At 49.3% G+C, this 64,821-nt stretch overlaps 3 protein-coding genes and 1 long non-coding RNA gene across 4 annotated transcripts; 1 reads left to right on the top strand and 3 right to left on the bottom strand.

Annotated features, from left to right (window-relative positions):
- Positions 1 to 8,041: 8,041 nt before the first annotated feature.
- LOC116034887 lies at positions 8,042 to 8,764 on the bottom strand. The gene is made up of 2 exons (XR_004101234.2): positions 8,588 to 8,764; positions 8,042 to 8,408 (listed from the first exon to the last, which is right to left on the bottom strand). It is a non-coding gene; the product is annotated as an uncharacterized LOC116034887 (long non-coding RNA).
- A 24,836-nt stretch (positions 8,765 to 33,600) lies between these two features.
- LOC118494537 (induced myeloid leukemia cell differentiation protein Mcl-1 homolog) lies at positions 33,601 to 34,111 on the top strand. The gene is made up of 2 exons (XM_035998841.1): positions 33,601 to 33,862; positions 33,953 to 34,111. Exons 1-2 carry the CDS (start codon positions 33,653 to 33,655, stop codon positions 34,067 to 34,069), a joined length of 327 nt encoding a protein of 108 aa, XP_035854734.1. The 5' UTR covers positions 33,601 to 33,652; the 3' UTR covers positions 34,070 to 34,111.
- A 17,892-nt stretch (positions 34,112 to 52,003) lies between these two features.
- On the bottom strand, positions 52,004 to 57,170 carry LOC118494538. The gene is made up of 2 exons (XM_035998842.1): positions 53,635 to 57,170; positions 52,004 to 53,595 (listed from the first exon to the last, which is right to left on the bottom strand). Exons 1-2 carry the CDS (start codon positions 55,693 to 55,695, stop codon positions 52,177 to 52,179), a joined length of 3,480 nt encoding a protein of 1,159 aa, XP_035854735.1. The 5' UTR covers positions 55,696 to 57,170; the 3' UTR covers positions 52,004 to 52,176.
- Positions 57,171 to 58,616: 1,446 nt separating this feature from the next.
- On the bottom strand, positions 58,617 to 61,735 carry LOC116041201 (the record flags this gene model as incomplete). Its single annotated transcript, XM_031287080.2, has 4 exons — positions 58,617 to 59,588; positions 59,682 to 60,685; positions 60,764 to 61,075; positions 61,676 to 61,735. Coding segments are annotated over 4 exons (2,098 nt in total), but the record flags the coding sequence as incomplete, so codon positions are not given.
- Between the last annotated feature and the right edge of the window lie 3,086 nt (positions 61,736 to 64,821).

The following is a 64,821-nucleotide window of genomic DNA, read 5'->3' as shown; positions in this document are numbered from 1 at the left end:
TCCAAGACCTGTCTGGACCCCCAGTACAACATAGGTGTGGGTTTCACGATTGTGTGTCCCGGGCTCATGGCCGCTCACGGGGCCCTTGGGGTATTCAAGGAGCCCCATGTCGAGATGTACAGCACCAGCTACGATAAAATATACATAGTCAATTTGCACACGCTCGAGTCGTGCACCCCCGGAGAACCTAGCAAGAGGGCTGAATCATCCACGCGGCCACCTCAGACCGCAGTCAACGTCAACACCTTGAGCCCCACCACGGACCGCAACCACTACATGGTAGGCATCCTCGATTCCACAATGCCAGTGGAGTACGCGCCTCCCATCAACAAAGTGTGTTCCGCACACAACACTGGGGAGACCTCACTCCGCATGAACGTGGTCCAGGTGGACAACAGTTATGCGGTTGACAAACCTGTGGTCGAGGCCGAGCACGGGGTGATAGTGAAGCCGGTCGAAGCGCTGTATTTCGTGTCCAACTTCACCCCGGGCATAGACTACATCAACCTGAATGTGAGCTGCATCAATTACGACGTGAGCGCTCTACGTCCCTGTCTGATCGCAATATGCGGCGGTGACAGCAGTTGCAGGAAGGACTACGGCAGGCTCTGCAATTCCGCGCACGAGATCATCAACGACGCTCGCAGGGCCGGAGAGATGATGAGGGAAGGTCTCGAGGACCTGGCTGTGCAGGAGACTAAGGCCAAGATGTACGAGCTGCCCGACGACGCGCCCTTCCCCTGGCTCGACAGACCCCAACGTGGCAACGGCAGACGCAAGCGGTTTCTCGGCGTGTTGACAGGCGCGGCAGCCTTGGGGCTGGCGTGGCGCGTTTCGAGTAGGGTGGACAAGTTGCAGGAACAAACGGACTTGCTTAAGAATACGCTCGTTGATGTGTCGAGCCGACTGGTCGAAGTGAGCGGCAAACTCAACGAGAACATAGCCCTGGTCAGTGGCAGGATCGACGAGCAGGAGCAGAAGATTCAGAAGAATAACGAGATCGTCAACAGCAACTTTGCCATGATGAGGGACGCCATGATGAGGAACACCGAGGCCGCGTTGCGCGACACCAACGTCAAGTTCTCGGTCATGGCAAGCTATCAAATGTGGTACGCTCAGATGCAGAGCGTCACCCATCAGATGACGCAGGCCGCAATGTACACCAAGTTCATGGCCAGAGGAGTGGAAAACTGTCTGAGGCAGATCGCGTCAAAGCGTTCGGGGAGCTGCCCCAGTGGCATGACTGTCATGCGGGATCACCCCGGGCTGTCGGATTTCCCGACCGTGGGCACGGCCCTGTACAAAGACAGAAAGCTTTTCATAGTACACTCTATGCCCGGGACCGTTGAGCAGAAAGTAGTCAGAGGGATCATACCCATGCCCAGGATGAGCACGGACGGAGTCGCGTGCTGGCCCGACTACAGGGTGTGGCTGATCGACGGCGAGTATTACGAACCGTCTGAATGTCACGGCAAGTATTGTCATAAGCCTGAGCGTCACCAAAGGTACCAGAGATGCCTGAAGAACCCCAGTGAGTGCAAGACAGTGTGTGCACCTTGTCACCGTGGTATTTGCTACCAGGACAGGAAAGTCACTTGGATGGAGGGTTCTGCCGCGGTGGAGATCGCGTCTCCTCCGCTCAAACCGCTCTCGAGACCACACATTTCGGACGGACCCGTGTCCTTCTCAGATCTACTGAAAAACAGCATCCCGGGAATGCCCGAAATGGAGTTGCTCCAGGCCATAAACACCAGCGTAAAGCTCATCAACGTGCAAGGAGACCTGGACAACGTTACAAGGACCATACAGGAGTTTGACAAGCGGTACGATGAGATCACGGCGAGCAGAGTCACTTTCGGCGGATGGCTTTCGGGACTCGCCAGCGACATGGCCCTCTGGACCTCTGTGACTATACTCGTTGCTTGGTGCACCGCACTCTCCGCTGGGATCGGCTACATGTATTTCTGTGGAGGTGGTGGTGGTGGTGGAGTGGGAGGAGGGGGGGTTGTGTTCTCCAACTATAGGAAGCGGCCTAAGATGTTATAGACACTCCTGAAACGTGCACACTGTTATAGTCCCGGGTCTTTGGATGCTTGGAGTTGTGTGCTTTCCGTACGTGTGTTGTGTTTGTGGTGATGTGGAATCGTGGGAGCCTGATGGGACTCTGATGAAAAAAAGAAAAGAAAAGATTGCTGTGGCTGTTGTGCAGTTCGTTGTGTGCCTTTCAAGTAGCTTGTAAAAATAAATCCATGCAAGAAAGTCTGTATTTGTCACTGTTTATTTCATTGTAACACACAGATACACACATAAACATACGGACATGTCTCTCAGTAGAGGAAACATTACTATGCAAACACAAGCACATCTTCCGTAGACATGTCAAGAATGCCGAACACATGCATGTTACACGATGCCGCTACCAGCGACATGAACCTCCGATTGCCTGCGGGGATGCTAGTGTCCTTGCACAGGTATTCCAGGTGCTTAATCATGACAATGCGATCATCGCGGTTAATCATAAACTCCTCGTGTTCTTCGGGAAGCAGTTGTCCATGCGCCATGAGTGTATCTAGTAAGGGCCAGATGTTGGTGATGTTCTTGGTGTAACGAGGTAGCGTCATCATGTTCCATAGATCCTCGACCTTTTCACCCAGTGCGGCATGGGCCTTGTGGGTGATTTCCACTGCCGGAGGCGCTGCCCTGACTGTAACAAACACACAAAGGGAAACAGAGATCACGGTTCGTCCCGGGTTCCAAGTCAAGCGTGCATTGCATTTGTGTTTGTTTCCTTTTACTCACCGTACTTGCCCTGCGGTCCACACGTTGTCAGGTCGGCATACAAAATGGGATTTGTCTCTCGCAAAACCTTGAGGAACCTCTCTGCTCGCTTCTCGCTCTGGAGGCAGTGGCTGATGACCGTGTGAATCACCTTGATAGGATTGGCCTTAATGTGACAGGACATGCATAGCTTCTGACCATCACACAGGACTTCATTTACTAGACGCCTGAAATCGGCATGTCTCTCGGCGATGTCGTGCTTGTAATTATCCAGCTGCTGAACGTACATCTTCGAAACAGACGTGGTGAGCTAGTGAAACCCGGCTGCTGTGAATGGATATCGCCAAGTGGACAGGTGACGCATGTGGATGGATATAAATAGCCTTTGTATCTTTGGGTATGTATCCAGTCAAGTTCTTGTCAATCACACGGAGCCTCTGCACACCAGAGAATCAACATGCAAGATGGAATTGACGTTCAAGTTCAGATTGGCCAACTTCTTGATGAAAAACTACCAGGTCTTTGACACTGTGGTCGCGGATATGCGAGTCAACGAGACTCCGCCACTGGCCAAAGACAAGATCACCAGTGTGCTTAAGAAGTACGGTCCGGACAACCTGCTGAAACACCCTGAGACCCTGGTCGATGGGATGTATCGCCACCTGGGTGACGATGTCACATGGAACATTCTGGCTGGCATCCTCCATAGGCACTGGATTGATTTCAGTGTTACCAATCTCCATGCGCACGGCTTGCAAAAGTTTGAGAAGTATGACCGGTGTAGCAACAGCAAGATAAAGAAGGTCATGATGGATACACTGTCGGACCTAAGGGAAATGGAAGCCGAACTGGAACGGGTGAAACTGTTGCTCTCGTGGGAGATGGTCTAGACGTACGGTCACATTCCCTTCAGACGTATCAAGGATTCGAGCACGTGCCGCCTAACCGAGCAGATAATCTCCGAGCACTCTGACCATGCACCGTACATAATGATTCTGATATTCACTCAAATCAGGCGTCTGGATCTGGTGGATAGACTGACTGCCGTGGCCTACACAGAACGTCTGCAGACCGGAGAACATACATACAAGATGGAACTGACGCGGAAGTTCAAATTGGCCAACTATCTGATGAAAAACGGCAAGGTCTTTGCGACTGTGGCCGCGGATATACGAGCCGGCACGACTCCGCCACTGGCTCAAGACGATGTCGCCAGTGTGCTTAGGAAGTACGGTGCGGACAGCCTGCTGAAACACCCCGAGACTCTGGTCGATGGCATGAGTCGGTATCTGGGTGACGATGTCGCGTGGAAAATTTTGCTCGAGACACTCCAAATGCACATGCCTTATTTCAAAAGTGTCGACCTCCGTGCGCACGATCTGGAAAAGCTTGACCGGTATGACCGGTGTATCAACAGCAAGATAAAAAATGTCATCACGGTGTTACTTTTGGGCCTGAGTGAAGCCGAACAGGAACGTGTGAAACTGTTGCTCTCGTGGGAGATCGTCACGGATTACGGTCACATTCCCTTCGAACGTGTCGCAAACTCGAGCCCCTGCCGCCTAACCGAGCAGATATTCTTATATATAAGAATATAAGATATACTTGGTATCTGCGTGACCACGTCGCATGGACTATTCTGGTTGGCATACTCCAAAAGCACTGGATCTATTTCAGCGTTGCCGATCTCCAACGCACACGGTCTGGAAAAGCTCGACAAGTATGACCGGTGTAACAACAGTGAGATAGAAAAGGTCATCCTGCATGCAATTTCGAGCATGGGGGACTCGGAACTGGAACGGGTGAAACTGCTGCTCTCGTGGGATATCGTCAAGGATTACGCTCACATTCCCCTGGGATGTCTCGAGGATTCGAACCGTCGCCGCCTAACCGAGCAGATATTCTCCCAGTACTCTGACCACGCAGCGTATGTAATGAGCTTGATATTCACTCAAATCAGGCGTTTGGATCTGGTAGATAGACTAACCGCCGCCGCCGCCCAAGTACAATGTGATACCAAAGCAATGTCAGATCAGGCGCAGAGGGGAAACGCTTCACAGTAGACCGGGGATGTGCTGTGAGTGCCGAGCTGTAATCTTTTTTTTTTTTTTTGGGGGGGGGGGTCCGCTGCTATTCTGTTTTAAACTTTTGTCAACAACAAACTCTCGCACAGCACAGCTCGGACAACAGCCGTGGACCGACACAGCTGTGGAGCGATAGACAGCCTTGTGTTTCGTTGGGTATATATTCAATGGAATTCTTGTCAACCACACATAGCCTCTGCACACCAGAGAACAAACCCACAAGATGGAACTCACGTTGAAGTTCAAATTGGCCAACTACCTGATGAGGAAAGTGGACGCCTTTGCCACTGTGCTCGCTGCTATACGACACGCCAAGACTGTGCCAGTGGTCGAAGACAAGATCGCAGGTATGCTTAGGAAGTACGGTCCGGACAAGCTGCTGAAACACCCTGAGACTCTGGTTGATGGGATGTATTGCTATCTGGGTACCGATGTCACATGGAAAATTCTGCGTGGTGTATTCCAAATGTGCAAGCCTAATTACCCTCTTATGGCCAGTATCGATCTCTATGCACACGATCTGAAAAAGTTTGAGAAGTACGACCGGTGTAACAACGGCAAGATAAAACAGGTCATCCGGGATGCACTACTGGACATAAGGGACGCCGAACTGGAACGGGTGAAACTGTTGCTCTCGTGGGAGATTTTCAAGGATTACGATTGCATTCACTTTGGAAGTATCGAAGGATCGAGCCCTGGTCGCCTAACCGACCAGATATACACCAAGTACTATGTCCACACAGCGTATGTAATGGCTCTGATATTCACTCAACTCCAGCGTCAGGATCTGGTAGAGGAACTGACCGCTGCTGCCCGAGTACAGTGTGACACAGAAGCGATCCCAGATGATGCACAGCGAGGAAACGCTCCATGTTAGACATTAGGGATGTTCTGTCTGTGGCCGATCCGCTACTCCGTTCGCATGGCAGGACTGTGGAACCCTAATTGTAAAAATACTACCCTATGTGTCTACTGTCATTGGTTTATTTTGCATTGCTGTACCTATGAATGAATAGTTGAGTATGTACACAAGGGAATACTTGACAACCACGCAGACCCTCTGCAGACCAGAGAATAAACATACAAGATGGGACTGACGCTGATGTTCAAATTGGCCAACTACTTAATGAGAAAAGAGGACGCCTTTGTCACTGTGGTCGCGCATATACGAGACAACAAGACATCGCTGCCACCGAGCGAGACAGAGCGGATCGCCTTCATGCTTGCGGAGTACGACACGGACACCCTGCTGAAACACCCCGAGACTCTGGTCATCGGGATGAATTGCTATCTGGGTGCCAATGTCACATGGAAAGTTCTGGCTGGCATACTCCACACACACACGCCCGATTTCGACATCACCAATCTCCATGCGTACGGTCTGCCAAAGCTTGGAAAGTATGACCGGTGTAACAACAGAAAGATGAAAAGGGTCATCCTGGATGCACTCACAGGCCTGAGGGAAGCCGATCTGGAACGAGTGAAACTGTTGCTCTTGTGGGGGATCGTAACGGATTACGGTCACATTCCCCTCGGCCGTGTCGAGAATTCGAACCCCCGCCGCCTAACCGAGCAGATATTCTCCAAGTACTCTGACCACGTGGCGTGTGTAGTAATGAGTCTGATATTCACTCAAGTCCAGCGTCTGGATCTGGTAGAGGAACTGGCCGTCGCTGCGTACACAGACCCTCTGCAGACCAGAGAACAAACACACGCGTCGGGACTGTCGCGGATGTTCAAAATGGTCAACTACCTAATGAGAAAAAAGGCAGCTTTTGCCACCGTGGTCGCAAATATACAGGCCCACAAGACTCTGCCACCGGACCACATAGATCGGATCGCCCTCATGTTTGAGGAGTGTGGCACAAACACCCTGCTGAAACACCCCGAGACTCTGGTCAGTGTGACGAATTGCTATCTGGGTCACAATGTCACATGGAACATTCTGCTTGGCATACTCCAAATGCACATGTCTGACTTCAGCATCACCGATCTCTATGCGCACAGTCTGGACGAGTTCGAGAAGTATGACCGGTGTAACAACGGCAAGATGAAAGGGGTCATCCTGGATGCACTTTCGAGCCTAAGGGAAGGCGATCTGGAACGGGTGAAACTGTTGCTCTCGTGGGAGATCGTAAAGAATTACGGTCACATCACCCTCAGAAGTATCGAGAACTCAAATCCCCGGCGCCTAACCGACCAAATAGTCTCCCGGTACTCTGACCACACGACATATGTGATGACTCTGATATTCACTCAAATCCAGCGTCAGGATCTGGTGGAGGAACTGACCGCCTCGGCCCGAGTACGGTGCAACCGAAGCGATCCCAGATGAGCCGCGGCGAGGAAACACTCCACCTTAGGTCGAGGATATTCTGTCTGTGGTTGAGCCATGAAAAAAAAATGTAATTGTGTCCCCATGTGTCTACTGTTATTTGTTTGTAAACTTTTGTATAATAAACACCCATCCCTGTGAATGAATATTGTTGCCGAGTGTTCACTGTATGTGTGATATACCTGAGAACAACCATATGTCTTGATGTGTGATTGAACTGTTAAATGTTAACTGAGATATGATCAAATACAAGGGGAACATATTAGTCTAACACTTTAGTGTTGCAAGTCTTCATCATGTCAGGTCACAAAGAAGACACTTACTACCATAGTAATTACTGGTGGATTAATGCAAGGGACAATTGGCTCGAGATCACCTTGATAGTGACTCTGTTGATAATCGTGTTCGCTTTGGTGCTGATTACCCACAGGATCTGTGGCAAACGGTCGTCCCATATTTACAAACCATGTTCGGGGCCACATTCATCCTTGTACACCCGTGTGTACCGTCCCACAACTTGCGCTTTGGAAGAAACGAGGTGTGATGTGAACAACCAGGGTACCAAACATGTCATCATGGCGACAGACGCTTCAGTGATCAGAGATGCAAAAAGGGGTAACTGTAACTTACACAGATTCCCACATTCTACTAAGATGCCATACTGTGGTTTTATTTGTCTAACTTCAGATATATGTTTCAACAGAACGTGAAGTGAAAGTTCGGCACAGTCCGTAGCCTGAGAGAGAGAGAAGTCTGACTTTCACTACAACAATGTGTGTTTGGGCAATACATAGACTCATTTGTAACTCGATGTATCAGAGACGCAATAAAGAAAGATGTCTGCCAGTTGAAGTCTTTGGATGTTTATTTGCAAAGAAACACATTTGCATGTATTGTACATTCATACAGTGATCTCAGGCAAACTCACGTATCTTCTCTTTCTTGTACATAGCACATTGATGCAATACAAGCCATACATAAACAAGATCACAGTCAACAACACGAGCACAGCCATGCTCCAGGAGCACAAGTCTCCGTTAGCTATAACTGAATGGTTAGAAGTGGTGTTAGTGTCTCTCGTGTCTATGATTGCAGACATAGTCCTCTTCAATCCACAGACTCTAGGTCTGCGAGCCGTGCAATTGACAGCGTGAGTTGTAGAATTTGTTCAGCCGCTGCACTTCGCGCAGCCTTCTTCGAGGTCCCGTAACCTGAAAGTGTAGGGTAGATGTAACGTTTGTTATCTCAAAATGGGTACATATTCCCAGTCTATAAGATATATACTGTATATATATATATATACATATATATATATATATATATATATATATATATATATATATATATATATATATGTATATATATATGTATATATAGGCCAAACACCCACCTGTCAGACGTATGTGAATTTCACCATCGTGTCTCAACACGGTCACATTGCCACAGCAGACGTGGTTAGGCTGTGCGTCCAGATAGGTGTACCATGGTAGAGGCCACTTCTTCGTCTGACACAATTCCTAGGATGCAAAACATGCAGTGTGTCAAGTGTACCCATTGAGTTTGTATAAATAAAGCGTATGTACAAGATAACCACTTACCTGTAACTTGGCAAAGAACTTCTCTGGCCTTGGCTTGGCTCCACTCGGTGTCTGAGAATCACTTGTTTGTATATCACGTTTACGGGCTTCTGCAACCTGGTTGTCCATATAGGTGGACCACGGCAGAGCAAAATTTGTTCTGCGCAGTCTCTGAGAGTCACGTGTGGGCATATCATGGTTAAGGGTTTCAACCTGGGGTTCCAGATCGGTGGGGACACCATGGGGCGGAGAATAACTTGTGGGCATATCACTGCTTTCATGTGCACGGATATGCTGTACCATGTCACGTTGACGCTGGACACCAGGACCCGTCGGCCTCACTAGAGGAAAGTGCGCCAGCTGAAATGGGATACAAAGCATGCAGCGTGTCAAGTGTACCCATTGGGTTTATATAAGATAAACGGTATGAACCAGAAAACCACTTACCTGCAATGTGCCAAAGCGTGCCATCCATGCTTGTGCAGCCTGAGCTTTTGCTTCTTTCTTCGTCTTGCCAGTGCCCGTAGCTTCGGCCTGCTCTTCAGGGCGATCGTTACAGAGGAGCTTAACTTTGAAGTTGAATGTGGGATCATGCCCCATCATCCCCATTGGACTCAGGTCGTGGTATTCCTGAGTATACACTTCTGAGAATCAGCATACGCCTTCAACACGCTGCACCAGTTCACAGCCATGACTATGTGCGGGAGCCCCAGCTGTAGTCAGTCGTTCTCGAGACACTCTGACTACAGATGAACAGAATGCACCAGATACAAGGTCCAGAGAAACAAGACAAGTGTTGACACGTTGCTGATCAGAGTGAGGCTTCCAGCTTCTTTTAACTCCACTTTGACAGCTGCACATATGCTCGGATGAATGAATCCTGAGTAGGAGCCGGAATGTACGGATGGCCAGTCGTGGTCGGACGATCAGCGCCACTCGGAGCGTGAGCACTACGCGGACAACGAGCCGTACTCTGACAATGCGCACTAGTCGTATATGGAGCCTTAGTCTAACTTGGAGCCTTAGTTGGACATGGAGCCTTAGAGAAACTACGCAGACGTGGTTCGAGGGACTGTCATGTTTGCAGACAAACGTGCAACTACGCGCGTCTCGACGTACAGTAAACTTGTTGATTTCACATGACACCTATGTTTCAAGCGTCGGATAACAGAATGTAACCATTTGATATGCACGTGTAACGAAACATGTCCTGTGTGTAATAAGGTATTCACAAAGCTTCAGAGAGTGTACCCTTGAGGTGCACCATGTGCACTGCGTGCTGTGTGTAAGATCGCCAGGATTGGCAGAGTAACTTCTGACTTAATGCTCCCATAACCATTCGCTGTAAGGAGTATGTGTGCACAAATGCCAGAATAACTGTTATGTCACTGTTGTGTATCTCAATAAATGGAAACCGTTGTGTACCTCAAGAGTATTTTATTCACATATCATCCCGCAACACAAGATCATTCGTTGTAATGGTTACCACATTATGCGTTGAACCCGGGCCTTGACATGTACCATCAGCTATATGAACAAACGTATTGCTCGGTGCATTATATTGTCCTTTGAATGGCACCTTTCCAAAGTTGTACATGTAGGACTCCTCTCCTTGTGGCTTGACTACTACCAAATAATATCTTCTCACATCTTTTTGTCTGTGTACTATGATAGTATAGACTGTCCCTTTCCAGTCATCATCGCCGTATACCTCATGATCCCCACTCGGTGTCCAACATATGAACAAGGTGCATTTTAGTCTGTTCGAGAACTGTTTCATTTCTTGGCAATGGCATTTGTTTTGTGTGATTTCAGAGCAAGCATTGATCTCATGCTCTGCAGCTTGTAACACCTTCAATAGAGTGACAAGAGGGTCCAGATGTCCTAACATGAGTATCTTGAGGTCCCCGTGTGCCCTGAGTGACTCTGCGATATAATTGGGAATGGGCGTCCTGACATGTGTGACATTATCACGAAGTTCAATGTCAAAGCTGTCCACATTATTGTGGTCCGTGTGACGTTCAATGGCAAGGGACCACATGTCCTGTTCACACTTTCCCTCTATCTTCGGTAGCTTAGTTATGCCAGGTCCAACGTCCTCTGGAGTCACATAGTCTCTCTTTACTAGCAATCCCGGGGACCCAGCACTCCCCAGGGCGTCCGCTGACATTCTTCGTTTGGGTGCTATTCTCCTTGGCCTAGGCTCCACAATGTCAAGAGATTGTATTATGCCGGTTACCCCAACCTCATAGGTTTTAAACATATCACCTGTGTGTGTCACAACGTCCATCCTATCATTATCATCGAAATCGTGGGTGTCATCGACATTGCACTTAACACATGTTCGTTTAAGCACTTCGCAGATCCTGTCAAGCGATGCATCCCTCTGAGCCGTGATTGCAAATTGTAAGAATTCCCAACTGTCAACCATTTGGACACCCAAGAAGCCACACAGGGAAGACAGTACACACTTATACTTGCCCAATTTCTGTATCTCATTGGTAAGCTTGTCAGTTTCTTCTTTATAGAATGTCAACTCCACATGGCCAGCTTCTGCGTTTTCCTCGCCTTTGGTTATTCTGCACCGAAGTTCGTTGATGATACCACGAAACTCAGATAGCTTCAACTCTTGTTCATCCTGTTGCCGCTGAGCATCTGCGAGTTCTTCGGTGTACCTATGCACCGCCTCGTGCCTAGCACGCTCTAGCGCTCCCATATCCATTGCCAGTTTCCCATTACGCTCTGCAAGATCAGTGATCTGTTGTTTGAGACCTTCTTGCTCCTTCACGCGATCCTCTTTTACACGATACAATGTTATCTCTCTTTCCTCAAGCTGACCGCGTACTTCGTCGAGCGCCTGCTTCAATTGTTCTTTCTCGTGATTGTGAGCTGCTACAATCTCGGCAATGTGAAGTTCCAGTTCGTCAAACTTGTCCCGAGACTGCTTATGTGCCTCGTTCAGGTTGTTAAAGCGTACCTCGGTTTTCTGTAACGTGTTGCTAGCCTCTTCGAGTTCCATCACTGTCTCATTCGTGCGCTGTCGTTGAAGCTTGCGATTATTTCTGAGCGCAGTCATGATTTTCCTGTCTTTGACAAGTTCAAATTGCACTGCGGATAGTTTGTCCATGGCGGACGTCAACTCGCCCTGGCGCTTTGTGCACTCGTTTGCCGAATCCAGAAGCCGTGCATTGCCATTCTCGACCATGTGAATAAGAGCACGGATTGACTCGAGTGCCCCTCTCCAATGCACATCAAGGGACTCCTGTAGCATGAGTGCCGACGACGATGACGATGACGACAAGGCTGTCTCGTGTGACAACAATTCGTCGAGAGCGGTCTGCAGTTCCTCTGCACCAGGGCCGGGTCCCGTGCTACTCACTAGACGCCCTACATCACGGAAAGCGTCAAGGTCCGAGGATGCCGTAAGAATAGCCTCAAGACGCCTCAAGACTTGATCGGCGTCTTGGAGCTGTCGTGCACTTTGTATAAATTTACAGCTAGCGAAAATGTCCCTCATGCCCCTTCCCAACCTGCTGAGCATGAGCTCGTAACATCCACACAATTCCATAGCCAGGTCAAACCCTATTACGTCCCGAGCACTCGTGCCCTCAAACGACTCAAACCACTTGGCCAGGTCTCCGAAATTGTCCACAAGCGCCTCGACTACCACCAAGGTGTCCTCCAGAGACTCGGGGCACGTTACAGCCCCTGGCACCGTGGACATGTCGGCCGTGCTACATGCCGAGGAGTCCACCTTGGTAGCCAAAGGGAAAAGTTTTGATATGATATGTACGAGTGTGGCACGAGAATTGCTTCCAGTATCCGATCGAAGTGGAGGCTCTAGTTCGATCGTCTCCCCTGAGGCCTGAGCCCGAGAGGAGGATCTCCCAGAGTCTGTGTTTGCAGACCGTTTGGCTGTGCGTGCTGTACCCGAGTCTGACCCGACACTCCTTCTGCCATGACCACAAGCCGGGCTCGTGTTCGACGTGAGTCCCGTTGATCTTTCGCTTCTTGATCGAGCGCTCTTTTCCTCGCGTACGTGATAACGTTTGGTCCCTCGCGCACCTTCGCCGTTCGTCTTCTTCCCCGTGGTCTTCACCCCAGTAGCATCGTGATCCGTGCTCCCACCACGAGGCAATACGGTTTGTTCTCGCATTGTTGTGCTCTTGGACATTGTGTTCTTCGGTGTCTTCTTCTGCTTCTTCTTCTTCTTCTCCTCTTTCTTGGCCTCGCCCACTCGTTGTTCCCTTGCCAAGTTCAACGAGTTCCTCAAGACTTGCGCTGTAGTCTCTGCGGTGGTTGAGACAGTATTTGTGTGGTTGAGCACGGTCTCCCTTTGGGTCGCTCTCGGGTCCATTGCCAGTATCTCGGGAGACCGTAGCGCAAAGAGTGGTGCAGATGCTGCCAAGGAGCAACTTGTCTATCTGCAACACAGCTGACACCCTCTTGGGTTCGGGCTCACACACCACGGGTGATACTCGATACGCATACCCGCAGCGTTGACACAACTCATCACAGTTCGGATCACTTGTTGAGTGTAGACACGCGTCTACTCTCAACAAGGCAGAGAGCTTGTCTAGCTCGCGAGACCAATGGTCCAGTGCTCCGCAACACAGAGCTGTGAGTATAACTGCCCAGTATGGAGCCTTGATAATCTCTTTGGTGCACCTCCCTGGTGAGCCCCCGGTCAACTCTAAACCCACGTGCGATAACCTCACGCTCAACCATTGAACTGTACCCGACGCCGGCGATGGGTCCGTATCTTGGTTAACAGTTGCACGTGAGAGACTTTGGTCAGAGTCCAGCTTCCACAACACACGCGTCCCCCAGAGAGCGTCTCGTGGATCAGGTACCACACTGATCTCCCGGTCCTCGCTGCACCGCAACCTCTCCAGGGTTAGCCTGCTCTGCTCGTGTAACACCTTGAACGCAAGCGGCGCCCCTAGTATGGATAGAGTCTCGCTTACTAGTTTGGTGGCCAAAGCTTCCCTGTCGTCCGGCTCATAGGAGGGAGACACCAAGCCGCTGTGCACACAACGGGTCACTCTGGTGTACACATTTGAGACGATCGCCTCGGGTTGGTACCCAGAAACCGTGTCCCCGGTGTAAAGTTCGTTCCTATTGGCAGTTGTATTCATCTTCACCCAGGCCAAGGGCCCTCTGGCTACATAACTGATATGTTTCACCTGGTGACCCCTGTTGTCTGTGTACATCTCGGAAAAGTGTTTGGCTGTAATTAGACCATAGCCCTGTCCGTAGGGCGTGTATACAGCCCGTAGAACAAGGTAATGTGTACCGGGACTCATGTCAGACTCCACAGGTATGCGAAAGACCCCGTCTAACCCGGGCTCCGTGAGGGTAACAGACATCGGTATCCGTTTCTCTATGTCAAACATTTGCACCCACGTGTACTCTAGACGAGTTAGAGCACCTACGTCTTCAAACCGCACAGCCATGTGACGAGTAGAGCTCCAGTCGCCTTCCTGACAGGGTTCCATGTTCAGCTCCGCTGTACTAGAGGGAGCTCTGTGTGGGGAAATCTGCAGCACGCTCCTCAGTGACAAAAGAAACACTGAGACACACTTTATACGTTATGAAAAAGCATCTTGTTTTATTTCCACTGTTACAGGAGAGAAAGGGAATAACAATGAGGCAACTCTGTCTATAGTATATACAAATCACAAACTGTACACAAAGAAGTCAACAACACTCTTCGTTAAGCATAACTCTAGGCTTCATCACAGACTCCTCTTCCGATACATCCTGACACGCCGGCTTATCTCCGTGTTGCATCGCGTCACCACGAACCGGAGCGCACATGGTGACCTGATCGTCCTGGTCCGAACACCACTGGTCTTCCTTGCAGTCCTCGTCAGAATAATATCCGATGCCATACTCCCCGAATTCGTGGCAGCAGCTGCAAGTGGTATTGCAATTGAAAGCCTCCAGATAATCGCTCATAGACTGAGCGTTATCAACCACGTTCTCCGCGGCCTCGATCGCGGCGTTGCGGCTCGCAGCGGGATCACCTTGCTCCACGAGTGGTCGCGGTGTTATCGAGTGCAATGTCTCAGCTCTGACTTTGTCCTCGGATTCCACAATTATGCTCTCGGAGTCTGTGACGCTCTCGGTGGCCTCGATCACGGGGTTGTCGATTGCATCGGGATCACATTGCTCCACGAGTGGTGACTGTGTTGTCGAGGCTAAGGTCTCAACTCTGCCTTTGCTCTCACATTCCGTTCTGGTAACCTCTGTGTACACTCTCCTAATGTCAGCGATAGCCTCAGGTCTTCGGCCGAACCTGTTTGTGATGGCCAAGTAGACGTTGAGGTTATCGTTACCAGTGGTTGAGCCTTGTCTAACACCTCGAGCTCTCTGCGATTCAGCGTCAAAGTGTTTAGCTCCGTAATGTGTACATATGATATCTTTTAATCTGGACGAGGGCATAACATGTACGGCTCTAAACAGCGCTACGTCCCCTTGGTACTGAAAGTCTGGGACAGGTTCAGCCATCGTTTGTTTTCTGGTGATGCCGAGAGTGGTGTCTACGTGGGCCCTATCGGAGACCGTTGGACGTGCACACTACACAGCGCCGGTAGAGCGTTTCCATATCCACTAGTACTTCGGAAAATATGGGCTGCTTGCATGTCATACACGAGGTGTACATCTGTTTCTTTTCAGTAAATGTGCACGTGTTGACAGCACTTGTGCTTAGGGGTACGTTTATCACGGGCGCAGCACAGCACGAAGACCGGAATTTCATCTGCTCAAAGTCAAATTCCACGTCAATGTTTCTCGGGTTGCCTTTCACCTCGGACGAGTGGAAGGTCTGATTCTTTAGACATCTGGAGCATCTCAGGTCTCCCTGTTGACGAGGAGGAGGCTGTGCGCCGGGTTGACCGGGCACGAGGAGTATCTGCCTGTGGTTGTGGTCCACCCAGTTAATGTGACAGTTGAGCACGGCATATAGAAGCATCTGACACTCGGGCTTCAGTTCGCGCAGCTTCTTAAAACATTCACTGTGGATAATATCTATGGCTTCCCGCAGTTCGGGTAGACACGCCGCGGCCAACTCCAGCGGTTGAGCCGTTGTGTACGCGACAGCCAGCTTGTAGTAACAACTCAGTCCCCACTCGGACTGTAGCGTAAGCATGGGGTGTCCCACGTTTTTCACCACCTGAAAGGCTCTAATGAGCTTTGCATAGTACGGCTTCTTCGGTGCCGAAAAACTGTACTTTGACCACTTAATGGAATCCTCGCTGTGTCTCGCCCGGTCTAAAGAGTAAGGCTTCTTCCTGTCTCGGCGGACCCCGGCTTTCCCCTCGGTGAGAGAACGCTGAGATTTTATGAGCACAGTGCCAATGGTTGGTTCCCCAGTGAATGGACCGTGTCCTCTCATGCGCTGTCTCGCTCCACCAGGACAGTCTCGGTCAGACACGCAGCCTTGATCGGACACACAGCCTCGGTCGGACACGCAGCCTCGATCGGACACGCAGCCTCGTTCGGACACACAGCCTCGATCGGACACGCAGCCGTGTTCAAACGTTTTAGCACTCGGTCGGATGTTCTCGATAAGGAGGAGCCTGAGTGCATCCGATCTAATCCCACACACTTTCACCTCAGACTCCTTTGTATATAGAGCCAGATCCTCCTTTTGGTACCTATAAAAGTCAGCGAGGAGAGCCAGTCTGAGCACAACTTTGGATCCTTGCATCAGAGCCAACCTCTCTTTACTTGGCAGCACAACGCTCGAGCTTTGCGAGTCGATTAGGGCCGAGGACAGGTCATCCCAGAGCTCCAAACAGAACTTGTAAGCGTCACCGCAGTCTGAAATCTTCGTCTTAGACGTCAACATTTTTACTATTTTTGTCTGCATTCGGGGCACGGACCTGTTATCTCTTTGTTTAGAATGACAAACTACGGCAAGACACTCGAGGTAGGCCTGGGTCAGAGTGGCTTTTGCATAGCTACGGGACCACAGGACTCGGGAATCGTCTACACCTGCCCCGCGAACCCGTTTGCTCCGGTCCTGCTCAAGTCTCCCGTGGTGCTGCATCTCCATTGTCCAGAGCTCTTCCCCAACGAGGTGCTGAAAGTGCACGCGGAACACCTGGGCCACTTCTTGGCTTTGCAGAGCGTGCCTCGCATAAACCAAAAGGTCGAGCAGACGCTTTTCCTGGGCCTGTGCAAACTGTTCACTCGGGACAAGGTCCACTCACTGTACAAGGAGACCCTGACTGCCGAGGCTCTGCATCAGCATGTCCTCGACACCTCCGACGATCGGGGTGGGAGTGACCACTACACAAGTGTTTTTGTCAGCTTCCACAAAGCCAAAGCGGGTCCGATCGTGTCTCTGCTGCGAAAGCTACTTGGGCTGTTTGACGTGGCCGACCTGGTCAACAACGATGTGATGTACAAACACGGAGAGGAGCCAGCACACATGCTGTTTCTGTACCTGATTCAGCTGCTGGCAATATTTGTGAGCAGCTGCATTGACGAGAAGGACCTTGCCACCATCATGAGTGTTGCCTCGGCCCCCTTCCTCGAGGCTAATTTCTGTGACCCCTTGTGTGCCGCAACTCTGCTGAAGCCCATGTTCATTCCCTTCTTCAATTGGCAAGGGGGCAGTAACCCCCGAAGGGGTGAGCCCGGAGCAGCCGGGTGTCAGGACCCCGACGCGTGGTTGACCCATTACAGGCTGTTCACCGGATACGAACTGGACAAAGATGGGCTTGACGTGTCCTACGGGACGACTCTCGGCTGGACAGACACTCGCATACTGGAACGTATGCAGGGGTGTAGGATCGTGGAGGGAAAGCATAAGAAACTGTGGTTTGTCGCTCCCCAGATGGGTGACAGGATGGTCATGGTAAAGGAGGCTGGTCTGAGAATGATGGGTGGCCAGACGGACCTCAAGGCCCTCAAGATCTGCTCCTACCTGATGTCCGATAACATAATGGCTTACATGCAGTGCGCAGTATTCGGCACGATCGGCAACATGCTACCCTGCGCTGCAAACAGCGACTTCACCGAGACAGTAATGACTGCCATCGAGAGGTCCATGGCCAGGTTTTCAGACGCGGTGCGTCATCAGAGCGCGCACCTCATGACAAAGCTGAGTAAAATACCAAACAGCTGCCTGTACACTACTGGGGTAGGCTTCTCTGGACAGGACAAAGGTAAAGTTCTATACTTTGGTAACGTTTTCACCGGTCCTGAAGACAAGAGACCCCTACCGCCTCCAACGGCCTCTTCGAGCAAAGGGGCCTTCGCTTCAGTGACCCTGGGGATTGCTGAGAACAATATGATGAACAAAATGCTGGCCATCGCCCTTGAAGACCCGAAGTGCCCACACAATGGTGGTTTACACAGTATGCTGTCTGAGGGTCACAGGCCCACTGGGGTTAACAAGACGTACACTGATGGGTTCCTTTATGCCCGCTTCAACCACTGGTGTAACACGGGCGAATTCACCGAGGTGGCCAATGTTAAAGCCATGACGGACCCCACCTTCAATCCCTCGGTTCACAAAGGATCCCTGTCCGATGAGACTGACTATCAGCTAATCGGGTCCCACGGAGCCTTGCCCATGTGCACCCTAACCCTGGCCATGACTATGAGACAAGCGGTGATGATGACCATGGGGCTTTTCTGTGCCGAGTTAGCCCGCCTCGTCTACAGTCCAAAGGGGCATGACGCGGTCCTGTGCAAACATCTCATCTCGCTTTTCATGGCTCCCAAGTTCAGACATGGAAAGGATAAAGAGAATGGCGGCAACATATTCGAAGCATCTTATGGCAACTTTCTAAAACTCACGGGGAAAGCCTTCGGTAAGCCAGGTAAATTCACAGGTGTCAACTACACCGACCTGGATACCATGGAGTGGTTACAGGCAAACGACACCAATCTGCCCGCTTACCTACGGAAATCGCTGGAAATGATCGGGGACACGAAGAAGGAAGTCACAAAGATCATGAAGGAAAGCGAGCTTTCCTACAACAGGGTGTTGTTCTGGGGCGATAGCGGGGTGTTGAAATTCGCCGATGTGTTTTCCAATGAGGAATTCATGATCCATGCGCCCATGATGCAAAAGGTGAGCATGAGAATCTTCTCCACAAGTAACAAGAACTTTGGCTGCATCAAGCTCTGTGTGCAGGATTGCTGCTACCACGTGAAGGTTTTCAGCAACGAGTGCATCGACACAAAGCTATTTAGTTCCCAGCGTGGTACAGACTTGGGCTGTCTCACCAGTGAGAAGACAAGCTCGATTGATGACATGGTCGAAAGGATCAAGAGCTCCGTGTCCTGCGTGTTACCCAGGATAGACGTGAATCGCATCAAGATGATGATCCCTGGGCTGAATGAAACAGAGTTCGACTTACTGGTGTCTGCTGTTAAGAATAACAACATTGAGGTGACTGGAGAAGAGGACATCAGAGGGGGACGTCAGAGGGTACAGACATCAGAGGGGAGCCACCGTGTTCCGTCTGACCATCAGCTCCATGGAGCTGGAGAGGAACCTGATGATAGCCCGGAGAGGAAAAAGACCAAAGTCGATTGTGGGCTGACGATGTGTGACTCAGATTTGGACTTTGGGTTCGATGACTCTGACTGAGCCCGAGTGTGCAACCGATTTACCATTTGCTGTAGCTATCCCCTTTCTGTGTGTGATGTATGAAATAAAGAGATATTCAGACACAATGTCCAGTTGTACATGGTCTTTATTTCACATTGCAAGGTGTGACAAATGAGCGCCTGTGCGCTAGGAATTGGTGAAATGTAGAACATTTAGGTGTAACGGTTCAACTATAACCAATCTATTGTTTGCTGTATCTTCCCAATATGTGTGTGTGTGTGTGTGTGTGTGTGTGTGTGTGTGTGTGTGTGTGTGTGTGTGTGTGTGTGATGTATGAAATTAATGTATGAAATTAAGAGATAATCAGACACATTGACCAGTTGTACACATTCTTTATTTCACATTGCAAGGTGCCGAAATGAGCACCTGTGTGTTAGGAATATATGAAATGTAGAACATTTAGGTGTAACAGTTCAACTATGACCATCATCTGCCGATAAGCACATCCTAGCGTGTGCAAGTCCTCTGTTACGGTGAAAATAAAACGATTCTCCATGCTACTTAGAGTGCTTCCCACGTTCCCCTTGTACACTCGCGGTACCCTCATTTTACTCCGTGAGTCGAGTCTAGCAAACTCCTCGGTAGCCCTGTGGTAGTCCGACTCTCCACATTGAGTGAGATCTAGCTCTCCGTGTTCTACCCGTGCACTGAGGAGCGGGTTCAGTATGCCGCTGGCCGAAATGAGTCTGTGAGAGTTAGCGCTGTTCTCAGGACATGTGAGCTTGGTAAACTTGCACATAGGAGGCTCCCCGTCCCGATGCGAGATCCTGGTCACATTAGGTGGGTCGAAGGAACACATTCCGTATATGTTCATGAACTCGTAGGAGGCGGACACTGTGCTCAGTTTCTCCACGTGCTCTCTCACCAGACCCTTTATGTCTGAGAGCGCTTTATTTCTCAGTTCACAGTATAGACGCTTGTACTCCATGTCGATAGTTTCACAACGTGGCTCTAGCGAGACAGACTCCTGTCGGCTCTGTAACCTGGGTCTTTTTGCGAGTAAAGACTCACCGTCCTGCGATCGCTCGCTTGTTTCATCCCAAGAAGGCAGCGTCCCATAACACGCTTTGATGGCAGTTGCTACAAAGAACTGTTCAGGGATCCCCTTGTCAGAGCCCATCGGTAGATGCCCCGGTCCGCACGTGGACATAACAAGATACGATGTCTTTCTTGGGTACCTACTGGACGAACTGGACTGCACGGGCGAAGCTCCGCCGCTCTCCAGCGAAGCCTTAATAGAGTGTCTCGTCAAGCACCGAGAGCTGATCTCAGGCCCTCACGTTTGGTCTCCTAGAGCTCGAGCCTATGTTCACTTTCAGCAGCACGCTCACGGAAAATTCGCAGTTATAAAGCCCAGGGGCCCTACTGTGGTTCAGTTCCTGGGAAAGTTACTATCGGTGTACTGCAGGCTGTGCTTTTTGTCCGAATGCCACGACCGAGCCAAGACAGTGGCGCAAGCGTTGCTGGTGCGTGTCACGGGATCTGGTGACTTTAGAAGAAGTGCTGTTGTCGAATTCGAACTCAGAGCCCTCAAGTGCCTGATAGACAACCTCTCGGCAACACCTCCCGCCGAATTCGGCGAGGTGTGTCAGTCGGCTGACGTTTCGGCTGAGACAAAGATTGCCGTGGAGCTCCTCTGGTCTCATTTGGTGCTAGTGTACGCTGGCAATCGTAAGCTCCTGCTCTGTAATCTGGAACTCTTCCTTGCCAGACCCCAGGACTCCCTGCACCTGTGTCCAAGCGAGCTTCGAGCCGCGCTGTTTGTGCACGGTAAACATGATCCCTTCTCACAGCGCACGGAACGTTGCCGAAGACGTCGCGACCAACTGTCTCAGCGCGAGCAACGTTGCCACAGACAGCAGAGAAAGTGTCCCGTTCTGCCGCGCGACACATACACAGGGTCTAAACGGGCCACGTCTAGATCCAGGCCCGCAGCCGTCAACAGCCTATACGAGTCTCGCGTGTCCCGCATTTGTTGGCTCGGAGCCCTGTGGATCCTGGACATTGAGTGCAACAAGAGCACCCTTCACTGGCTTTACAGACCCGAACCGCACAGAGCGTAGCCCAAACGCAATCCATGCACCCCAGCGGTGGCCACAGCGTGTAGCCTCCCCTCAGAGACCAAATGAAATGCTGAGGACAACCGGTAGCTGCGTGGTGAAGTTGGCCAACGACGTGCTCCTCCACGTGCTACACGTGAACACGGTTGGTAATCAGAAATTCAGTGCGACCGTGTTCTCTACGCGTCTCAGACAGTATGCTCTGATGCAGTCCAACACCACTAAAACCACGTTGCTGAGCAGACTGAGGTTCGTGTCAGACAAGAAGAGGCTGTGCTCCCAACACGGTTATAGAAACACCCGCATAGAGTTCTCGTCCAGCCCCTGCCGCAGTGCCAACTACACATCCAACGCCAAGCACCTGCTGCAGCCCTACTTCAGAGGTGTGTTTGAGACCATAGCCTTGTCCCAGGGAACCTGCGTGGTCTCCACGAAACCTCTTCGTGCCAGGATAACGTCCTCGCACGTTACCATCTGAAGAACCCAGAGTTTGTTCACTTAGTGCCGTGGCTCCTCGACAATCCCAGTGCTCTGCACGAGAACATGATACTAGCGCACGAAGCATACCTGAGAGAGGAAGGTAAAGTGAACGCTAGAGTGGAACTGATCGCTATGGTACACAATCACGCCACCCAAAGCCCCAAGTGTTGCCCACCCCAAGGATTTCCCAACTTAGAGGACGTTGATTTCAAAGAGCTCAGATACAGCGAGCAGACACTTCAGCTCGCCTTGAGTAGAGCTCAGTGCCTCACTAGGAGCTGAGCGTTCCACCTGTAGCACACGCATCGAGTCCTACGTGGCTCGAGTGCTCATTGTCTTTGTGGTATATGTTGTTGACATTAAAGATGCTTTGACTGTGTGTACGTCTCAGTGTGGTGTATTGTTTTTTTATTATTTGTACACTAATCAAGCAACATGTACATTCCCATGTCATAGGTATGCTCAGTACCGGTTCACAATGTCAGTGTGTGGTATGATGATCTGGGTTTCTAAAGTGGGTTTGAGCGTTCTGTGATCATCACCGGGAGCTTGTCATGCACATTGAGCATGTAAGCTAATTAGTCTCTGGACAGGCACGTGGACTATAGGTAACATTTTGCAGCAGCAGCAGCAGCAACAGCAGCAACAGCAGCAGCAGCAACAGCAGCTGCAGCGCCAGCAACATGACAAGCGATAACTCATCCAGCAGCTGCCTAGCAGCAGCGCCTTCCGTGGCCTCAACAGTCACGATTCTAAGGGTGTGGGACATGGTGAACAGACACTTTGAATCTCTACTAACAACAGCCGAACGATCGGCCACGAAGAGCAGGGCTGAGTCCAACATACAGTCTCAGGTCAAGGAACTTAGAAACCTAATGGAAGTGTGTGGCACGCGGCTGCAGAGCATTGAGGCTTATATCTCGGAATTGCATAGACAAGATGAGGGTACTGCTCTCAACAAGAGCCAGAACTGCCCATTGCAACAGACTCCATGCTGCGACCTAGTAGGAGACTGGCATTTCCTCTACATGGAAGACAACCGGGTTTTTGGATACATGAAGCTGGTCCCAGAAACAGTCTCGGTCAGTGGCAACAGCGACAACGGGCAAGGGTACGTAAAGAGAGCCGAATTCACTGTCCCCTTCGGGGTACTGAGAGAGGTGAATGAGACCTCGTGTGGTGATTCCACTCAATCGGGCGACTACACACGGTGTCCCTGTTGTCAAATATCTTTCAAGGTTTCTGAGTTTTGGAAGCACGCGTTGTTTGAGATTGCAGAGAGGGGTAACAGAGTGCCAGCCTGGCAGTCCTTGGACGGCTCAGTGGCACCCAGGTGGATAGTGGAACAGAGTGCGGGTTGGAGCAACCCTATTTACAGACCCAGAGGTTTAGAGAACACCTGTGAGATTGGACAAAGTCTTGCAGAGCTGAACCTGAAACACTTCCTTTCAGACTACGAATTCTCTCGAGCTCTCGATAGCACTTTTGGTTTTCTGGCTTTACAGTTGAAAGACTAAACCATGTTCTCCTACTCGTACCAACCTCAAACTACGCCCTTGTCCTCTCCCGTGCCTATGCAGCCACCTGTGTCTCAGCGGCAAGCTGTTCATGGGACCGAGGATAGGACGGAACCCATACGAGAAGACATGGTGACGCTTGACTCCTTTATCGGAGTAGCGGCTCTGGGTCCAGATTACTCCTTTGTGAAATACAAGATCACTGAAAAACACAAAGAGTGTGGAGTGCTAAAGATCAACTGCGTTCAGCAGATCAACATGTTCATTCAGACGCTGCGAGACAAGGCCATACCGATAGAGACATGCCTGCATACGCTCATGCCGTCAAGCAAAAAGACTCTATGGATGAGAGTGTCACTAACACACCTGGAAGAGCTCAGCTTGGAACCTCTTTGGAAGATTAAAGGTATAGTCCAGCTGCACTCCAAAGAGCAGTGGGTCACGATAAAGATGGATGACCGTGCGCTGGATCCGTGCAGCCTCGACCCTGAGCAGCTGCTGTGCGCTCAACCCGATAGATACCACACTGAGGAATTCCTCCGATTGGCAAAGGAAGGTCTAATCGATCACGATCACGAGGAGAAATTTGACGACGTGAGTGATGGTTACGTGTGTGAGCATGACGCAAACAGCAGCGGGCAAGAGGAGGACAGTGATGAGCGCGCCAAGGACAGGGTTCGAGTCAAACAGAAGCGTAAGACGTGTACAGTCAGTGAGGACGAGGCTAAGAAACCTAAAACCCGGACCGAGGGTTCTCATGTGAGCCTAGGCTCTGAACCCAAGGTCCGGGGAGAAGAAAAAGACCTGCAAGAAAGATGCAATACACCGAATGTTGTACACACAAACTTTAATCTGGGAATGCAAACCAGGATGAAATCGAGACAACACTCCAAAAGAGGAATGCACACAATGTACAATGTGAAGAGGAGAACGCGTCGTCTGCACAACAACAAGTCACAAGACCCCGTCTCCCTGCACAGAGAAGACGGAGGGCAATCCCAACAACAGTTTCCTTGTCCAGTTGCCAAAGCGCACCCACAGAAAGCGCGGGCAGCTCAGGCGATCACGTCCCACGTTGAACCTTGTGCTGCTGTCCCCGCAGCTTCCCACGATCACCGCCTCTATGACCCTGACTCAGAGTCTGTTGTGATTCCTTCTTGTGACATCTTGCCAAGTTTTGACCAAAGACCCCCTCTGAGATCTCAGCCCCGAGAGTCTCAACAGTACCCCGTCTGTGATCAACGTAGGGCCGAGGGTCCAAAGACCCGGGGTTGTTCGCTGATGTAGCCGAGAGCAACGTCTCCGTGGATTCCGCTGCAATAACCCCCTGATCCCACTCCCTTTCGCCTTCGCACCTCACATCCGAGGGCCTGAGACCCAGCTTGTTGGCCAAAAGTAACCCGTATGCACTTGGATGCAGAGACTCTCTGGTGAGCATGATGTCGTTGACTGTGAGCGAAGCGTCTGGCCTTCTCCCGGACAGGCTGTCTGCGAACGTCACCCCGGACGTGTTTAAAAGCGTCACCAGCATGCAGTGGAAAACGTGCACAGGCGACCCAGACTCTAGCTCTCTCACCGTATCCCTGTTGTTGTACTGTATGGTATTGTGTCTCCTGTTGAACTGGCTGAATCCGGACAGGGTGCTTCGCCAAAAATTGGTCCACATGCTCAAGGTCTCCTCCAGGTGAGCAACGCTGACAGACGACGGGTAGTTGCACACGAGTTTGACGTCCGATCCGAGCTCTGTCACAGCTTCTTGCTCGCGTGTGGCATCCTCAGCCTCACCGATCGCCCGCTCCAGCTGCCTCGTGACAGCCTCGGCCAACTGCAGCAGCCCCCGATCCTTACATTCACTCTTGAGCCGTTCCAAGGCCAGGCGAGGGTGCCTGTTCGCCTCGCCGAGAAACTGCTTGAGAAGCAGAACCTCCTTGCCTTCAGAGATCATCGAGGTCATCATTTTACTCAAGCTGTGCGAGACACTCGCAGACTTGTGCTCAGAAACCGTAGTGCCGACCCCGGGTCTCAGAAACACATCTGGTAGCGCGGCCGCGTTCAGCCCGAACATGTCGCGCTGCTGTTCGCTGGCCAGCAAGCGGGACAGGTTGTCGAGTAAAGGTTGCCCGAAAGCGTTGCCCGCGACCAAAAGTTCCGCATGCTGCTGCTCTCCACGGGATGAAAGCATCACCTCGGCCAGGTGTGTCAAAGAGGAGCGCTCTACGCCCGTGCTGGTGTACGTGTGTCTGCTCGACGCCGTCGTCAGACCCTGTATGATCAACACGGAGTCCAATTTCTCTGCACGACTGACCGTGGTGGTCCTATGTGCGATCCTGTCTGTCAGGGTGGGTTGGGCCGCGCAGTAACGGAGCACTTCAGTGGTCCTTGTCAGCTCCCAGGAAGTACTGGCCATGTCCAACTCTCTTTTGACCAGGTCGAAGGCCTCTGTGGGCACTGTGATGCTGAGGAGGCATCCAAATTGCAAGGTGACCACAAAGGACTTGTGCTGGAACACTTGGCTGTACTCTCTGCTCTGCACTCCATTGGTGATTGTGTCGTAGGTGCCCTGCTGAGCCTCGCGCTGATCCGTGATCCTGTAGCGCTTGCAGAATCTAGTACCAGTGGGCACCACTTTGTCCGGGACTAGCATCTTGTAGACGAAGCCAGCGAGTAGACGACTCGTGTCTTTTTGTTGCCTAAACAGGGTTGCTCCCATGTGAGCTTGCGCCATCATCACGGTGGCCTCGGCTGTGATGGAACTATTGGTGGCCGAGGCTCTGGTTACGTTGTCAACCACAAACTGCGCAAATGAGCTGTGGGGATCGGTCATAAATCCGGGAGCTTTCAACAAGCGCTCGATCGTTTCCAACGGTTTCAGCTTGTAGCTGCTCGGGTCCAGGTTCACCACACTCATGACGACGGAGTAGCGAACTGTACAGGGTACTCGGCTGTAGTGCGAATCGCAAGATGGGTGGACAGCGTGCGCGTCGTTAATGTGTATTTTGGGTTAGACGATGTCACTGGTGCAACGCTCACAATTACCGTTACGACGGGACTTGTGGTAGCAGTGGTAGTAGTAGGGCTTCTTCACTAGTGCTCCGTGGGACGTCACGGGGATTTTATCGAGAGCTCGATGCATCTCTTTGTCGCACTTGCCGTGGTACATTAGTAAACTCGAATCGTCACCGTGTCTTCTCAGCAGGTTTTCCGCAACAATCACATCCGTGGTAACGTCGATAGCATCGCGTTTGAGTTTGGAGAGCTTGACCACTTGTGCCCGGGCCTTGCTGGAGGCGAACCCTTCGTCGTCCCAGTCGTCCCAGTCGTCCCAGTCGTCCCGGTTGTCGGTGTCAAAGTGTCGGTAATCACGGTTTCTGTTTGGAACGATTTGTCTGTTGCTACACAGACAAGAAAATGCTCTAAACAACATACAGAACATATCGGAAACTGGCTGTCTACGCTGCAAACCTGTGGATATCGTTAACTACACATTGCACGCATAGTGCACGGCACACGTTGAGACCGGGGAAGAGAGATGATGAAAGCTGCACCGAGCGTGTCCAGGGAACAGCTGGTCCATTGCGAGAAAGCGCTGGCCGTGGCTGCTTTGGAGGACAGGGGCGACTCTTACGTGTTAGAGACTTTCAGGAGAAGAGAGTGTTCCCAACGCAAACGGGGTCTTGACTCTCACGCTGTCGACTATGAGCGTTATGGGTTGGTCCCCATCCACAGGGACACAGACTCCTGGGTCTACGTTAGTGAGGATCCGCAGCTGGCCATAGCGATAGAGGAGATTGTCAACACGTTCAGTCCGGCTCTGTCTGTGGAGCTGCTGCTTTACAATGTGTTAGGGAGCAACAGCGAGAGCGCCACTTGCTTGGTGCGGTACCTCATCAACTACTATTCCGCGAACCACGTGTGCACACACATCAAGACCACACTGAGGAACATGATCCGCTGGACCGTGTTGGCAGGCTTTGTGCCCTGCGTTTTCTTGCCGTGGAAGAAAGTTAGAGCTCTAGGTCTGGGGTTGTCGGGCAAAGCCGCCGTGACTAACCTAGTCTCGTCCAAACTGGTCGTCCACAGGGATGTGTACATGGGGCGCGTTGGCAACGAGGTGTGTGACCAAAGTGAACGGAGGATGAGGAGGAGGAGGATGAGGAGGACTGAGAGGCACGAGAGACCAACGAGTTCCGATTGCAACGCCGGCCGAGACGAACACGTCGCCAGTGGTAGACACAAGCGTCACAAACCTTGCTTTAGACCTGTGCCGGATGGACTCAGTCCTCCGGCTGCCGCTTTCGAAGCCGTACAGGAACGAGAAGCTCACGAGCGGGCCCTGCCTTCGGTGTTGGACGTGCCGCTCGATCAGCTTGCGGACACGCTGAAACTTCTGATGGACAATTCGGTGCCGAGAACGCAGGTCTCCGTGGTCTGTAAGATCATCTACGACACGGAGACGGACCTTGTCACGGCCTCGGTGGACGGGGTCCTCTACAGGCACGTCTCTCTGTGGGATAGTTGCTGGTCGTGGGGTGGTTCCACCTTCTCCTCGTTGGCCAAGAGATCTCACACGACGGTCCGGAGCTGGGCTAAGGCAACGCTGCGCACTGGCGTAGACGTGAGTGACACGTTTGAGCCTACTGCGTTGACACATGAGCGGTCTAGCGACAGCGGATTCAGCGCAACATCTGTGGTCACCTATATGTGGGCGATCAGACTGCAAAAACTCACGGGTATCAGCAACGACCTAGCCAAGGTGTTACTGGGGATGCACTACAGCACCCTGTTGACCCACAATGTCATACGAGATCACTACGATACAAAGTACTACTCGGGCATGTCCTACCTGCTTTTCAGAGGCGTGCGTTTCACGGGATGTGGTGTCTCTCTCATTCGACAAAAGTCAGCTCTGTACACGCTGGGCACAGAGATCCTCTGTAAACCCACGTCCCACAATACGCACCAGGTGCACACCGTGAACCAATACTGTGAGTCTACTGTGATACCAGAGACCATAGAGTCCCCGGGGGTCCACATCCCCAACCTGTACATGAAAGATGTGCGAGGCGGAGACGTGCACATACACACTAATGACCCCTTCGACATGGTGGTCGCAGATGCGTTCAACGGTTTCTGCCCAGAGTCAGAGTGCTCGAGCGGTTACCGCAGACCTTACATCTTCACAACCGGTCGCTCCGAAAGACTCAACGGGTCCATTACCAAGGACCCCTGGATGCTAGTCGACGCGTACACTTGTATGCCAAGTCTACTCCATCCCTTCAGCTCCGTGCGCAGGGGTGTAAACAAGTACACCAACAGAGACCGCAACGAGGAAAGCAATCACAAGCTCTTCCGAGAGACGCTTCACATTGCGGAGTTTGAAAAGGGAGTACTCGACCCCATCGGCGATCCCTTCAAGGATACCGTGGAGAGAGTGAACGGAGACAAGCGTACCACAGACATAATGCAGCCAAAGCTTGGAGTGGCCTACTGCGGTACCTATAGTATAGGACTCACATCTGACAAGAAGCTCATGTGCGCCAGCGACTTGACCCAGGAGACCCTGCTCGAGAGGCTAGCGCCTAGAATCAATGGAACGGGTATATTTGCCTGCAACCCCATCCAGACAACCACTCGCCTGATCAACCCTATATTCAACAGGATATTCGCAAACACCAGGTACTCGCGGTACTTGAACCATTAACTCGCGACACCATGGGACGATTGGCTAGAGTCAGAATCATTTCACTGCCCCAATGGGACAAAGGGTGCACGGTAGTGGCTTAGCACACACCATAGCCCTGGCACTGTATGCCCTGACCGACTTTGTGCTCTCGTGTGGTGTAAACTTTTTTACCTCGCTCTACATGCACCCCATGGAACAGGAGAAAAGGCTAATCCTGAGCAGGAAAGGGGAGGACGCCAAGGTGGACATAGCAATAAATGACATTGCGAGATCCATAGCAAGTTTAGACGCTAACATAGCCCTGCTCAAAGAAACCATGACTACAACCATAGGGGAGGAGTACAAAAAGTTGAACAACGAGCTGCTCTCGAGCCAGAAGCAGAGAGCCGACTTCCGTTACTTACTGGGAGCACTCCGGGGAAGGCTTGATGCTCACAGGTTGATCGGTGCCGTGAAGACTCTCTCAGACAACGTGGGACTACAACTCAATGCATCAGCGTATCTCAACAGGCAAGTGTTAACCCTGGCTGTGCAAAGGGACCTGGACGATGCGAGAGAACCTGTCACAAGAGTAACCGTCGAAGATGCTTACCGGGAATACAGTAGAACCAAACCCATGACTGGAACCACTGTTGTATAAAGACCTGTGTGTATAGAAATGTCAATGTGTGTTATTGTGCTCTGAATGTTATGAATAAATAATATCTCCAATACTAGACATGTGTGTATGTCGTGTGTATATCAACTACAATGTGTCCGAGTTAAGGTCCCACACTGTGTGCTGGGTTTATGGCGCAACGTATGTTCATGAAACTCCCAGAAAAACACATTCAGCTGCGCCATTGACTTTACTGATGAAACCAGTGACAGTCGTGGCAACTGCTTACACAATTAGATACAACAAGAAAACAGCCATGGGTTCGTCGTCAGGTAACGCCAGTCTAGCATTGGATAGTCAGCTTTGGCTAGTTTAGCCTTGGTTACATCTGCATTGGATACCCGCAGTCGGAGACACGTAGCTGCGGTCGGATGCCTTCACGTAGCTCCGCACACTCTAGTAACCCAGGCCCCGAAATATTCTCAGTCTGCCGGTGACCAAAGCCTTCGTCGGACGCACACCCGTCCGGTGTTAAATGCAAAGGTGCGTTCACAGTGGGACAGAGGATAGTGAAATGCAAACCATGGACACCGTTCAAGTGCCTGTCCAACCTAATGTGACAGCTTGTATCCCCTTAAAGCGCAAGAGGAAACAGCAACTGATACCCAGGGAGATGTTCAGAGATGAAATACAATGCTCTCCCCGTTCAAATAGACATGTCATGGGGTTTCCGAACTTGGACTTTGGTATGTTTGCGATGGATAAGGATGACATGAAGCAAGCCCTGATTGCCCAATTTCATCTACACACCAAACACGCTGCAAACGATAAGGGGATCGGCGATAGAGATTACCAGACCCATCGACTGGCGGCCGTGAGCTGGTTCGAGTTGACCCTCGGTGAGGATCATAACTCTGTCCTTATACCAGCTGTGAATCTCATGGACAGATACGTGACCACTTGCGCTCACCTCGGCGATGATACACGTCAGCTATTGAAGAATATCGGTAACATCCGAGCAGCATGCCTCTCGCTCTCAATCAAGATGTACGCTGTGAACATGACAATTGATACGGAGGATTTGAACCGACACAACCGCGGTGTAAACAAGGCCTTGGTTGTAGACCCATACGGCAATGCAGGCGAACCCAGGCCCAGGTACATCATGTCAGATGCACGTGGGATACAAGAGGCTGAGAGGCAGATACTTGTAAAGTTGAAAGGGGCTGTGTTTCCAACGAACGCTCAAAATACAATCAGTTTACTGTGTGCGTATCTGATCCTGGACTACGGAAAGCCTTCGACTTTGTTGACAACCGAGTACATCCTGAAGAACCGGGCCGCGGTCGTGGCTTGCAAGCTTTTGACCAAGACTACGTTGGACATTGCGTTCCTACGCTTAAAGAGGTGGCTGTGCATAGCTGTGTGCTGCATGCTCGGGGTGAGTGAAGAGTGTGTGACAGAACCCGAAGAGGGGCTCCGTGTGCAAGACAGTTTGATCGCACTCTTAGAAGATCTAACGCCTGGCAACTTCACACAAACGGAGCTAGGTGACCTCCAAACGTTATTAAGCCAGGGATGTGTGGTGTGCACCGGTTCATTTGTCAGCCGTGCGGTTCAAGACTCTCTACGTAGGATATCGTCTATGTCGTGCTCAGATTGTAGGGATGGCAACGTTAAGGACAACGATCACAATGGTGCCACCTAGGACAGTGAAGGGGCACCGAATAAAGTGACTCGGTAGTGACCGTACATGTCAATGCCGCTGTATGTAACACTGTGTAAATAAAAACAAACATATCACACTGTCTCATGACATGATTAGACCAAAGAGGTGTACCACATCAATAACAGGTGATAGCCAAGCAAGTTGCAACGTCCTTTCGGACCCCGGTTGTTTCTCACAGCCGTGGAAGGACCGTCAGTCAGAGTCGGATAGACAGCCGTGGAAGGACTGTCAGCCGTGGTCAGACAGGGCTGCTTCTTGCTTATATTAACTGGTTTGACGACAACCCTAAGGGACATTGTGTAGTAACCAAGGGTGATGTTCATGTGTTAAACGGATTTGTGCTATAACAATGCAGAACCCAGGCAATAGCGAAGATAGTCCCAGCTCTCACCCAGAAGTGAAGATAATTCAGGGCACACCTACGCTTGTGAACGTGTCTGAAGGTCAAGTGGACAGTGATCTGGAAGTGGAAAGTGATCTGAGCACAACCTTCTCATGGCCAGCAACACCCCTCTCATCGCAGGTAACACTCTTCTCATCGCCGGCAACATCCTTCTCATTGCCGGGAACACCCTTCTCAATGCCGAGAAACACCACGCACAGAGGCTTTGGTGCAGCTTCAAAGACTGGACACAAGCTACTGAATGAGGTGAAGCGCATACCTGGTACAGAGATGTACCAGCCTAAAGACTACCCCGGCTACATACATGGCTTAGACAAGTCAGACTCAGATCGTGTGCACATTGAGTACGGCGGAGGCCAGTGTCTGTCTTTTAAGGCCAGACTCAGGGGTCACGAAAAGGAGCTTCTCATCATACAAGGGAAGCTCCGGTTCCTAAGGGGGTATGTTGCATTCCCCCAGTTCATGTTCTACTCAAAGCATGGGAACGTTGCAATCAACGGGACCGAACACTGCTTTGTCTGTGCATATGAAACCGGAGAGGGACACCCTAACTATAGCTGTGAAAGCATGAAGTATTTTCTCAAAATCAACCTGATGTCTTTGAAACTGCACGACAACATGGACAAGGCTCCCCTGTTTACCTTGAACCGTTGGGGACTCCTCGAAACCGACAGTGCCGGAGCGTGCTCCAGTGACTTCCGCATACTGGGACCGCAAGCAAACATGCACTACATTCATGGTACGGTTGACGCTCACTATTGTTTCAGTTGTAAGTGCACAATTAGCAACTTTGTGGAGAACGACACCTTACTGGGTGAACACCTCTATCACAGCAACGGCAATTGTCCATACTTTGCAAAAGAGTTCAAGACTCGGAAAAGCGAGCTGGATGCTGTCATGGGTAAAGAGCGATACCGAAGGGGACACATCGCATTCCCGTCTCATGCCACAGATGCCTGTTATGGGTATACAGGATTCTGCGAGGCACGCCGCTGTGTTGTCTGCAGCGCCATAACCACCCTGCCCACTGATCGCCATTTCCCGCACTGCGATGCCATGAAACATTCCCTTTGGGAAAAGCTCAAGAATATGTGTATGTTGTGAACAAGTACCCCATCCGAGTGTGATGAATGTATTTTAACATGTATGTATGTATTACGGCCTGTTGTCCCTGACCATTGTTCTGATGTCACGTTCTGTTCAATAAAGGTCATTGCTTTTTACCTTCTGACTCACTGCTCATTTCTGTGTGGCTTGTTACACGAATGGATGTGATCTGTGGTGTTTACGTACTCTAGACCTCTCCCCAGGATGACTTGACCCATGATGTGCAAGTAACCATCACTCCTTAGGTGACAGTGCTAGGGTACACATATCCTTGGGTGAGACAACGAGCTAGCAGCTAGGCACTACTTGTACAATGGAGGCAAGCGGTTATGGTATTGAGGGTAAAAACAGAGCCTTGGCAGGTGAACCCGGCATCACCTTGATATCCCGAGACTCGCCGGACAATGAGACTAGGCAACTCATACAAAGGTGCCTAGACGACTTCACGGGACTTGTGAAACCTACGTGGGATGAAAGCAAAGCTCTGTCTACAATGAAAAGAGTTGTGGCTGGCCTATTGCAGAAATACAGATGTGAATATAATGGTGGGTATTGATGTATACAAATGACCGTTGTGGCTGCTTATAGGAAATTTAACATGTTTCTGATCTGGACCCTTAGGTCTGGTCAAACGTGTATTGGAGCATTGGACCAGAAATGATGACATGGGGTTTGTCAGCCAGATAGCTATGAACATGTTCAATGATGGGACCATGAACTGGGGCCGCATTGCCAGCTTGATAGCATTTGGTGCTGCTTTGTGTCAGCGCTTCAATGAGATTGGCAAAGAGGACTGTGTGGCGCGAGTGGGAGAGGAAATCTCCCTGTACCTGCTGACTGTCCACACGGACTGGCTGGTTAGAAACGACTCCTGGGTCAGTTGACTTACAGTATATCTGAGAAATTCTACCCTTGTCACTCTGATGAGTAGCTAAAGTCGAGTTCAATTTTTTTTTTCTTTCCAGAACGGCTTTGTGGAGTTCTTTCGGGTCCCAGACCAGGAGTCTACTTTGACAAACATACTCCTCACGGCTGCTGGATTTGCTGGCATTGGGGCTGCTCTGACCTTGTTGATCAATTGAACACCATGCTTATGCTCCGCGATGAAAACGTTGACTAGTTATTGTGTGTGTGTGTGTGTGTGTGTGTGTGTGTGTGTGTGTGTGTGTGTGTGTGTGTGTATCGGATTGGAATAATAAACAATTGAACAAATGTGTTTGTTCTCTAATTTAATTGTTTCTCATTTATTTATCAATGTTACACACTACAGCATGCATGGTCAAAACAGACAAAAGACTTATCTCTTACACAGTCATGTCACAGTGTTTACAACGTCACTCTACACACACTTTTAAATCCCAAGATCAATCCTCGGTTCTAGGGCACGCATCGCCCCAATGACCGAAACATTCATGTGACCTGTCACATCATAGTGCGGTCTCTAACAAGCTCTCTGTGGTTCATACAAAGCTCCAGGTCTCGGTACCATTCTAGCTTGTCTGCAGGAAAGTTGTTCATCATTGTCACAATCTCGTCAAGCTGCATGATCTCGTCAAGCAGAAACAGTGCATTTTTTTCGCTTTGGTCAAAGTTGCACATTGTAGTGTTATCGTGCACCGGTAAGCCCCACACGGGCTGGCATCCTTGATTATCCACAGGAAAGTGGGTCGTCACGATCTCGTCAAGCTGCATGATCTCGTCAAGCAGAAACAGTGCATTTTTTTCGCTTTGGTCAAAGTTGCACATTGTAGTGTTATCGTGCACCGGTAAGCTCCACACGGGCTGGCATCCTTGATTATCCACAGGAAAGTGGGTCGTCACGATCTCGTCAAGCTGCATGATTTCGTCAAGCAGAAACAGTGCATTTTTTTCGCTTTGGTCAAAGTTGCACATTGTAGTGTTATCGTGCACTGGTAAGCCCCACACGGGCTGGCATCCTTGATTATCCACAGGAAAGTGGGTCGTCACGATCTCGTCAAGCTGCATGATTTCGTCAAGCAGAAACAGTGCATTTTTTTCGCTTTGGTCAAAGTTGCACATTGTAGTGTTATCGTGCACCGGTAAGCCCCACACGGGCTGGCATCCTTGATTATCCACAGGAAAGTGGGTCGTCACGATCTCGTCAAGCTGCATGATTTCGTCAAGCAGAAACAGTGCATTTTTTTCGCTTTGGTCAAAGTTGCACATTGTAGTGTTATCGTGCACCGGTAAGCCCCACACGGGCTGGCATCCTTGATTATCCACAGGAAAGTGGGTCGTCACGATCTCGTCAAGCTGCATTATTTTGTCAAGCTGAATGTCGCACAGTGCTTCCTCGCTTTGGTCAAAGTCACAAGTTGTGGTATCATCGTGCACCGGTAAGCCCCCTGCGGACAGGGATCCTTGATTATCCACAGGTAGGTTGTCTGTCGCAAGCTCTAGAAGCTGCACGATCTTGTCAAGTTGAAAGTCGCACAGTTCTTCCTCGCTTTGGTCAAAGTCACAAGTTGTGGTATCATCGGGCACCGGTAAGCCCCCTGAGGACAGGGATCCTTGATTATCCACAGGGAAGTTGGTCATCATGAGCTCGACAAACTGCAAGATCTCGTCCAGCAGAAACAGTGCATCTTCGCTTTGGTCAAAGTCACACGTTGTAGTATCATCGGGCACCGGTAAGCCCCACGCGGACTGGGATCCCTGATTAGCCACAGGGAAGTTGTCTGTCGTGAGCTCGAGAAGCTGCACGACCTCGTCAAGCAGAATAAGTCCATCTTTGCTTTGGTCAAAGTCGCACGTTGTAGTATCATCGGGCACTGGTAAGCCCCCCGCGGACAGGGATCCTTGATTTTCCACAGGCAAGTTGTCTGTCGCGAGCTCTAGAAGCTGCACGATCTCGTCAAGCTGAAAGTCACACAGTGCTTCCTCGCTTTGGTCAAAGTCGCACGTTGTAATATCATCGGGCACTGGTAAGCCCCCCGCGGACAGGGATCCTTGATTTTCCACAGGCAAGTTGTCTGTCGCGAGCTCTAGAAGCTGCACGATCTCGTCAAGCTGAAAGTCACACAGTGCTTCCTCGCTTTGGTCAAAGTCGCACGTTGTAGTATCATCAGGCACCGGTAAGCTCCCCGCCGACTGGGATCCGCAATCATCCTGTGTTAGCGACTCCAATAAGGGGTTGATATGCACAAACTGGAAATCGTGCGAGTCACTCTGGATGATTTGAGAATCCGATCTTGGCACATCACTGTCATGTGAGACGATCTCTGGCGAGCTACTCTGGACAACCTGTGGATTATTGGAGCTAGCCCAGATGTTGTCCAACCTCTGTGCCCAGTAGAGGCCCAAATCTGACTGTGTTTTATAATATCCACGACGTCTTTCTTTTGTCACACAACCGATTACTTTAAGTATGACTAACATGTCCCCCACATTGCGACGTGGAATATGAAGCTTTTTAATCAAGTCATTTATGAAGAACACGCCTGGGTTGTTTCGCACATACTGGTAAAAAACGTGCATCTGATGTCCCCGGGAGCGCTCTCTCAATCCAAATGGTTCACGATATTGTGTATTGCATGTATATTGTCCCACAAACTTAGTCAGAAGGCTAAGGCCTTGCAGTGTGGAAAGTATTTCGTACACCCTGCTATAATCCGTCTTGGCTAACTTCAGGCTGCGGGCTGCAGAAGCGAAAGTGAACGCATCGGTGGTTTTCATCAGCTCTAGCACCTGTTTAGTAAGTTTGCTCAGAGTATTCATGACTCGGGTGAGGCAGGACCAAGGAGGTTGTTTAGACAGGAGTCTCTTTGGAGGACTCCACTTATACTCAAAATATCTTGGCTGACTATCCGATGAAGGCTGACTATCCGACCACGGATGCCACTCCTTGGCGATGCTGTGCATGTAGGAAAGACATCAAGTCGGATGTTATATTATGCAGTTTGTAAGTCATCGTGCCCATACATACACATGTGACACAACACGTGAGCAAAACTCTTCTGTGAGCTCAACTAGGACCCTCATGACGTCTATACACTAAACATTGTTCTTTCTACAGAGATCACACAGACACAATGGTACATTTCAAAAGGGTTTCTTTTTATTCAGTTTGCTATACAATGTAGTGTTAATACAAAAATACAAGTGACTACAATGAATAGAAACCTGTTTGCTTTTTCTGCCGTGTGTGCTCAGCATGTCACACGCAGCTCTGAGCAGAAATGAGCTCAGTGACTTGAGGCAAAGCAGAGTGTATAGTACAGCAGATGCTTCATTGGTTCCCAGACCTTTTCCATGTCATACTCAACAGTCCCCTCCGTCAAAACGCGTTTCTTATTCTGGGAGCACTGAGGGCTAGCCTCAACCCTAGTCTCAGTCTGTAGACTTTGATCCATCTCGATGGTGAGCCATACATCAAAGTCGATGTCGGCTAGGCCTCTGACATCAACATTATCGCACGGGCTTCGATAATCCTTTGAGGCATCCTGCACAGCATTCAAAAACATTATGCACCTGTGGTGTATCATATACATATAGTGCGCATGTATAGTAGGGTGCATAAACATATGCTGGAATAGCTCGTCCCGAGCGCGTTTAACTCTTGGATCACCCTCAGTCTCGATCAAGGTCTTGAATCTACTGTAGCTTGACATCAGCACTTTGAACCTCAGTTTGTACCAGGGATCCGTTTTACACTGTAACCCCATGGGCCTGACAATGGCAATCTTGCGGGGAGGCTCTGCTGTGTCCTCGGCATGGTTGTGGACGTCTCTTTCTTTCTTGATGCACCGCGGGTCAGCTTTAGAGGAGCTATCCTGTCCTTGGGCACTCTTACTTCTGGTCTCCATCTCCTCTAAACGGCTGAGTGTTTCTCTTTCTTTCTCAATGCTCAGTTGACAATCCTTTCACGGTTGACACACCTTCCACGGCTGTCCAGCCACAGCTGATATTCTGTCCACGGTTGACCATCCGAGCGCGGCTGTGTGTCCCAGCTGTGGCTTAGCATCCGAGCTGTGGCTAAGTATCATAGCTGTGGCTTAGTATCCGAGCTGTGGCTGAGTATCACAGCTCTGGCTGACAGTCCGTCCACAGATGTCTATCGTAATGAGATATCCCACAAAAACGGAACTCTGTTTAAATCATTGTTGTGTACAAGAAATAATGCAACTCCATGTTCAAGATGTATTGTATATGTCCTAAAAACATTTCACACACACAAGATAGTCTGTTTGAATAAACATGTTGCTTTGATGAAATGTTAATTGCACAAAAAGTTTCACACACACACACACACTTACATTCATGTCACAGAATAGATAGTCAACATATTGCATGTCACGAGATACAATGATAACTGGTTACCACGCTGCAGTTCACGCCTGTCCACTCTCAAGAGTGTCCACAGAGCCTCTTGAATTAGTCCTTTTACGAGCCTGGCTACTTGCAGTAGGTGAGACTTCCTGAGCTCGCCTTGCACGTTCACGCCTTTCCACTCTCAGAGTGTCCACAGAGTCACTTGAATTAGTCCTTTTACGAGCCTGGCTACTTGTAGTAGGTGACACTTCCTGAGCTCGCCTTGCGCATTTACTCCTGTCCCCTCTCAGAGTGTCCACAGAGTCTCTTGAATTAGTCCTTTTACGACCCTGACTACTTGCAGTAGGTGAGCCTTCCTGAGCTTGCCTTCGACGCCTAGGCTCTTGCGAGTCATGCACCGCAGACCTAGTCATTCTCATTGCGAGCGCTGTGCACCCGTTCGTCTCACGCAGCGCCCTTATCATTGCACCGAGCCTCGGAGACTCTTGAGGCTTCGCATTCGTCACCTCTCCCTTTACCACCATCATGGTTGCAGCATAGTCCCGTTTAAGCATTTCCACAGAGAACACGTCAACACCGTGAACACTGTTAAGCACCTCACACGCGTCCTTCCACTCCCAATCCTCTTCCAGTTCGGATAAGTGGCCGCGATTATCACAGTTGACTCTCAAAAGTATCTTGTCCTGGTGATAAACGGTCCGTGTAGTGCAAAACGAGCTGACGTTTTTCACTGGTACACCTGAGTAGTCGGTTGAGTACACGCTAAGTCTGGGCCCGTGGAAGGTGCCTCTCGGACCTAGTGTAGACTCTCTCACATGCATTTCGTCGTAAGCTTCCGCAGGTGCATCCCGAGACATCTCCTTCATGATAACTCTCCCGTAAGATACGGGTGCGGAGCACTGGAACTTTTCCCCTGACAAGTGACACTTCACAAACGTAAGTTCGTTCAGGGGTTTTATGTCTGCACTCGCCTCCAGTATCAGAGCGCGCACCGGGTCCTCGTTGAAATCCAAGGTGAATGCCAATCTTGGCGTAGGCGGTTGTTCGTCCCCGTTGTCGTTCGAACACTGCCCAAAAGCGTTGACTTCACCGTACTCTTTGTTTTCATAAGCTTCAACCATGGCCGATGACAACTGATCCCAAAAGCCCGAGTGTGAACTCGGCGCGTAAAGGGCCAGCAAGTCGTACACTGCTTCGAGTGGGACTGTGACAGAACCTATTTTCTTGGGAGTCGAGTGACCCCTCCTGCTTTGCTGAGCGGTCCTGTTCACTGCAAATTTGTAGGTGCACAGCTTGTAGTTCTTCACCTCGGGGTTCGCACCCTGACGAGCTGGGACCTCGCATGTCGAGCACAGCAGGAGCATCTCGTGTGCAACCTCATTGCCGCCCTTGATCTCGGTCTCTGAGAAAAACATTGAATCTATACCTGAAATGCACAGGTGTCCATCCTTCACACTAGTCTTCAGGTGCTGCTTGTGGATCTGGGTTAAGATGTAGCCTAGCACCTTGCAGGCAAAGCGACCCTGTGTGTCGAGCGCACGGGGACAAATGTCGGGAAGACACGCGGCAGCGCACAGCTTGTAGACTGCGTTGGTCTCCAGGCAGACCTGTCCAAAGGACAACTTGTTCAGCGCTTTGAGCCTGTTCTCGTTCATATGTTTCATGTAAGTCCTCAAATTGGGACAAGCCTTGACTTTCGGGATCTCAGTCCACGGAGGTATCCATATGTCAAACACAAAGTGACACGCCAACTTCATAGCCTCGGCAAACACTAAATGGTTGATACACGACGAAACCCTGCGACTGACGGACCGCATGCACACAATGTGGCTCGTGCGTAGGGCGGCCATACAGGCTTCTCTGGCCACGTCGAACCTCTCTCCAAACTGTACAATGTCAGACATGGCGATCATCGTAGCGGACTGGATCAGATTCTGCCTGTAGAGGCACACTGCAGCTATTCGGTCCATTTTGCATTTCTCCACTGTGTCCTGTATTTGCTTGGTGCTACGCGTACGGGTCACTTGCTCCGGAAACTCGGATTCCATGATCAAGCTCCGATCGGCCCAGGCCTCACTCACAAACCCCATTGTGTTGGTGTTCCACACGAAGCCGCAGTTGTGTGTAACCTCGTACTTTACCGTGGTCACCCTACCGTTGCTCATATCTCTGGTCACCACATCACTCTCCAACACACTGGTGTCCAGGAGGTTTTTGAATGTATTGGGGATCACGTTGGACTCCCTGTCTGCGGCCTTGATGTTCTTCTCGTGGGTTATGTGCGCGTCGTCTATGATGACCACGCAGCCAGTTCTCTTCTGCTTGTACTTGAAAGCTTGCGGGGTGAAAGATGTCAGTGTCTCTATGCAACCCTTCACCCTCCGGAACTGGTAGTTTAGCACATTGTTTGCGTAGCTCTTGCCCTCTCCCGGACCCGTGTTGTTGAACAACATGAACCGCTCGGTCGTGAACCTGGGAGCCGTGTTGGAGATGATGTAGTTGAATGTGGTCGACGCTTGAAACAGCCGGCCGACTTGCAGGCTGTCACAGAACAAGTGGCGCACTAATGCCTGGTCGTACACTTTCAGTGGAGTCAGGGCACCGGCCTCATTCGGGTAGTCATTGTGATCGTCTGGCACAAGGTACAATGACTCGTGGATGTCAGCGAGACCGTGCCCGAGAGACAGACTCGCGTTGCTCATATTCCCGTCTATCACTTCGCTCAAACCTTGGTACAGTGATTCGTTCTCGTTGAACCGGCGCCTGATGAGGGTAGTGAAGACCATGTTCGCTATGCTCTCAAATAGCCAGCGTCCTCTGTATTTGACTTTCATTTCTTTGCTGAGGAGCTCCAGTTTACCCAGATGAGGGTACAGACGCGCAATGTGGTAACTGTGGTCACTTTTGCTCACGACGAACGGGTGTTGCTCAGAGGAATTGTAAAAACACGAGTATGCGGTCTGACACAGTCCGGTGCAAGCACTGCGTACCTCCGTGTGCCTACTCCTCTTGCAATAACACCGTGCGTGGTTCAGCAAAGAGGCCAGAGCTTTCGTTCTGCGTTTGCTCTTTATTTCACATAACACAGTGTCAATGCGGGTCTGTGAGACGGGAACGTGCCTGTGAATCAGAGATTTGACAAACAGATCCGGGTTCTCCCGCTCGATGAGTTTCTCCAGAGAGTACCTGAATACCAACAGTCCTTCAATGTCGACCTCGCCGCGTATCGACGAACCGTCGAGTTCACTCGTGAAACATCTCAGCCGTTTCATGAATTTCCTGTCCTCTGGCATGTTCTTGTTATAGCCCGTTTGCACAACTTTCTGTTTCAACCATTGCATGCCCGTGAGCTTAGACATGACCGACAGGAACAACGCCTTGCCCTCCCCTTTGCTCACGCAGTCTGTGATCCTACCTATCGAGTTCTCCAGAGATTTGAGATTCAGGGCGGTAATAGGCTCTGGCAGGACGACAGCCTGTCGGCTACACGCTGGTGTGTACATTGAACCCTGTAGGTCCTTGACTTTCTTCTTGTCCACCTTGTTGGCGTTCAGTGTGTCACTGCAGATATCGATCCACTCGAACATGGAGCCCAACTCGCCCTTGTCGTCTCTCATGGATAACATAGCATTGTTTAGCGAAGATGCCTTTTTCCTAACCAACTGTAGACGCATGAACGCCTTGAATGCTTCCTCGAGGGTTTCGTCAGCTGAGGCTGCTTGCGAGCCCGTGTTATCTTCGGGCTCCTCCTCTCCTCTGAACACGTCCATGTTAATCGTGTTCATGAGACTGTATAGCTGGGTACTGGATACATGCTCGCCCATGTCATCGTCCATGTCCACTCTGCCCAGATTGGATTGTTTGTCACACAAGCTCTCTTCGCTCATGTCTAATATAAAACAGAATAGGTGCCCGTGAGCAAAGTCCTCTCTAATGGGAGGTGACATGCTGCCAAAATCTGTGTTCTCTAGAGTTACTTGTAGGAACTCCCCTTTGCAGCAATATGTCAGATACAGCAGAAATTGAAAGGTTGCTCTGTCATTCGGAGACAACGCACCAAAGGACAATTCGTGATATGTCTTCTCATCCAATATGTCGGTCCCAACCGCTAGGAACAATGCTTTCCTGTTGCAAGGCACCTTGATCTTCTCTACCACAGCTGTATTTGCCTCTCTGTGAGGCAATACGGTGCACTCCATGACCCCAGTCGTGTCTCTCCTAGCTGCCATGACTACTTGGTGTGGTATTCTCCGGTCTGACAAACATTGAGTAGTGTGCTCCCTAACCCTTATGCGTACATGGGACACTAGAAGTACTACCCTTGTTATTGCTGGTGTTGCACAATTCTTGCATGTGATACAGACAGCCTGTGCTCGGACAGTCAGCCTGCGCTCGGATCCACAGCCTTGTCTCAGACGGCTATGTGTGTACATCAAAGTCTTGAACGAGAGCCCCTCGGAGAACATAGGTGAAGTCACCAGCTCTGTGTCCCTAACCAAACTCTACGGATCAACTGACCTCACCATTTACAATAAACTTATCCATAGCGTGCACAGTCCCGAGGTGTTGAGTAATCATATGTCATCTAAGCATTGGTGTCACTTCTACTATGGGTGAAATGTGCAAGCTGAGTACACATAAATTAAAACAGTAGAAATAAACAAATGTGCATTCACAGTCTTTAATGGGTGAAGTGTACAAGCTCAGTACATTGCAATGTGAATATAAACAACAGAAATGAATGGTACTTACACCGTGTATAATAAAGCAATACCAATACAATACACAATTGGGGCGTGAAATAGACATGTTCAGGGTTTCATGTTCACGGACATTATTTTCGACCGACCGCCATGAAGTCTTCAAGATGTCGTGGAAGGACCTGGATTGTCTCACGATCATTCTTGATCGCCCTCCTGCAGATTTGTTGCAGTGTAGGAGGTGGTCTTCTCACAAATGTCACCTTTTCAACTGTGGTCATGTGGTCCAACAAACTTCGGAGCGTGGAGAAGTGTTTAAATTGGTAAATATTGCCGGGTTTAAGTTTAAAGCCGCCGTCACAGAACGTCACATAGTATATTCGCCAGTCTGAGGCTATGATTTCGAAGAGGTGTCCACAACTGTCTTCACTCATGTAACAGATCGCTGCAGCGGAAATACAGTGGTGTCCCTCTTTCATTCTTTCTAGATCCTCTATCTGTTCACCATACTCCAATGAATTTCTGTACCTGCCATGTGATAGTCCCCACCATGCGCCTTTCAGCAACTGTATCATGTCACGCATCTCGTCCACTACACGTGCTCCAGAAAACCTTTTCGGACCATCAGGGATGTCTCCCGGTCTAGCCAATAAGTACCCGCCCGGGACTTCACTCATCAGAATTTGTACCCTCTGATCAAGACTGCCTCTTTGCCATTTTTGGAATTTTGTGCATGTGTAACAGCCGTGATGGAGGAGGATGTGAAATTTGATTATGGTATTGTCGGTCTTCAGCATACCTGAACACACATTCGGTAGCTGTGTGTCACTGAAGTTTTCTGCAATGACTATAGCCCCAGCAGCAACCTCGGGTCTATTCAGGAAAGACTCGATACGCTCTTCAGATACGGAGCCCCACCATCTGTCACTCATGTACTGTACAAATGGAGACCATGTTCGGTTCAATGTAGACCAGTTCCCATACTTGCTGATCGTTGATTCAGAAAAACGGTATGAATCAAAATGTACGGTGTCCATAGATGCCATTGGTCCAGGTTCTGATTGTTAGCATGATACGCACCACAGTTTGTTTGTGCTCAGGCTCTCAGCCTGAGCTCGGACACTGAGCCTGCGCTCGGACACTCAGCTTGCACTCGGACACTGGGCATGCGCTCGGACAGTCAGCTGCGCTCGGACAGTCGTCGTCGACGTGTTGATCAGGAGAACCCAGTTGACTTATGTGTTGTATAATCATATGTCATTGAAGCATTGGTGTCGCTTCTATTATGGGTGAAATGTGCAAGCTCAGTACATTGCAATGTGAATACAGACAACATAAATAAATGGTACTTACACCATGTATAATAAAGCAATACCGATGCACACAATTGGGGTGTGAAATAGACATGTTCAGGGTTTCATGTTCACGGACGTGATTTTTGGGCCTGTGGACCGAGCCCCACAAAGTCTCCAAGATGTCGTGGGAGGACAGTAATGGTCTCATGATCATCCTTGATCGCCCTCCTACATAATTGTTGCAGAGTAGGAGGCGGTCTTCTCACAAATGTCACCCTTTCAACTGTAGTCATGTGGTCCAACAAACTGCGGAGTGTGGAGAAGTGTTTGCTTTCACCATTGTCTGTTTTAAGCTTAAACCCAGTGCCACAGAAAGTCACATGGTATAATCGCAGGTCTGAGGTTACAACTTCGAAGAGGTGTCCACAAGTGTCTTCATCCATATAACAGATCGCGGCAGCGGGATTACAGTGATATCCCGCTTTCATTCTTTGTAGATCCTCCATCTGTTCTCTACACTCCAATGAATCTGTGTTACGGCCATGTGTAAGTCCCCACCATGCACCTTTTAGCAGCTGTATCATGTCACGCATCTCTTCCACTACACATGCCCCAGAAAACCTTTTTGGACCATCAGGGAAGTCTTGTGGTCTAGCCATTAAGCATCCTCTTGGGACGTTTTCCATCACAAGAGTGTCATGGTGCCAATGTCCGTTTTCCCTGTGATAGACTCGGTCGAGGCCCATATCAAATCTGATTATGGTATTGTTGAACTTCAGCATACCTGAGCACACTATTCCTGGAGCTGTACCATTAAAGTTTTCTGCTAAGACAATAGCCCCATCGTCAACCTCGGGTCTATTCAGGAAAGACTCAATGTGCTCTTCAGATACGGAGCCCCACCAGTGCTTGTTCAGATTCTGTAAAAACCAAGACCATGTTCGGTTCAATATATACCAGTTCCCAGACTTGCTGATCGTTGATTCAGAAAAACGGTACGAATCAAAATGTTCGGTGTCCATAGATGCCACTGGTTCAGGTCCTGATTGTAACAAATGCTTCTTTTTTCCCAGTCTCTCTCTAACCAAGAGTCTCAGACACTTTCACCCTAGCTCAGTCACTGCCAGATAGAGAAGATAGGAGGTTTGGGTGACTATAGTGTGCAGAGCTAATATGAGGCCACCCAACCCGAGAAGATAAAAACTGAGCAAGAGCCTGAACTCGGATCCTCAGCCTGCACTAGCATCCTCAGCCTGCACTTGGATCCTCAGCCAGCTCTTGGACTGTCAGCCTGTGCATTGGCCTTCATGATGTCAGAAAGCCTCTAGGCCTTGGATAAAACGTAAGGTGCTTTCGATGTCCTTGTAAACCTCCGTCATTCTCTTTCCCGTGTGGTGTGTAGATGGCTATGTGTGTACATCAAAGTCTTGATTGAGAGCCCTTGGAGAACATAGGTGAAGTGACCGGCTCTGTGTCCCTAACCAAACTCTACCGATCAACTCTCCTCGCCGTGTACAATAAACTCATCCATCGCGTGCACAGTCCCGAGGTGTGTGAGGATCAAGAAATCGACAGTGTGGTCAACATCACACTGTCACATCACACACGTGTTGATCAGGAGAACCCACTTGACTTTTGTGTTGTATACTCATATGTCATTGAAGCATTGGTGTCGCGTCTACTATGGGGTAAATGTGCAAGCTGAGTACACGTGAATAAAAACAATAGAAAAACCAATGTACATTCACTGTCTTTAATGGGTGAAATGTGCAAACTCAGTACATTGCAATGTGAATACAGACAACAGAAATAAATGGCACTTACACCGTGTATAATAAAGCAGTAACGATGCACACAATTGGGGTGTGAAAAAGACATGTTCAGGGTTTCACGGACGTGATTTTTGGGCTTACGGACCGTCACCCATGAAGTCCTCAAGATGTCGTGGAAGGACGTTAATGGTCTCCTGATCATCCTTGATCGCCCTCCTGCAGATTTGTTGCAGTGTCGGAGGGGGTCTTCTCACAAATGTAACCCTTTCAACTGTGGTCATGTGGTCCAACAAACTTCGGAGCGTGGCAAAGCGTTTGGTTTCACAATTGTCTGTTTTAAGCTTAAACCCGGTGCCACAGAACGTCACATGGTATATTCGCAGGTCTGAGGTTATGATTTCGAAGAGGTGTCCAAAACTGTCTTCGTCCATATAACAGATCGCTGCAGCAGGATTACAGTAGTATCCATTGTTCATTCTTTGCAGATCCTCTACCTGTTCTCTACACTCCAAAAAGTCTGTGTTACGGACAAGTGTAAGTCCCCACCATGCACCTTTTAGCAACTGTATCATGTCACGCATCTCTTCCACTACACATGCCCCAGAAAACCTTTTCGGACCATCAGCGATGCCTTCTGGTCTAGCCATTAAGCGTCCGGTTGGGAGATTTTCAATCGCAGGGATGTCAAGGTGCCCACGTAAGTGTTTCCTGTAAAAGCCTCCGTCAAGGCAGATATCAAATCTGAATATGGTATTGTTTAACTTCAGCATACCTGAGCACACTATTCCTGGATCTGTGACATTAAAGTTCTCTGCGATGACAATAGCCCCATCATCAACGTCGGGTCTATTTAGGAAAGACTCAATGTACTCCTCAGATACGGAGCCCCACCAGCGCTCGTTCAGCTTCTGCATAAACCAAGACCATGTTCGGTTCAATATATACCAGTTCCCAGACTTGCTGATCGTTGACTCAGAAAAACGATACGAATCAAAATGTGCGGTGTCCATAGATGCCACTGGTTCAGGTCCTGATTGTTAGCGTGATACGCACCACAGTTCGTTTGATACAATGAAGACTGTGTTTGGTCAAGTTAGGTCTCGGATGATTCCCGGCTGGCTATCTGGTGTCTATAGTGTGCAGAGCTAATGTAAGGCCGCCCAACCACCGAATACAAAAACTGAGCAACAGCCTACGCTCGGATCTTCTGCCTTTGCTTCGACCATAAGCCTTTGTTCGGATCATCAGCCTTTGCTTGGATCATCAGCCTGCGCTCGGATCCTCAGCCAGCGCTTGGACCCTCAGCCAGCGCTCGGATCACGAGCCGGAGCTAGGATCAACAGCCTGAGCTTGGACAGTGACCCGTTGCTGAATCTCTGGCGCTTCCCAGCTTCTGTATCATGCAAATGATAGGGGAGGGAGTTCTCTGTCAAACTCTGGTTAAAAGCCCTCGCAAGATCCACATCTGCCTCACAACCTCTGAGGCTTCATAGGCTCAGGACTGGCTCCGGTCACCCACCGTGGAACAGCACACAAAGCCTTGTGCACAAGCGGGTTGCTTCAAGAGCACAGTTTGCATTCAAGTTTAACCCAGGTGAAGTTATTGAGCCTAACGACATGGCGTATAACAACCCGAGATTTATCGTAACAGAGAAACCTAAATGGTATGACGACTCGAGCTACAAAGATGTCTTTGCATGTGCAAGCGCAGAAGGACTCTTCGACTCCGTGGCCAATCTAATGGTGCGCCAGCAAGCCGAACTGTCTGAAAGGGAGCAAAGGCTCAACCCAACAAACATCCACAAGACTATCAGGGACAAGGTGCTCCAGAACGCCAAACATATCAGGCAGGAACCATCGGTCGAGCTGTTACGTGCGCTTATGGACCTAGTGGACGTCGAAGGAGGGAACGGATTTGACTGTATTGCAAATGTGGACAAGGTTGGCATGAAACACCTGCTTATCGCATCCGGTAACTACACTGTCTTCTATGTGCCACAAGCGGAGCTGAGTAAGCCCAATGGTAAGAAGAAGGTTATCCCTGTTGTCACGCAGTCCTCTGGCACCCAAAATATCATTTTATACGACAGTCACAGATCCATGATCGGAACCTACATCGTAGAAATGCCGCAAATTGGGGAAGTTCATGGGAAGACGTTCTTCTTACAAGAGGTGCTGTTTGTTCCGGGACACGAAAGTCTCGAGTTGCTGAAGGTTGTCACCTGTAACAAGTATGAATTCTGGGACATGGCCCTAGAGGTGCCCACAGACTTAACAGCTCTTATGCCTTGCTTTCAACAAATCCATCCTTCCCAGCTACTGAGCAGTGAAGCCAAACCGGGTACCCAGAGCAACAGCGAGGCCCTGGCCTCTCACATGTGCGAGATAGATCCCATGTGCTGCGTGGTAGGAACAGATGCGGCTGAAATGATGAAGAGTAAACGTGATAAGAGCCTGGATTGTCTCCAGGGAGAGCAAGTGAGATACAATTTGACACACTTCCATTACGAGAACGGTTGCACCCCTACTGTCTACTACAAAAGGACCAGTGGGTCAGTGGATGGCAAGACGGTGTACCTGGTCTCGGTTGTCATCCTGAGACAGGGACAGGATGAGATACCTGAGCTCTATGTGTCCACAACGGTTAGGTTTTGCAGGGCCGTGAAACGAAGTTGTGTTAAGGGCAGCGGGGAGCTAGTGAGCAGTTGGCATGACACGATAAAGGACTTGGAAAGGGATACTTTCATCCTCGGACCCGAGATGCATCAGGAGATATACAATCCCGCATTGGCAGCCTTCATTAAACGTGTCAACCCAAACAGCTGGTGCAATTATACACCCAAGCACATTGCTAGCACAATTGGGGATCCCGTCGCGATTGAAGTTGTGGACTTGGCCATTAAATTCATGGACAGCAAGATCCCCAATGCGTTCGCAGTAGCAGAGCTGTTACATTGCCCCATGAAGAAAGTGCATGAATATCAGAGGTTTTGGAACATGTACACCTCTGACAGACACGTCAATACTGCCGTACAGAATAGGCGCCACAGTATGATTTTGGCGCAGATGGCAATGGACTGGACCGAGTTGGGTTACATTGCCTCAACTTACGGTCAAGTGAGATATCAGGGCGATGAGAAGATGGTGTTAGCATGCAAAGCGTTGTACAAAGATTGTGCCGTGGACAACGCACCCAAAGCCCAGAAAATGTGGCACAGCTTGATCAGACCTGACGCGAATAAGGACAAAACTTTGGGGCAGCTGTATTCCAAAGCTAAGGTGGTCTTTATAAAACTCCGCACCAAGTACAAAAAAGTAAAGAAAGGGCTCAAGTTGAGAGGAGAGCACGCCGAAGAAGCAGATGGCACCGACGGGCCTTCTAACCCTGCAGCCGAGGGCAAGGAGCGCAACAAGGTCAAGACCGGAGTCCAGAGCAGTCTGTACTCTATAGCCATACCGGAAGCTGTTCCCATTTGTACGTGGCTAAAGAACATGTCAACTCTGCTGATGAGTGAACCATGGCTGACTGGCGAACATCTGAGGAGAGAAGCTGTTTGCACCCTCCTTGCGCTAGACAACACTCTCCTGGACCGTAGACACAGCGTCATCCTTAAAGAGTGGGTCATTAACAATCGCCCCGTGGTCAATGTGCTCAATAGCCATAGCTTGCAGGATAGACTCAGTAAAGCTCTCATGGATTGCTTAGCGTCTACGTCCACAGAGCACTGGAAACGCAAGATACTGATGTCTTTCCAGGGGGCCCAAAGTCAATCCATGGGGCGTTCGGCCCAGACTACACGTTGCATTGAGAGGAACCCTAGCGGTTTCCGTGGCAAAAGACGTGGACATGAGAAACAATTACAACACACGAGAGCTGTCAAGCAAGATCGCACAAATGATAGGAATAAGCAGTCGACTTGTAAGTCTACGGGGAGCTACGAGGAGCGAGACTCTGAGGTTGTGGAAGCAACGAGCGAGGAGGAGGAGGAGCGGTGGACCAGCGAGCAAGAGGAGTGTTGTCAGGAGGACGAAGAGGAGGAGGAGTGGTGTGACGAGGATATGCCTTCAACCTCTAAGTCATTCGGGGCCAAGTTCGACATGAAGGCTCAGGCTCGCGGGTCACAAATCCACAAGCCGATAATGAGGTACAATGACCATATGCTGTGCGAGGCCGTGGAAGCGAGCGGCAACGAGGAAGAGTGCGATGAAGAGGCTGAAAATGAGATTCGTGGCGAGGACTTGGAAGCAACAATGTATAGGGACGAGATCGAGAGTCCTGATGAATATGATTACAGTGACAAATTCGTAGATGACGGTCCTACAGAGGAGGACACTAGCAGTTATGAGGAGGAGGACGAAGAGGCATTCTGTGCGCAGCGTCAAAGGAGGAGGGCTGTTCGAAGACATAAGCGTGTGTCTCATTCAGAGTCCGAAGAAGAAGACTACTCTCGCCAGCCCGGCTCTGGTGGTGACACCACAGGGGACACTGGTGCGTTTAAGCGCGCACTGTCATCCTCGTCAGATGAGGAGTTGATCAAACCCACTGTAAAGCGGCCCAAACATTCGAAGGAGAGACGTGTGAAGGAGAGCCGTGTGAAGGAGAGCCGTGTGAAGGAGAAACTGATCAGGGCTGAAAAGGAAATGTCTGTCCCGCGTTCTAAAAGAGAAGAGGAGACTAGAAAGAGACAGAAGAGGTCTAAGAGGTGTAAAACAGTAAAGCCTAATAAGAACACACATGCCCCACGGAAACAAGATTCCCCGCCTTACAAAAATAAGCTTTCAGCCCCAGAGACGGAATCGGAATCGGAGGTGCATTGGGGTGGGGTCAATGTCAATATAAAATGCCCCACTTCCCCAGTCACCCAGGCCAGACAAGAGAAGAGAAAATCGCACAGTAAGACCCAAAAGGTCAGGCCTCACGATACGCCCAGCCAGAAATGTGAAACAATACAGCAAGGGAAGCCACAGGGGTCATTCAGTAACTACCCCGTGGCTACAGCTTCACGGTGGAGCCCTGGTGCTACACAGTCACAGATGCCACGGTTACATGGAGAGGCTGCTGACTTTGATAATTTGACCAAGCAAGCCGTGTGGCCTAGTGACACCCTTGAATCCGATTACGAGGACCAGAGGGACCGTGACCGTGCAGAGGAACCGATAGACAGTGAGGATCCCTCAACCGATCCGGACGAGAGCCCATCAGAGGACGAGGATTCGGATCTTGGGCCTAAGATGGTCTCTGACGATAACAACTGTTTCAGAGTCCATTTCTAGTGATATTTTCAAACATGTCTTCCAATGTGGTGAAAAAGCCAAGCGCTCCACTGGGGCCCAGCAGTGCTTCCATGACACGATATTTGGAGCGTCTGGCAAATACTGTGTGCGCGTCTCAGTTGGAGGAACCTTGTTCGACTGTAGTACTGTCATCTAAATATTCGAGTCCGGGACCCAAGGTCGTGCCTAATACTTTGGATAGATATTTAGTTAGGAAATGATTGTTTGGAAGGCCTAGGAAAGAAGGCCTTTATTCGTCTTTGTATTTGTTTCTTCTGTTTAAGTCTACTATAACGATTGAAATGGGTTAACTTCTTGACATTGTTGTGTTCTGTGTATTGACCACGCTGTATGAAACACATTAAAGTAAGTCACAGCCTTTGAGTGTCTGAGTGTCGCTATTGCATGTGTGCACACATCCTTCTCATACCAATAAAGTTGACTCATAATCAAAAGTTGAATTACCTGATGCAAATAATGAAACAGATGTAACTGAAACTGTGAGGGTTACTGTCAAATTTATTATACGGTGAAAGACAACAATGAAACACATGTACAGCAGAGCTTTCTCACCAGAGGTTCAAATGGCAGCTGATTTCCTTCTGTACATAAGCATGTAAGCTACCCCACTGTATAGAGATCCTGCTTCATATGTCCCTGTGACACCCTCCGCCCAACACTGTTGATGCTGCAATATGCTCCCGTGATTAATCAAGACACGCATACGTGACTGTGGACAGTGCGTGAGATGTAGATGAGAGAAGGGCAGTCAGCCTGCTGGCTCTGCGAGTTTGTGAGGACTCTTGGGGAGTTTACACACCAGCATGTATTTGAAACTGCACACGGGTTCACTCTTTTAGTAGTGTGTCACGCTAAAACTTGACATGCTCTGGAACAGATCTCCAAGCGATGCCACAGTGCCCTCAGGCCCCAGTAGAACCATCAGGATCTTAACGCTGTAATATTCAAAAGTGCACTCTGGAGTAGGCCCATACTGTTTACACTTGGTGAACATTATGACTGGGGCCCACTTGGACAAGGGCAAAATGGCGTCATGTGTGAAATAGTTTTTGCCGTCGGCATGAAGTAACCTCGACCGGTCAAGTTGGTCTACACAGGGGATCTTACAGAGTGCTGAATTCTTGAGAGTCACCTTAGCGAAACCCTGCGTGCAATCCAGTGTCGTCACTTCAAGCCTCGCTAGGCCGAATATCTTGACTTTCATCCTCAGTACTATGTCCCTAACCAGTGTCTTCAGCTTGGCAGCGCATAAACCCTCTGCTATCAGGTCTCGTTTGCAAGGCTTCGGTCGTCCGTACACCAGCACTTTAGTGCAACTTCTATCGTGAGCATCTTCCTCCTCACCCACGGCTGTCAGCCAGTTGGGTATATCCGATGTGTAATCCTTGAACGTGAAAAAGTTACCATCTAGGGTCGATATGCTCGGCGTGGTCCTTTCGCTGGAACCGAAGCGTGTCAAGTGTTCAATTGCCGTGGCCAGTATACAGGAAGCGGGTGTCTCGGGGTTCATCTCTCGGAGCTGTTTGCACAGTTCCGAATGGGGTAAGTGTTTTGTCACCATGATAACACAGAGCCTGAGTAAGCCCTCGCAATGTTCGCCGAACATGGACGACCGGGGCTTGTTGAAGTTCCTGCTGAGGTACGATACAATGTCGATCATCACGGCTCCTCTACTGATTAGGATGTCGTTACACTGGGTCATGTGCGTGGGCAAAAGCTTCCACTCTAAAGCAGCTTTGAGCATCAGAAAAACCTGCAGCAGTAATCCGTGAGCCGAGGTAGATGCGTCCGAAGTGTCCAATGATGACACCTGCTTGCATCCCTCGAAGAACTGCGCATACTGGAAGATGAACACACCGTTGCACCGAGAGCACTTAGACAAGCCGTCTCGGGGACCAGCAAACATGAGAGGGAACGTTTGGGTCATACTTTGTGACAGCAGGATTACGTTGTCCTTGAAACGTTTTATCTCTTTCCCGTTGTGACTCTTGAGAATGGCCATGTGCGTGGCAAGCTCCCCGGGGATCTGCTTGACTTGTAGAATCACCTCACCCGGAGACTCTACAGCCCGGTTATTGAGGCTCATTGACCGCGCTGACACATTGTCACCGTTGAGCGCATCGTCACCCAGAACGCTAGAGCTCAGCATTTGCACGGGCTCGTTGCTCCGAACGCAGTTATGTGACGAATCGCCCGCAGTGTCTCCAAGCGGGTGTTCCCTTGCTCGCGTGGGTAGCAGTTCCTCTTCCCGCTCGAGTGTCTGCGTCTGCGTCCCGGCTGGTTGATGACACTCTTGTCGAACGGGCCCAGCGGTTGAAGTGCCCTCTCCCGGATCTACAGAGGTCACTTTCAAGCGCCTGGCCTGGATCGGAATCTCCGTGTCCGCAGCTTTGCGTTTGTTATTGATCTGGTACACATCAGCGAGTTCTTTGACCTTGTTTGAGTACCACTGGTAAGGCTGTATTCGACCAGGGGCCAGCCTCAAGAGGTCTACTCCATAGTACCTTTTGACCTTGGACGTGATTCTCGTCAGCGGACGTTTCGCTGCGGCTGCATCGGTCATCAGTTTAGCGAGTCCCTCCGGGGCACAATCATCACTGACTATGAAATCGGTCAATCTGTACTCCCCTGAGTGTATGGACAGCGGGAGCGCTCTGTGCGGCACATTTGCCTCGCTGATGTCTCTACTCAAACACTTGTATCGTTTGAGGTTCAGCAGTTCGGAAGGAGACTGTCTCTCCTGAGGGAAGAGCGTAATGCACAGGGCTCCTATCTGGATAAACGCCTTGTCATTATTGTTCCGGGCCATGTGTGTGAGGTTTGCCCGTATCTGCTCAACGCTGGGTCTCGAATCTTTGTATTTCGCGTGAAGGACACGAGCATCCATTGCTTTCATGTAGCCGAGTTCGAACGACAGATTGTTCTCGGCATTGTACACCCCAACCAATTTGGATAGGTTCTCTGCGTATGTCTTTTTACAAAACCCTCTCTCGTTCCCACTCTTGTGCGGTATCAAAGGTGAGCCATTGTACAACTCCCACATAACGCAGTACCAGCTGAACACATCGCTCCCCGTGGCTGCATTCAAGCACCACATGACCTCCGGTGCCATGTTACAGCGGTTGCCTCGTGGCTGATCTGGGGTAGAGAAGTTGCACGCCGTGCCAAAGTCGCTGATCTTGAACGCGAACGGCGCGGGCGTTCTTTCCGTCTGGTGACAGACCAAGATGTTCCTGTGCGTGATGTCCCTGTGCTGGATGGCTCTCGATCTCAAATAATCCAGTGCTCGTAGAGTGTCCAGTTCGACCATGGGCACAATCGAGACGTTGCCAATGTTCCACATGAACTCATGCAGTGAACATAGGGCTCTTTCCATGATGAGCACGGCTCTACCGCCCAACTGGTACCCGGGGATGTCACACCACAGGCCGCCAAATGTGCGCAAGATGTTGGCGTGTTTCATCGAAACACCCATCATGACCTCTTCCACTTGTGAGGCAATGTGTGCATAGCGATTAAATTCCGAGTCTATCTCAGGCCTGCTCCAATTCACCAGGTCTGGAAACAGGTTGGTTTTTGCAACGAGGTCCTTGTTGAGCAGAACTGTCACGCCGAAGCCTCCTCGCCCCAGAACCGTGTCCTTTGTGGTTATCAGTGTTTCAATGTCAATGGCACATTCATGGTCACCGGGTATATCTGCGTAGAGGCTCCATGGACTGGCTTCTTTGGTCGACCTTAGAGGCTTGTATATTCGCCCAAAGCTGTCTACGGGTACGTTGGGTGTCTTGGGCTTAGTCGTATCGTAGCTAAGGGCCAGGAAGCCGTCTAGTATGGGATACTGCTCCTGACGGACTACCACAGTTGACGGATTACCATGTCGACACTTGGCGAACTCTGGGAATAGGGGGGTCTTGCGCTCGGTGAGCAATGCCCGCGCGTGTTTGAAGATGATGCTGGCATCCTGATTGTATGGAGCTCCATCGAAGTTGACCACTAGGAACAATACTATAGAGTCATACCGCGCTTGCGCTTGCCCGTGCCCATGATCTCGTTTTATGTATACAATTACGCGTGTCTTTCCCTCGATTTGTGGTTCCATGTCTATACTCACCACCGCCACGTCGTGGAGCGATGGGAGAAGCCTATTGAGCACTGTAACAGTGTCTTCGTGTTGGCTGAACGCTAAATCGCCACACTGTAATCCCAGCCAGTCCAGCACACCGCGCAAGTCATTGTAATGCAAGGTCTTAACGTAAAACAGATTGTACCGCTCCACCAGATGTATCAGTTTGTCGTGGTTGCTTGGAACCTTGACTTGGGCCATTTTGGCGAGATCGTCAACACCCGCGTTCATATCTGGGCTAGTAAATAATACGAGATGAACGGTACGGTTTCTCGCAGAGAGATCGTGTTCTCTGAAAACGCGTCGTTGTCGCTCTTTGAGTGCCTGATTGTGGCAGGTGCGCCAGCCACGGGTTTGCTGCACGACACGTTGAAATGTGAAAGCTCTCTCCAGGCTACCTTGAAGCACTTGAGAGATATGTGGCAGAGAGCCGACACACTGTACACACCCAGGGCGGACCTAGAGTCTCTCCACGCTATGGAGTGTGCTAGCACGGTAAATCGCGGAGCCCAAATCCCGGGGCCTATAGTCCTGGACAATCGCAAACTCTCGAGATACTACGTATACCTTTTATTTCGTTACTGCATGAGTTCCGCGTGGCCTGTGACACAGAACCGCTGGATGAGCATGTCTCACTGGGAAGCCAAGAAGCCCACAGCTCCTTTAGTCGACATACCCGCGAGCTGGCTCGCAACTAACGTGTGTAACAACTACCCTTCGGCTCCACCTATGCCCCACGGCAACGTGCCAGGGCCCAAAAACACCAAGTGTCTTAGTCAGCCTCAGCAACTATCCCAAGCTGTAGAGCGTGAGCGACACGCGTCGGAGCGTTGCAATAGCAAACACGTAGTCCAACGCACCAAAGCCTCCAAAGGCCCGGATACTGCCAGGAGTGCGTTTCACGGTGGATATAATTCCACAGTTGACAGTGAAGAGGAATATTGAGGGTACAGTGTCTAGCTCATGTTGAACATTTCGGAATTGTCTGTGGCTGAACACTCTCTCAGGGGGCTGTGCATCCGACGAGAGGGGCTGTGCGTCCGACAAAAGGGGCTGTGCATCCGATGAGAGAGTCTTTTTATCTGGAACGAGAGTAGAGAGGGGGTTAGGTTAAACATTGGGATCATATTAAGCTGCCTCTGTAAGCCTACTAACAGTTGTACACATCACATCAAGCTGAGTACAAAATCAAGGACAATGGATGGGCCTACCCGGGGACAAGATATCCGCGATCAGCGTGCGCTACTCCGGAATGTGGAGAGGCAGCACCCGGAACACTATGCTGCTGCAATCCCGGGACAAGATATCCGTGATCAGCGTGAGCCCCTCCTGAATGTGGAGACACAGAAAACAGAATGTAACACGGCGCACCGTAAAGTCAAATATGCAATCGCAACTGACACACAGCACAGTAGCAACATGGTGTGTGGTGTGTGCCTGGATGTGGTTTTAGCCAAGGAAAACCCCACGGAGCGATGTTTCGCGATTCTGCCAAACTGTAGTCACTGCTACTGTCTGAAGTGCATCCAATCGTGGAAGCAGGTCTCATACAGAAACAAGCAAACCGGTTTGTCGTGTCCAGAGTGTCGAACTGTATCACGTTATTATCTCAAGAGTCGTCAGTGGGCAGCAGACGAACCCAAGAAGCAGATGTTGATTCGAAGATATAAGAATGAGATGGCAGCTATACCGTGTCGATACTTTCGTCGGGGTCATGGAATGTGCAGTTTGGGACCTGAATGCTTTTACAAACACAAGCACGAACAGGAGCATCTTATGGCGGACAGTCTGCCTATTCTACAATCCCTGGAAACTCATCGGCCTTTTCTACACCCAATGGCACACTATCAGCCCTTTCCACACCCAATGGGACACTATCAGCCCTTTCCACAGGCTGTGGGAGGTCATCATATGGTTCCTCAGTCTGTGGCAGCTCACCAGCTGTGGAGCCCATGGAGGCTCACTGGCAACCCATTGCAGATCAGCCTTTTCAATAGTCCACGAGAGCTCAGCAGCCTTGTCAACAGTACATGGAATCTCGATTTTAGCCCACAAGAGCCCAGCAGCCGTGTCAACAGTACAATGGGATCTCAGTTTTAGCCCATGAGAATTACAGCTTTCTCCTGTATGTCAGCAGCCCATGCTTGTGTCACACTTGACTATGTACCTTGTTTCTCTTGACACGGCCTTGTGTTTCATTTGTTTCTGCCATAATGTGTTGTGTATTTGAATACTGATGATTAAAGGTGTTGTCATTGACATGTCTCATTTATTGTACAACCTGTGTTTACTATGGAGGTGATTGACTAGTGTCAAGTACTCAGGTGCTTTACGAAGTGCAAAAAAAAAAAAAAAAACATAGTGTAAAAATAAACATAAAAGCAAGCACATGCGCTCCAGGCACCAGGTTTATTTTGCAAAAAGTGAGGTTTTGGTGGAAGTTTTCTTTGCAGCAGGTGTAGAAGTTTTGGAAAGAAAATAGAATTGTGAAACATAAATAAAGAAACAGTCGAAAACTAAACCAAGTTAGGTTTTTGTATTTTATTAAGTATATTTGCAAATGTAGGAGGAACACATTTCACAGAAGGCACAGGTGTGGAAAGGCTCTTCGAAATAAGTGAACAGAAACACACAGCTTATATACACAAGGTTAAAGGGAGTGTTTCTCCGCATATGGTCTAAGTTTAGGATCTAAGTCTGAACATTGCCTAGACAGCATATCTATAAGTCAGCATATCTAAATCACAAAATGACATTCTGGTGCCTCAGTGTCCCTGTCTTAGCCTTACTATCACCTCTTGGGTCACATTCCCCGTACATCAGTGGGCTGGTGAGAGCTACTGTAAGACAGAGGAATATGTTTCAGTTGACCTTGTACCCTTATCAGTTCACACAGAGTCCATCTATATTTCAGTAGACTCCCAGGCGCCAGCTCATTATAAAGAGAAGATTTAAAAGTCTACATGCGAGATCAGTCAGTGAAGTAAACTACCTGTACATCTGTGGCGGAAACATAAAACAAATAAATCAGAAAAATATATAGAGAATCATGAAAGAATACATTTTGCCAATACAAGGTATATAGATTTTGTACAGGCAAAAAGTTCAAAATACATGAAGTACAGAAATAAAAAGGCCCTAGGTACATGTGGTCCGGGCTCCAGGTTTATTTTGCAAAACTGAGGTATATAGTTCTTGTACACGTAAAAAGTTCAAAATACAATAAGTACAGAATCAAAAAAAAATTAAAACGTACCACTGGTCCCAGACAACTAATACCTACCAGTGTAGCTACAAACACGTAATAATAAAAGTTCAAAAGACGCATTGATGCACCTGAACAAAAGTGCAAGCACAAAGTACACTGTGGGGTGTATCACAATCACAATTACTGTACAACCTTTACCATGTGGTGAACATCTCGGTGTTAACACACTGGACGCTGACAGCCTTGGCCTTTCTTTTGTGACGAAGGGCAAACTCTTCAACAATATTAACAGAAAAACCTTCTGGAACACCAGGGTCGGTGAACATGTTGTCTGCAACCTTGACGTTCAGATGGTAATTCATATCATGTTTTGTCTTGACCTGGGAGACGTTAGGAGTCACACTTCTTATTCCAATCTTAGAAGCCAAGTAAGCTATAAAATGAACAAAAGTAGAACCTTGTGAAGGCTTACAATCCAGTACCACTTTGAGCTCCCTGGCAGGTGACGTGTACTGAGCTGTAAACCACTGACGCAGATAGAACACCATACGTGTGAATTCTGGAGTATCTGTATAGCTTCTCAGTTCGGTATCAACCAGAGGGACTACCCTAGGTTGCCCATCGCCAGTAACAGTGCACCACATAGCCAAGATTATCTGTTTTGTCAACACAAAGCAGCACCAGTGAAACCTGTAGAAGCCGAGGTCCACACCAAACAACTTTGGCAGGTGGTCATCGTGGCCAATCATATCTTCCGTTGTTTGTGGAGCATGGGTTGCCACAATAACGCGATCCCAAAACCCGGGCACGTGAGAGATGCAGACATATTTGTTGGCCATGTCCATTGGCATAGATTTGTTTGGCCAGTACTTGAAGCTCATACTCTCTTTTTCATCTCGGACAAGGGCCTCGAACGCTGTGTGGAGGAAAGGCACAATGATGAGTCTCAGGTGCATTTCGCAAGGGTAATATAGATACTAGATGAACAAAATCAATAAAGTGCACCCACCGTGGTCCAGATCCTCCTTACTGAGGGCTTGGCCCTGAGTCAGGATCTGCTGCACATGTCCGTTGATTTCCTCGTTGGTCTTGAACAGGTCATTGCTATCGCGCTCAAGGTCCCAATCTCCCAAGTTGTCCAGATCAGGGCAACTGGTGAGGCGGTTTGCGGTGGTACTCACTATACCGTTTTTTGGTTTTAGTTTGCACAGCCTACATGGTTGACCATTGCGGTAACAGATTGTGCAGGTAACACAGTGGCACTGACATTGTATGGCCCTGTTACGCCCAATCAGGTATGCATCACATATAATGGCCCTGTTGAACATTTTTTTACATGTGGAACACAAGACCAATTGTGTCACTGCATTCAGCAGCGTGTCAGAGGTCAAGGTGCCCTGGTCTGCGTGCTCTTGCGATGGGTTCGGTGTGTGTCGTTGATAGTTGCTAGCCGGATCACATTGAGGTGGTATGGGGACTCTGAATGACTCACGTATTACTGGCTGGTGTATGTACGTATTGACATTGGGGTGTGCACTCATGGGGGGTTGGACTGGGGATGTTTGAGCCTCTTGTTGATGGGGGTCTTGCTGCCCTGGTGAGTGCACAGGGTGCTGCTGCTGCTGTAGCTGGTAGACTTGAGGGCATTGGGTTTGGGCTGTTTGCTGCCCCTCTACGTCATTTGGAAAATTCATGTCCACGGATGTTTGAGCCTCTTGTTGATGAGGGTCTTGCTGCCCTGCTGAGATCAAACGCAGAATCTCCTCCAATATTTGCAGATCATTTGTATCTACAGAGGCTGTTGCATTGGCTGTGTACGGAAAAACCGGGACTGTATATAAGTTGTGTGTATCTTCATTGAAGGGCGAAATGCATTCATAATTCCTTGTGGTTGATGTGGTGTAACTGGGATAGTTCTCAGCATCTGTGTCTTGTTCTTGCAAAAAGTTTGCATTCGCTACGTCGTCTTGCTCATGGGCAATGATCCCCTGTTCAGTACTCGCGACAACCTCCCTGTAAGAAGAAAGAACACGTTACCACTTTAAACTGACATGGGGAACTTTCTGGACAAGATATGAAAATGTTACATACATGTCACATGCGACGTCTGCCCTCTCCTTGGACACAGATGCAGTTTCCTCAGAGACAGTGTTGTCTGAGGGTGATGACTGAGACCCTCCGAGCTGTCCGCCTGGCAAAGCGTCCTCAGACGCAAGGGTGGTTTTAGGCGGGGACTTTGACATCTCGGGCTGTTCGGTAGAGACACTCTCATCTGTGGGCAATGTCTGTGACATGTCAGGCCGTTCGGTTGGCACAGTATTGTCTGGAAGCTCTGACTGGGACATTTCATTGTTACTATCAGAGATGCCGGGGTCATCACGTGGGTTTCTAGGACTGCTGAACCTATTGTGTTTGGAAGAGCTATGTGATTCACACTCTTTATCACGTCTGCTATGGTTCACCTCTTGTTTGGTCTTGTCAGCATTACTGTCCCTATCGCCCCAGCCCCGTGACCTATCGCGCCTGTCCCGTGAATTATTGTGCCCGGAAGAGCTATGCGATCTAGCCTTGTTAGCCTCTATGCGATGCTTTACATGTTGGTTGGTCTTGTAATCATTACTATGTTCCAATTAGACAGCTTCGCAGATACCATCTTCTCATCTACATGACCGTAGAAGCTGGGCGAGATTCCCGGTCTAACAAACGTGTGACTGACACTCCAGGTGTTGGCAATTATGTGTTTATGACCATACAACAGCTCATTAAACTCTCCCCACTGTAGCTGATCACAGGCCGGTTTTGCAAATACAGGTGACATTATTTTTTTTAACTTTTCAAGATAGGCATCGACATTTTCTGACGCTATCTGAACGCAAATGATTGTCAAATGTTGAGTGTCAGTGGGCTGGTCCCCTGCGTGCTCAGTGGGATTGTATGTCCATTTGCTCATATGCCAATGTGTAGCCCAACGCGTAGTAACGTTGAAGTGAGCATTGGGTCTACCGTCCCACCGGACATGAAATGTCAAGAACTTCATCAAGGGATTCATCTGTATTCAGGTGCCTGGAAAACACAAAAATCACATATTGAAAGCCAGGCCTCACAGTAGCTTGGCCCGCAGGTTACCGATTGAAACCATAAGTATTGTTTATCCCTGTATTTGCCCAGATTTGGAAATGTTTCAAACTAAATGAAAGACGTGCGTTTCATTAAAGAGAATGGTGCAGTGTTCGTATTTAGCTTACTTTATCTTAACTGAACAGCTTTGAAAACATTGGAATGGTTATTTGCAAGGCGGATTTATGAGAATGAGAGAGAGAGAGAGAGAGAGAGAGAGAGAGAGAGAGAGAGAGAGAGAGAGAGAGAGAGAGACGCACACACACACACACACACACACACACACACACACACACACACACACACACACACACACACAGACACACACAAATTGTATTATTATAATAATAATAATTAAAGCTGCAAGCAGCGATGGACGGGCCCTCGCTCCTCTGCGCGCGTTGGGGTCACCGGCGGTCGCTGCTCCTTGCGACCGTGCATTTGCGGGGCACTCAGTCACCGCAAATCGTCACCAATGAAAAGGGAACTCCCTGCTGCATTCAATGATACCTCACACAAGACTCTACCTTAGATGGGTCAGCATTTATGAAAGGGGCGTGGTAAAGCATAGGGGGCGGGCCAAACATCACCAATGAAGAAGCAGCTCTCTGCTAAGTTCAATGACACCTCACACAATGGTCAACCTTAAATCGTTCAAATGTTATGAAAGGGGGCGTGTCTTAAGCATAGGGGGTGGGCCTAACCATCATGTAACCATAATGTGGAACTGCTGTGGACCTATCTCTGACAGCAACACATTTAGGATGTATTTGATCCTGTCAGAAGACACCATGGTGCACACTTTATCAGAGAGTGTGTCACAGCTGTCGAGGAAGTTTGACACGTATTTCACAATCCTGTCCAGCTGGGTTTCATCATCAAAGAAGATCAGGACCCAGCGTTCCCCAGAAGTGGGGTTGCTCCTCACCTGAGACAATGGCCTATGAAGTATGAATTAAAAAAATAATCTTAATAAATACTCAGTCCTGCCTCTTTTTCTGAGGAAAGGTGAGAAAACAACACTTAATGTTGAAGGAGAAGGATTTGAAGAGCAAATTAAACCACTGGCAAATCTATGACGATATTTGGATTGATTTCCAAAAGGTAAAAATAACTTTTTCTACTTTTCTTTTGAAGTGAGAAGGAAGATCTGCTCATGGATATAAGAAATGACATGGAGAGATGTGGACTTGTACGTTGAATGTCAATTAGCAAAGGCCATGCTGTGGCAATAAAATAAAACAGTTTATTTAGCCTCTCTGGGATAATTTAGTCCTGATTTGACAAGTCTTAAGTATTGTGGTTTTGGATCTGGACCTGGTCCAATGTAGTCTCTATGTGAAAAATAGAGTAAAATCTCCCTTTATTGCATTTTCACAAATAGAATAAAGCTTTCACAAATCTCAAACTGTGTTTTTAATAAAAAACTCCTTAAATAAAATGTCTTCAAATACAATATTAAAAAATATTTACATTTTATCAGTTGGTTAAGTGTCTTGCTCAGGGACACATTGGTTGATGTATCACAGTGGGAATCGAACCCCGGTCTCCCACACCAAAGGCATGTGTTATATCCACTGCGCCATCAGCGCCATCACCACCCCAAAACAATTAGCAGCTGATTGATAAATCTCCACGTCGGGGAATCGAACCCGGCCCTACTACGTGACAGGCGGAGATACAGTCCACTATACTAAAGTAGATGTATTAAGACTGGTTGTTATTTGTTAAATTCACACACACACACACACACACACACACACACACACACACACACACACACACACACACACACACACACACACACACACACACACACACACACACACATTTAATTAAGTTAAGTAAGTAACAAAGTCTTAAGTATTGTGGTTTTGTATCTGGACCTGGTCTATGTGAAAAATAGAGTAAAATCTCCCTTTATTGCAGTTTCACAAATAGAATAAAGCTTTCACAAATCTCAAACTGTGTTTTTAATAAAAAACTCCTTAAATAAAATGTCTTCAAATACAATATTAAAAAATATTTACATTTTATCAGTTGGTTAAGTGTCTTGCTCAGGGACACATTGGTTGATGTATCACAGCGGGAATCGAACCCGGGTCCCCCACACCAAAGGCATGTGTTATATCCACTGCGCCATCACCACCCCAAAAAATTAGCAGCAGATTGATAAATCTCCACGTCGGGGAATCGAACCCGGCTCTACTACGCAACAGGCGGAGATACAGTCCACTATACTAACGTGGATGTATTAAGACTGGTTGTTATTTGTTAAGTTCACACACACACACACACACACACACACACACACACACACACACACACACACACACACACACACACACACACACACACACACACACACACACACACACACACACACACACACACACACACACACACAGCTGACGTGTTGGGACATACATGCTGTCCGTAAGGTCTCTGGTTCTGGTTCTGACCACGGGAACAGAAACAGGACAGCTCACTTCAACGCAGCGTAATAACTCCTGAAAATAATATCCATCTCGCAAATGTATTTGTCTCTGCAGTCATCTCAACCGTCGAATACAGCGACGGGAAACAATACGGCTTTGTTTTTCCTGTGAAGAAATGTGTCGCGGTGTTGGTGAATTCTTAAAAAAAAAGAAATGCACCACTAAATAAATATGAATATTTCAACCGATGTTTTTGCCTGCCGTGTCTCCCCTTAAAATGCGTTGTAACTCGCGTGGTGAAAGATGCCGATTTAAAAAAAGATAACATAGCAGCAAGTAGTTTAGCTAATTATATTAAAAACATTACAAACATTTTTAAACCTTTATATATATATATATATATTAGAGAGATACGCTTGTTTCAGCTTCTCGAATGTGAGGATTATATATATATATATATATATATATATATATATATATATATATATATAGTCCTATATAGTCCTAGTAATAGTTTAATAAAGAAACACACAAACATAAAAGCCTAAAAACGTCACACCCTATTGACTCCCACGTTTAAGCCAAGCAAAATAA

Source organism: Sander lucioperca, unplaced genomic scaffold (assembly GCF_008315115.2).
Source record: "Sander lucioperca isolate FBNREF2018 unplaced genomic scaffold, SLUC_FBN_1.2 Unpl_15, whole genome shotgun sequence".
Lineage (NCBI taxonomy): Eukaryota > Metazoa > Chordata > Actinopteri > Perciformes > Percidae > Sander > Sander lucioperca.
Note: the sequence above shows the minus strand (reverse complement) of the source record. Positions and strands in the feature narration are given on the sequence as shown.

Excerpts from the sequence above, each read along its gene's own strand:
- LOC118494537 (XM_035998841.1), top strand. The coding sequence starts at position 33,653 with ATGGGGTTTGTCAGCCAGATAGCTATGAACATGTTCAATGATGGGACC. Across the intron at positions 33,863-33,952 it reads TGGTTAGAAACGACTCCTGG|AACGGCTTTGTGGAGTTCTT; the intron begins GTCAGTTGACTT and ends TTTTCTTTCCAG.
- LOC118494538 (XM_035998842.1), bottom strand. The coding sequence starts at position 55,695 with ATGAACGCGGGTGTTGACGATCTCGCCAAAATGGCCCAAGTCAAGGTT. Across the intron at positions 53,596-53,634 it reads CCGCTGGGCCCGTTCGACAA|GAGCGGGAAGAGGAACTGCT; the intron begins GAGTGTCATCAA and ends ACGCAGACACTC.